Source organism: Nerophis ophidion, linkage group LG03 (genome assembly GCF_033978795.1).
Source record: "Nerophis ophidion isolate RoL-2023_Sa linkage group LG03, RoL_Noph_v1.0, whole genome shotgun sequence".
Lineage (NCBI taxonomy): Eukaryota > Metazoa > Chordata > Actinopteri > Syngnathiformes > Syngnathidae > Nerophis > Nerophis ophidion.
The window spans coordinates 36,982,668-37,054,756 of NC_084613.1; positions in this window are offsets into that span (position 1 = coordinate 36,982,668).

The following is a 72,089-nucleotide window of genomic DNA, read 5'->3' on the forward strand; positions in this document are numbered from 1 at the left end:
TTTTTTACTCAATTTGACAGTAATGTACTTAGAATCCTGAGATAATGCGAAAAAAGCAATAAAAATGTATTCCAACATAATTCCTAATCCAAACGTGCAAAATGTCTAAAAATGCCTGTGATATTGAATACATGTGAGTTTTACTAGATACAGTTATTTTTCTATGGTTTGCAAATACACAAATGAGGTTTTATTCAATATGACTGTATACTGTAACACTCAATATGACAGTTATTTAAACATAAGTCTTACACCACACATGAAAAATGGCTAGTAATGCCTGAAATAATGTATCTTTGGGAGTTTTACTCGAAACATATGCTTTTTTAAATCTTGCAAATGCAAAAAGTAGTTTTTTACTCAATATGACTATAATTGTTTTACAATCCTGAGATAATGCGAAAAAGTCAATAAAAATGAATTCAAACATAACTTCTAAACAACAAATGCAAAATGGCTAATAATGCCTAGAGATATGTTTTTTTTTTAGTTGTACTAGTAAAATGATCTGATGGGAGGTTCACAAAGACACAAGTTAGTTTTTTTATTCAATATAAAAGTGTAACTGTCATACTAAATATGAAAGGTTTATAACCATAACTCCAAAACCAAACATGAAATGTGTCCAATAAATCCTGTAATATTGAATTTATGTGAGTTTTACCGGAATCACGTATTTTGGAAAGGTTCACAAATACAAAAATCAGGTTTTACTGGCCTAATATTGGTCAAACTCAAAATGTCAGTTTTTGAAACAAAACTCCAAAAATACACATGCAAAATGTCTAATAATGCCTGACGAAATGCATCTTTGAGAGTTTTCCTGAAAAAAAAAACATTTGGTAGGGTTTGCAAAAACAAAAAGTAATTTTTTACTCAATTTGACAGTAATGTACTTAGAATCCTGAGATAATGCGAAAAAAGCAATAAAAATGTATTCCAACATAATTCCTAATCCAAACCTGCAAAATGTCTAAAAATGCCTGTGATATTGAATATATGTGAGATTTACTAGATACAGTTGTTTTTCTAGGGTATGCAAATACAAAAATTAGGTATTACTCAATATGACTGTATACTGTAACACTCAATATGACAGTTATTTAAACATAACTCCTACACCACACATGAAAAATGGCTAATAATAACTGAAATAATGTATCTTTGGGAGTTTTACTCGAAACATATGCTTTTTTAAATCTTGCAAATGCAAAAAGTATTTTTTTCCCCAATATGACTATAATTTTCTTAGAATCCTGAGATAATGCGAAAAAAGCAATAAAAATGTATTCGAACATAACTTCTAAACAAAACATGCAAAATGGCTAATAATGCCTAGAGATATGTATTTTTGTTAGTTGTACTAGAAAAATGATCTTTTGTGAGGTTAACAAAGACACAAGTTAGTTTTTTTATTCAATATAACAGTATAACCGTCATACTAAATATGAAAGGTTTTTAATCATAACTCAAAAACCAAACATGAAATGTGTCTAAAAAAGCCTGTAATATTGAATATATGTAAGTTTTAACGGAATCAGGTATTTTGGAAAAGTTCACAAATACAAAAATCAGGTTTTACTGGCCTCATATTGGTCAAACTCAAAATGTCAGTTTTTGAAACATAACTCCAAAAATACACATGCAAAATGTCTAATAATGCCTGAAGAAATGCATCTTTGAGAGTTTTCCTGAAAGAAAAAAACATTTGGTAGGGTTTGCAAAAACAAAAAGTAATTTTTTACTCAATTTGACAGTAATGTACTTAGAATCCTGAGATAATGCGAAAAAAGCAATAAAAATGTATTCCAACATAATTCCTAATCCAAACGTGCAAAATGTCTAAAAATGCCTGTGATATTGAATACATGTGAGTTTTACTAGATACAGTTGTTTTTCTAGGGTTTGCAAATACAAAAATGAGGTATTACTCAATATGGCTGTATACTGTAACACTCAATATGACAGTTATTTAAACATAACTCCTACACCACACATGAAAAATGGCCAATAATGCCTGAAATAATGTATCTTTGGGAGTTTTACTCGAAACATATGCTTTTTTAAATCTTGCAAATGCAAAAAGTAGTTTTTTACTCAATATGACTATAATTTTCTTAAATTGGACAGTAATGTACTTAGAATCCTGAGATAATGCGAAAAAAGTACATTACTGTCAAATTGAGTAAACCATTACCTCTTGTTTTTGCAAACCGTACCAAATGTTTTTTTTTTAGTAAAACTCCCAAAGATGCATTATTGCAGGCATTATTACCCATTTTTCATGTGTGGTGTAGGAGTTATGTTTAAATAACTGTCATGTTGAGTGTTACACTATAGAGTCATATTGAGTAATACCTCATTTTTGTATTTGCAAACCATAGACAAACAATTGTATCTAGTAAAATCACATGTATTCAATATCACAGGCATTTTTAGACATTTTGCAAGTTTGGATTAGGCAATATGTTGGATACATTTTTATTGCTTTTTTCGCATTATCTCAGTATACTGAGTACATTACGGTAAAATTGAGTAAACCATTACTTCTTGTTTTTGCAAACCCTACCAAATGTTTTTTTTTTTCAGTAAAACTCTCAAAGCTGCATTTCTTCAGGCATTATTAGACATTTTGCATGTGTTTTTTTAGAGTTATGTTTCAAAAATTGACATTTTGAGTTCGACCAATATGAGGCCAGTAAAACCTGAGTTTCATGTTTGGTTTTACAGTTATCATTATAAACCTTTCATATTTAGTATGAAAGTCATACTCTTATATTGAATAAAACAACTAACCAGTGTAATTGTGAACCTCACATAAGATCATTTTCCTAGTACAACTAACAAAAATACATATCTCTAGGCATTATTAGCAATTTTGCATGTGTTGTTTAGAAGTTATGTTTGAATACATTTTTATTGCTTTTTTCGCATTATCTCAGGATTCTAAGAACATTATAGCCATATTGAGTAAAAGACTACTTTTTGCATTTGCAAGATTTAAAAAAGCATATGTTTCGAGTAAAACTCCCAAAGATGCATTATTTCAGGCATTATTAGCCATTTTTCATGTGTGGTGTAGGAGTTATGTATAAATAACTGTCATGTTGAGTGTTACAGTATACAGTCATATTGAGTAATACCTCATTTTTGTATTTGCAAACCCTGGAAAAACAACTTTATCTAGTAAAACTCACAAGTTTTCAATATCACAGGCATTTTTAGACATTTTGTACGTTTGGATTAGGAATTATGTTGGAATACATTATTATTGATTTTCTTTCGCATTAGGTCAGGATTATAAGTACATTACTGTCAAATTGAGTAAAAAATTACTTTCTGTTTTTGCGAATCCTACCAAAGGTTTTTTTTTTTCCGGAAAACTCTCAACGATGCATTTCTTCAGGCATTATTAGACATTTTGCATGTGTATTTTTGGAGTTATGTTTCAATAACTGACATTTTGAATTTGACCAATATGAGGCCAGTATGAGGTATTTGTGAACCTTTCCAAAATACCTGATTCCGGTAAAACTCACATGAATTCAATATTACAGGATTTTTTGGACACATTTCATGTTTGGTTTTGGAGTTATGGTTTTAAACCTTTCATATTTAGTATGACTGTTACTGAATAAAAAACTAACTTGTGTCTTTGTGAACCTCACATCATATCATTTTTCTAGTACAACTAACAAAAATACATATCTCTAGGAATTATTAGCCATTTTGCATGTGTTGTTTAGAAGTTATGTTTGAATACACTTTTATTGCTTTTTTAGCACTATCTCAGGATTCTAAGAACATTATAGCCATATTGAGTAAAAGACTACTTTTTGCATTTGCAAGATTTAAAAAAGCATATGTTTCGAGTAAAACTCCCAAAGATGCATTATTTCAGGCATTATTAGCCATTTGTCATGTGTGGTGTAGGAGTTATGTTTAAATAACTGTCATATTGAGTGTTACAGTATACAGTCATATTGAGTAATACCTCATTTTTGTTTTTGCAAACCCTACCTAATGTTTTTTTTTTTTCAGGAAAACTCTCAAAGATGCATTTCTTCAGGCATTATTAGACATTTTACATGTGTATTTTTGGAGTTATGATTCAAAAACTGACATTTTGAGTTTGACCAATATGAGGCCAGTAAAATCTGATTTTTGTATTTGTGAACCTTTCCAAAATACCTGATTCCGGTAAAACTCACATAAAATTCAATATTATTGGCTTTTTTAGACAAATTTCAAGTTTGGTTTTGGAGTTATGATTATTAACCTTTCATATTTAGTATGAGAGGATTTAGTATCTCAGGATTCTAAGTACATTACTGTCAAATTGAGTAAAAAATTACTTTTTGTTTTTGCAAACCCTACCAAATGTTTTTTTTTTTCAGGAAAAACTCTCAAAGATATATTTCCTCAGGCATTATTAGACATTTTGCATGGGTATTTTTGGAGTTATGTTTCAAAAACTGACATTTTGAGTTTGACCAATATGAGGCCAGTAAAACGTGATTTTTGTATTTGTGAACCTTTCCAAAATACCTGATTCCGTTCAAACTCACATATATTCAATATTACAGGCTTTTTTAGACAAATTTCAAGTTTGGTTTTGGAGTTTTGATTATAAACATTTCATATTTAGTATGACAGTTATACTGTTATATTGAATAAAAAAACTAACTTGTGTCTTTGTGAACCTCACAAAAGATCATTTTTCTAGTACAACTAACAAAAATACATATCTTTAGGCATTAATAGCAATTTTGCATGTTTTGTTTAGAAGTTATGTTTGAATACATTTTAATTGCTTTTTTCGCATTATCTCAGGATTCTAAGAAAATTATAGTCATATTGCGTAAAAAACAACTTTTTGCATTTGCAAGATTTAAAAAAGCATATGTTTCGAGTAAAACTCCCAAAGATACATCATTTCAGGCATTATTAGCCAGTTTTTATTTGTGGTGTAGGAATTATATTTAAATAGCTGTCATATTGTTACAGTATACAGTCATATCGAGTAATATCAAATATTTGTATTTGCAAACTATAAAAAAAACAACTGTAACTAGTAAAACTCAAATGGATTCAATATCACAGGCATTTTTTGACATTTTGCACGTTTGGATTAGGAATTATGTTGGAATACATTTTTATTGCTTTTTTTTAGTATCTCAGAATTGTATATACATTCTTGTCAAATTGAGTACAAAATTACTTTTTACAAAAGATCATTTTTCTAGTACCACAAACAAAGATACATATCTCCAGGCATTATGGGACATTTTGCATGTGTTGTTTATTAGTTATGTTTGAATACATTTTTATTTCTTTTTTTGCATTATCTCAAGATTCTAAGAACCTTATTGTCATATTGAATAAAAACTACTTTTTGCATTTGCAAAATTTAAAAAAGCATATGTTTCCAGTAAAACTCCCAAAGAATCATTAATTCAGGCCTTTTTAGCCGATTTGCATGTGTGGTGTAGGAGTTGTGTTTAAATAACTGTCATAATGAGTGTTACAGTATACAGTCATATTGAGTAAAACCCAATCTTTTTATTTGCAAACCATAGAAAAACAACTTCATCTAGTAAAACTCACATGGATTCAATATTACAGACATTCTTAGACATTTTGCACGATCTGATTAGGAATTATGATGGAAAACATTTGTATTGCTTTTTTCGCATTATCTCAGGATTCTATGTACATTACTGTCAAATTGTTAAAAAAAAAAACTTTTTGTTTGTGCAAATTTTACCAAATATTTTTTTCCAGGAAAACTCACAAAGATACATTTCTTCAGGTTTTTTTTTAGACAGTTGCACGTGTATTTTTGGAGTTTTGTTTCAAAAACTGTCATATTGATTGTGACCAATATGAGGCCATAAAACCTAATTACTGTGTTTTTGAACCTTTCCAAAATACCTGATTCTTGTAAAACTCACATCAATTCAATAATACAGGCTTTTTTTAGAAAAATTTCATGTTTGGTTTTGGAGTTATGTTTACAGACTTTTTATATTTAGTATGATAGTTATACTGTTATGTTGAATAAAAAAGCTAACTTGTGTCTTTGCAAACCTTACAAAAGATCATTTTTCTAATACAACTATTAAAGATACATATCTCTAGGCATTATTGGCCATTTTGCATGTGTTGTTTAGATGTTACGTCCGAATACATTTTTATTGCTTTTTTCACACTATCTCAGGATTCTAAGAACATTATTGTCATATTGTGATTATTGTCATATTGAGTTTTAGGCTTGACTCTGGGAGATGGACGTCCCTGCCATGCATAGTCCCTTAGGACTCTTTCCATGAACACAACAGCAATAACACCCGGGTTGGAATGTGGGTACAGTATGGACCCTTTAGCTGGTTGTAGGGGGCGGCTGCTCCACCACCCAGATATGTTCCGGGATTAAAAGAGCAAAACATCCTTGAAGGGTGGCTCCCGGCTGATGACCCTGCAGCCAGCGCCACATGGCACTGTCGGAGGTCCGTCAGGCAGTAATGCCCTGCAAGTGATGACTTGTCCTTACATCCAGTTTACAGTCATATTGAGTAAAACCTAATTTTTGTATGGGCAAACCATGAAAAAACAACTGTATCTAGAAAAACTCACATGGATTCAATATCACAGGCATTATTAGACAGTTTGCACGTTTGAAATAGGAATAATGTTAGAATATTTTTTTTTGCTTTTTTCGCATTATCTCAGGATTTTAAGTACATTACTGTCAAATTGGGTAAAACAATTACTTTTTGTTTTTGCAAACATTACCAAATGTTTTTTTTTCCAGTAAAATAAACAAAGATACATTTCTTCAGACATTATTAGACATTTTGTATGTGTATTTTTGGAGTTATGTTTAGAAAACTGTCATATTGAGTATGACCAATATGAAGCCAGTAAAACCTAATTTTTTGTATTTATGAACCTTTATAAAATACCTGATTCTGGTAAAACTCACAATTATTCAATATTACAGGCTTTTTTAGTCAGCTTTCATGTGTGTTTTTAGAGTTATGTTCATAAACTTTTCATATTTAGTATGACAGTTGTACTGTTATATTGAATTTTAAAAAAACTAACTTGTTTCTTTGCAAACCTTACAAAATATCATTTTCTAGTACAATTGTTAAAGATACATATCTCTATGCATTATTAGTCATTTTGCATGTGTTTTTTAGAAGTTATGTTTGAAAAACTGTCATGTTGATTGTGACCAATGTGATGCCAGTAAAACCTAATTTTTGTATTCGTGAACCTTTTCAAAATACCTGATTCTGGTAAAACTCACATGAATTTAATTTTACAGGCTTTTTTTTTTTTTGAAACATTTCATGATTGGTTTTGGAGTTATGTTTATGAACTTATCATATTTAGTATGACAGTTATACTGATATACAGAATTAAAAAAACTAACTTGTGTCTTTGCAAACCTTACAAAAGATAATTTTTGTAGTATAACTACTAAATATACATTATTAGCCATTTTTGCATGTGTTGTTTAGAAGTTATATTTGAATACAATTGTATTGCTTTTTTCGCATTATCTCAGATTCTAAGAACATTATTGTCATATTAAGTAAAAAACTAGTTTTTGCATTTGCAAGATACAAAAAAGCACGTTTCCAGTAAAACTCCCAAAGATGCATTTATTCAGGCCCTTTTAGCCGATTTGCATGTGTGGTGTAGGAGTTATGCTTAAATAACAGTCATATTGAGTGTTACACTATACAGTCATATTGAGAAAACCTAATCTTTGTATTTGCAAACCATAGAAAAACAACTGTATCTAGTAAAACTCACATGGATTCAATATTACAGGCATTCTTAGACATTTTGCACATTTGGATTAGGAATTATGATGGAAAACATTTGTATTGCTTTGTTTGCATTATCTCAGAATTCTACGTACGTTACTGTCAAATTGGGTTAAAAAAAAAACTTTTTGTTTGTGCAAATCTTACGAAATGTTTTTTTCCAGGAAAACTCACAAAGATACATTTCTTCAGGGTTTTTTTTAGACAGTGTGCATGTGTATTTTTGTAGTTATGTTTCAAAAACTGTCATATTGAGTATGACCGATATGAAGCCAGTAAAACCAAATTTTTTGTTTTCATGAACCTTTCTAAAATACCTGATTCTGGTAAAACTCACAATTATTCTATATTACAGGCTTTTTTAGACAGCTTTTATGTTTGTTTTTGGAGTTATGTTCATAAACTTTTCATATTTAGTATGACAGTTATACTGTTATATTGAATTAAAAAAAAAACTTGTTTCTTTGCAAACCTTACAAAAGATCATTTTCTAGTACAACTATTAAAGATACATATCTCTAGGCATTAGTAGTCATTTTGCATGTGTTTTTTAGAAGTTATGTTTGACTACATTTTTAGTGCTTTTTTTCGCATTATCTCAGGATTCTAAGAACATAATTGTCATATTGAGTAAAAAACTACTTTTTGTTTTTGAAAACCTTATTAAATGTTTTTTCCCCGGTTAAACTTACAATGATACATTTCTTCAGGCATTATTAGACAGTTTGCATGTGTATTTTTGGAGTTATGTTTCAAAAACTGTCTCATTGAGTGTGACCAATATGAGGACAGTAAAACCTAATTTTTGTATTTGTGAACGTTTCCAAAATACCTGATTCTGGTAAAACTCACATAAATTCAATATTACAGGCTTTTTAGACGGATTCCATGTTTTGTTTTGGAGTTATGTGTATAAATCTTTCATATTCCATCCATCCATCTTCTTCTGCTTATCCGAGGTCGTGTCGCGGGGGCAGCAGCCTAAGCAGGAAAGCCTAAACTTCCCTCTCCCCAGCCATTTCGTCTAGTTCCTCCCGGGGGATCCCGAGGCGTTCCCAGGCCAGCCGGGAGACATAGTCTTCCCAATGTGTCCTGGGTCTTCCCCTTGGCCACCTACCGGTTGGACATCTCCCTAGGGAGGCGTTCGGGTGGCATCCTGACCAGATGCCCGAACCACCTCATCTGGCCCCTCTCGATGTGGAGGAGCAGTGGCTTTACTTTGAGTTCCTCCCGGATGACAGAGCTTCTCACCCTATCTCTAAGGGAGAGCTCCGCCACACGGCAGAGGAAACTCATTTCGACCGCTTGTACTTGTGATCTTATCTTTTCGGTCAAGACCCAAAACTCATGACCATAGGCGAGCATGAGAACATTGATCGACCGGTAAATTGAGAGCTTTGCCTTCCGGCTATGCTCCTTCTTCACCATAACGGATCGGTACAACGTCCGCATTACTGCAGACGCCGCACCGATCCGCCTGTTTATCTCACGATCCACTCTTCCCCGACTCGTGAACAAGACTCCTAGGTACTTGAACTCCTCCACTTGGGGCAGGGTCTCCTGCCCAACCTGGAGATGACAATCCACCCTTTTCCGGGAGAGAACCAAGGACTCGGACTTGGAGGTGCTGATTCCCATTCCGGTCACTTCACACTAGGCTGTGAACCGATCCAGTGACAGCTGAAGATCCCGGCCAGATGAAACCATCATGACCACATCATCTGCAAAAAGCAGAGACATAATCCCGCGACCACCAAACCGGAACCCCTCAACGCCTTGACTGCGCCTAGAAATTCTGTCCGTAAAAGTTATGAACAGAATCGGTGACAAAGGGCATCCTTGGCGGAGTCCACCCCTCACTGGAAACGTGCGAAGCAAGTTCTGACACTGATCGTACAGGGAGCGGACCACCACAATAAGACAGTACGATACCCCATACTCTCTGAGCACTCCCCACAGGACCTCCGGAGGGACACACTCGGATGCCTTGTCCAAATCCACAAAGCACATGTAGACTGGTTGGGAAAACTTCCATGCACCCTCAAGAACCCTGCAGAGAGTATAGAGGTGGTCCACAGTTCCACGACCAGGACGAAAAGCACACTGTTCCTTCTGAATCCGAGGTTCGACTATCCGGCGTAGCCTCCTCTCCAGAACACCTGAATAAACCTTACCGGAAAAGGCTGAGGAGTGTGATCCCATGTAGGTGGAAGACACCCTCCGGTCCCCCTTCTTAAAGAGAGGAACCACCACCCCGGTCTGCCAATCCAGAAGTACCGTCCCCGATGTCCACGCAATGCTGCAGAGTCTTGTCAACAAAGACAGCCCCACAGCATCCAGCATCTCATCCACCCCTGGGGCCTTGCCACTGAGGAGCTTTTTAACTACCTCAGCAAACTCAGCCCCAGATATAGGAGAGCCCACCACAGAGTCCCCAGGCACTGCTTCCTCATAGGAAGACGTGTTGGTGGGATTGAGGAGGTCTTCGAAGTATTCCTTCCACCCATCCACAACATCCGCAGTTGAGGTCAGCAGAACGCCATCCGCACCATACGCGGTGTTGACAGTTTTTGTCTCCGCAACTGCTGAAATCGCACATTGTTTGGACTGTCGGTACCTGTCCGCTGCCTCCGGAGTCCTATGAGCCAAAAGAACCCAATATGATTTTTTCTGCAGCTTGACGTTATCCCTCACCGCCGATGTCCACCAACGGCTCCAAACAGCTGCCTCGACAATAGAGGTGCGGAACATGGTCCACTCGGACTCAATGTCCCGCACCTCCCTCGTGACATGTTCATAGTTCTTCCGGAGGTGGGAATTGAAACTCTCTCTGACAGGAGACTCTACCAGACGTTCCCAGCAGATGCTCACAATGCGTTTGGGCCTGCCAGGTCCGTCCGGCATCCTCCCCCACCATTGCAGCCAACTCTCCACCAGGTGGTGATCGGTAGAAAGCTCCGCCCCTCTTTTCACCCGAGTATCCAAAATATGAGGCCGCAAATCCGATGACACAACTACAAAGTCGATAATGGATCTGCGGCCCAGGGTGTCCTGGTGCCAAGTGCACATATGGACACCCTTATGTTTGAACATGGTGTTTTTTTGGGACAATCTGTGACGAGTACAAAAGTCCAAAAACAAAACACCACTCGGGTTCGGATGCGGGCAGCTATTCTTCACAATCAAGCCTCTCCAGGTTTCACTTTCATTGCCAACATGAGCGTTGAAGTCCCCTAGTAGGACAAGGAAATCACCCGGGGGTGCACTCTGCAGTACTCCCTCGAGTGTACCCAAAAAGGGTGGGTACTCTGAACTGCTGTTTGGTGCGCAAGTACAAACAACAGTCAGGACCCGTCCCCCCACCCGAAGGCGGAGGGAGGCTACCCTTTCGTCCACTGAGTTGAACTCCAACGTGCAGGGTTTGAGCCGGGGGGAAAACAAGAATTGCCACGTTAGCCCGTCGCCTCTCACTGCCGGCAACGCCAGAGTGGAAGAGAGTGCAGCCCCTCCAGCCGGAATTTCTCCACTTCGCGCACTAGCTCAGGGTCCTTCTCCCCCAGTGAGGTGACGTTCCACGTCCCAAGAGCTAGCTTCTGTAGCCGAGGATCGGACCGCCAAGTGCCCTGCCTTCGGCGTCCGCCCAGCTCACATCGCACCCGACCTCTCTGGCCCCTGCTATGGGTGGTGAGCCCATTGGAGGGGTGGCCCACGTTGTCTCTTCGGGCTGTGCCCGGCCGAGCCCCATGGGAACAGGATCGGCCACCAAGTGCTAGCCATCGTGCCCCACCTCAGCGCCCGGCTCCAGAAGGGGGCCCCGGTGACCCGCGTCTGGGCGAGGGAAATCTGGGTCCATGCTTTGTCTTCTTCATAATGGTCTTCGAGCTGCTCTTTGTCTGATCCTTCACCTAGGACCTGTTTGTCTTGGGAGACCCTACCAGGGGGCATAAAACTCCCGGACAACATAGCTCCTAGGATCATTGGGACAAGCAAACTCCTCTACCACGATAAGGTGGCAGCTCAGAGAGTATGACAATTATACTGTTATATTGAATAAAAAAACTACCTCATGTCTTTGAGAACCTTAAAAAACATATTTTTTCTAGTAAAAGTGACAAAGAGAAATATCTCTACACTGTAAAAGAAAATCTGTAAAAAAAAACGGTCATCTACTGTGGCTGCCAAACGAATACTATAAAATATAAGTAAACACTCAATATGACAGTTATTTAATCATAACTCCTACACCACACATGAAAAATGGCTAATAATACCTGAAATAATGTATCTTTGGGAGTTTTCCTCGAAACATATGCTTTTTTAAATCTTGCAAATGCAAAAAGTTGTTTTTTACTCAACATGACTATAATTTACTTAGAATCCTGAGATAATGCGGAAAAAGCAATAAAAATGTATTCAAACATAACTTCTAAACAAAACATGCAAAATGGCTAATAATGCCCAAAGATATGATTTTTTTTTAGTTGTACTAGAAAAATGATCTTTTGTGAGGTTCACAAAGACACAAGTTAGTTTTTTTTATTCAATATAACAGTATAACTGTCATACTAAATATGAAAGGTTTATAATCATAACTCCAAAACCAAACATGAAATGTTTCTAAAAAAAGCCTTTAATATTGAATTTATGTGAGTTTTAATGGAATCAGGTATTTTGGAAAGGTTCACAAATACAAAAATCTGTTTTTACTGGCCTCATATTGGTCGAACTCAAAATGTCAGTTTTTGAAATATAACTCCAAAAATACACATGCAAAATGTCTAATAATGCCTGAAGAAATGCATCTTTGAGAGTTTTACTGGAAAAAAAAACCTTTGGTAGGGTTTGCAAAAACAAAAAATAATGTTTTACTCAATTTGACAGTAATGTACTTAGAATCCTGAGATAATGCGAAAAAAGCTATAAAAATGTATAACAACATAATTCCTAATCCAAACCTGCAAAATGTCTAAAAATGCCTGTGATATTGAATACATGTGAGTTTTACTAGATAACGTTGTTTTTCTAGGGTTTGCAAATCCAAAAATTAGGTATTACTCAATATGACTGTATACTCTAACACTCAATATGACAGTTATTTAAACATAACTCCTACACCACACATGGAAAATGGCTAATACTGCCTGAAATAATGTATCTTTGGGAGTTTTACACGAAACATATGCTTTTTTAAATCTTGCAAATGCAAAAAGTTGTTTTTTACTCAATACAACTATAATTTTCTTAGAATCCTGAAATAATGCGAAAAAAGCAATAAAAATGTATTCAAACATAACTTCTAAACAAAACATGCAAAATGGCTAATAATGCCTAAAGATATGTATTTGTGTTGGTTGTACTAGAAAAATGATCTTTTGTGAGGTTCACAAAGACACAAGTTTGTTTTTTTATTCAATATAACAGTATAACTGTCATACTATATATGAATTGTTTATAATCATAACTCCAAAACCAAACAGGAAATTTGTCTAAAAAAGCCTGTAATATTGAATTTATGTGAGTTTGAACGGAATCAGGTTTTTTGGAAAGGTTCACAAATACAAAAATCAGGTTTTAATGGCCTCATATTGGTCAAACTCAAAATGTCAGTTTTTGAAACATAACTCCAAAAATACACATACAAAATGTCTAATAATGCATGAAGAAATGCATCTTTGAGAGTTTTCCTGAAAAAAAAAACATTTGGTAGGGTTTGCAAAAACAAAAAGTAATTTTTTACTCAATTTGACAGTAATGTACAAAGAATCCTGAGATAATGCGAAAAAAGCAATAAAAATGCATAACAACATAATTCCTAATCCAAACCTGCAGAATGTCTAAAAATGCCTGTGATATTGAATACATGTGAGTTTTACTAGATAACGTTGTTTTTCTAGGGTTTGCAAATCCAAAAATTAGGTATTACTCAATATGACTGTATACTGTAACACTCAATATGACAGTTATTTAAACATAACTCCTACACCACGGATGAAAAATGGCTAATAATGCCTGAAATAATGTATCTTTGGGAGTTTTACTCTAAACATATGCTTTTTTTAAATCTTGCAAATGCAAAAAGTTGTTTTTTACTCAATATAACTATAATTTTCTTAGAATCCTGAAATAACGCGAAAAAAGCAATAAAAATGTAATCAAACATAACTTCTAAACAAAACATGCAAAATGACTAAGAATGCCTAAAGACATGTATTTTCGTTGGTTGTACTAGAAAAATGATCTTTTGTGAGGTTCACAAAGACACAAGTTTGTTTTTTTATTCATTATAACAGTATAACTGTTATATTAAATAAGAAAGGTTTATAATCATAACTCCAAAACCAAACAGGAAATTTGTCTAAAAAAGCCTGTAATATTGAATTTATGTGAGTTTGAACGGAATCAGGTATTTTGGAAAGGTTCACGAATACAAAAATCAGGTTTTACTGGCCTCATATTGGTCAAACTCAAAATGTCAGTTTTTGAAAAATAACTCTAAAAATACACATGCAAAATGTCTAATAATGCCTGAAGAAATGCATCTTTGAGAGTTTTCCTGAAAAAAAAAAACTTTTGGTAGGGTTTGCAAAAACAAAAAGTAATTTTTTACTCAATTTGACAGTAATGTACAAAGAATCCTGAGATAATGCGAAAAAAGCAATAAAAATGCAAAACAACATAATTCCTAATCCAAACCTGCAAAATGTCTAAAAATGCCTGCGATATTGAATACATGTGAGTTTTACTAGATAAAGTTGTTTTTCTAGGGTTTGCAAATCCAAAAATGAGGTATTACTCAATATGACTGTATACTGTAACACTCAATATGACAGTTATTTAAACATAACTCCTACACCACACATGAAAAATGGCTAATAATGCCTCAAATAATCTATCTTTGGGAGTTTTACTCGAAACATATGCTTTTTTAAATCTTGCAAATGCAAAAAGTTGTTTTTTACTCAATATGACTATAATTTTCTTAGAATCCTGAGATAATGCGAAAAAAGCAATAAAAATGTATTCAAACATAACTTGTAAACAAAACATGCAAAATGACTAAGACTGCCTAAAGACATGTATTTTCGTTGGTTGTACTAGAAAAATTATCTTTTGTGAGGTTCACAAAGACACAAGTTAGTTTTTTTTATTCAATATAACAGTATAACTGTCATACTAAATATGAAAGGTTTATAATCATAACTCCAAAACCTTACATGAAATGTGTCTGAAAAAGCCTGTAATATTGAATATATGTAAGTTTTAACGGAATCAGGTATTTTGGAAAAGTTCACAAATACAAAAATCAGGTTTTACTGGCCTCATATTGGTCAAACTCAAAATGTCAGTTTTTGAAACATAACTCCAAAAATACACATGCAAAATGTCTAATAATGCCTGAAGAAATGCATCTTTGAGAGTTTTCCTGAAAGAAAAAAACATTTGGTAGGGTTTGCAAAAACAATAAGGAATTTTTTACTCAATTTGACAGTAATGTACTTAGAATCCTGAGATAATGCAAAAAAAGCTATAAAAATGTATAACAACATAATTCCGAATCCAAACCTGCAAAATTTCTAAAAATGCCTGTGATATTGAATACATGTGAGTTTTACTAGATAAAGTTGTTTTTCTAGGGTTTGCAAATCCAAAAATTAGGTATTACTCAATATGACCGTATACTCTAACACTCAATATGACAGTTATTTAAACATAACTCCTACACCACACATGAAAAATGGCTAATAATGCCTCATATAATGTATCTTTGGGAGTTTTACTCGAAACATATGCTTTTTTAAATCTTGCAAATGCAAAAAGTTGTTTTTTACTCAATATGACTATAATTTTCTTAGAATCCTGAGATAATGCGAAAAAAGCAATAAAAATGTATTCAAACATAACTTGTAAACAAAACATGCAAAATGACTAAGAATGCCTAAAGACATGTATTTTCGTTGGTTGTACTAGAAAAATTATCTTTTGTGAGGTTCACAAAGACACAAGTTAGTTTTTTTTATTCAATATAACAGTATAACTGTCATACTAAATATGAAAGGTTTATAATCATAACTCCAAAACCATACATGAAATGTGTCTAAAAAAGCCTGTAATATTGAATATATGTAAGTTTTAACGGAATCAGGTATTTTGGAAAAGTTCACAAATACAAAAATCAGGTTTTACTGGCCTCATATTGGTCAAACTCAAAATGTCAGTTTTTGAAACATAACTCCAAAAATACACATGCAAAATGTCTAATAATGCCTGAAGAAATGCATCTTTGAGAGTTTTCCTGAAAGAAAAAAACATTTGGTAGGGTTTGCAAAAACAAAAAGTAATTTTTTACTCAATTTGACAGTAATGTACTTAGAATCCTGAGATAATGCAAAAAAAGCTATAAAAATGTATAACAACATAATTCCGAATCCAAACCTGCAAAATTTCTAAAAATGCCTGTGATATTGAATACATGTGAGTTTTACTAGATAAAGTTGTTTTTCTAGGGTTTGCAAATCCAAAAATTAGGTATTACTCAATATGACCGTATACTCTAACACTCAATATGACAGTTATTTAAACATAACTCCTACACCACACATGAAAAATGGCTAATAATGCCTGAAATAATTTATCTTTGGGAGTTTTACTCGAAACATATACTTTTTTAAATCTTGCAAATGCAAAAAGTTGTTTTTTACTCAATATAACTATAATTTTCTTAGAATCTGAGATAATACTAAAAAAGCAATAAAAATGTATTCAAACATAACTTCTAAACAACACATGCAAAATGGCTAATAATGCCTAAAGACATGTATTTTCGTTGGTTGTACTAGAAAAATTATCTTTTGTGAGGTTCACAAAGACACAAGTTAGTTTTTTTTATTCAATATAACAGTATAACTGTCATACTAAATATGAAAGGTTTATAATCAGAACTCCAAAACCTTACATGAAATGTGTCTAAAAAAGCCTGTAATATTGAATATATGTAAGTTTTAACGGAATCAGGTATTTTGGAAAAGTTCACAAATACAAAAATCAGGTTTTACTGGCCTCATATTGGTCAAACTCAAAATGTCAGTTTTTGAAACATAACTCCAAAAATACACATGCAAAATGTCTAATAATGCCTGAAGAAATGCATCTTTGAGAGTTTTCCTGAAAGAAAAAAACATTTGGTAGGGTTTGCAAAAACAAAAAGTAATTTTTTACTCAATTTGACAGTAATGTACTTAGAATCCTGAGATAATGCAAAAAAAGCTATAAAAATGTATAACAACATAATTCCGAATCCAAACCTGCAAAATTTCTAAAAATGCCTGTGATATTGAATACATGTGAGTTTTACTAGATAAAGTTGTTTTTCTAGGGTTTGCAAATCCAAAAATTAGGTATTACTCAATATGACCGTATACTCTAACACTCAATATGACAGTTATTTAAACATAACTCCTACACCACACATGAAAAATGGCTAATAATGCCTCAAATAATGTATCTTTGGGAGTTTTACTCGAAACATATGCTTTTTTAAATCTTGCAAATGCAAAAAGTTGTTTTTTACTCAATACGACTATAATTTTCTTAGAATCCTGAGATAATGCGAAAAAAGCAATAAAAATGTATTCAAACATAACTTGTAAACAAAACATGCAAAATGACTAAGAATGCCTAAAGACATGTATTTTCGTTGGTTGTACTAGAAAAATTATCTTTTGTGAGGTTCACAAAGACACAAGTTAGTTTTTTTTATTCAATATAACAGTATAACTGTCATACTAAATATGAAAGGTTTATAATCATAACTCCAAAACCATACATGAAATGTGTCTAAAAAAGCCTGTAATATTGAATATATGTAAGTTTTAACGGAATCAGGTATTTTGGAAAAGTTCACAAATACAAAAATCAGGTTTTACTGGCCTCATATTGGTCAAACTCAAAATGTCAGTTTTTGAAACATAACTCCAAAAATACACATGCAAAATGTCTAATAATGCCTGAAGAAATGCATCTTTGAGAGTTTTCCTGAAAGAAAAAAACATTTGGTAGGGTTTGCAAAAACAAAAAGTAATTTTTTACTCAATTTGACAGTAATGTACTTAGAATCCTGAGATAATGCAAAAAAAGCTATAAAAATGTATAACAACATAATTCCGATTCCAAACCTGCAAAATTTCTAAAAATGCCTGTGATATTGAATACATGTGAGTTTTACTAGATAAAGTTGTTTTTCTAGGGTTTGCAAATCCAAAAATTAGGTATTACTCAATATGACCGTATACTCTAACACTCAATATGACAGTTATTTAAACATAACTCCTACACCACACATGAAAAATGGCTAATAATGCCTGAAATAATTTATCTTTGGGAGTTTTACTCGAAACATATACTTTTTTAAATCTTGCAAATGCAAAAAGTTGTTTTTTACTCAATATAACTATAATTTTCTTAGAATCTGAGATAATACTAAAAAAGCAATAAAAATGTATTCAAACATAACTTCTAAACAAAACATGCAAAATGGCTAATAATGCCTAAAGATATGTATTTTTGTTAGTTGTACTAGAAAAATGATCTTTTGTGAGGTTCACAAAGACACAAGTTTGTTTTTTTATTCAATATAACAGTGTAACTGTCATACTAAATATGAAAGGTTTATAATCATAACTCCAAAACCAAACATGAAATTTGTCTAAAAAAGCCTGTAATATTGAAATTATGTGCGTTTGAACGGAATCAGGTATTTTGGAAAGGTTCACAAATACAAAAATCAGGTTTTAATGGCCTCATATTGGTCAAACTCAAAATGTCAGTTTTTGAAACATAACTCCAAAAATACACATGCAAAATGTCTAATAATGTCTGAAGAAATGCATCTTTGAGAGTTTTCGTGAAGAAAAAAAAAAAACATTTGGTAGGGTTTGCAAAAACAAAAAGTATTTTTTTACTCAATTTGACAGTAATGTACTTATAATCCTGAGATAATGCGAAAAAAGCAATAACAATGTATTCCAACATAATTCCTAATCCAAACGTGCAAAATGTCTAAAAAACCATGTGATATTGATTACATGTGAGTTTTACTAGATATAGTTGTTTTTCTAGGGTTTGCAAATACAAAAATTAGGTATTACTCAATATGACTGTATACTGTAACACTCAATATGACACTTATTTAAACAAAACTCCTACACCACACACGAATAATAGCTAATAATGCCTGAAATAATGCATCTTTTGGAGTTTTACTCAAAACATATGCTTTTTTTTATCTTGCAAATGCAAAAAGTGACTATAATGTTCTTAGAATCCTGAGATAATGCAAAAAAAAGCAATAAAACTGTATTCAAACATAACTTCTAAACAACACATGCAACATGGCTAAATATGCCTAAAGATATGTATTTTTGTTAGTTGTACTAGAAAAATGATCTGATGTGAGGTTCACAAAGACACAAGTTAGTTTTTTTTATTCAATATAACAGTGTAACTGTCATACTAAATATGAAAGGTTTATAACCATAACTCCAAAACCAAACATGAAATATGTCCAAAAAATCCTGTAATATTGAATGTATGTGAGTTTTACCGAAATCAGGTATGAGGTATTTGTGAACCTTTCCAAAATACCTGATTCCGGTAAAACTCACATACATTCAATATTACAGGATTTTTTGGACAAATTTCATGTTAGGTTTTGGAGTTACATTTTTATTGCTTTTTTCGCATTATCTCAGGATTGTAAAACAATAATAGTTAGATTGATTAAAAAATTACTTTTTGCATTTGCAAGATTTAAAAAACATATGTTTCGAGTAAAACTCCCAAAGATGCATTATTTCAGGCATTATTAGCTGTTATTCGTGTGTGGTGTAGTAGTTATGTTTAAATAACTGTCATATTGATGTGTTACAGTATACAGTCATATTGAGTAATACCTCATTTTTGTATTTGCAAACCCTAGAAAAACAACTGTGTCTAGTAAAACTCACATGTATTCAATATCACAGGAATTTTTAAACCTTTTGCAACTTTGGATTAGGATTTATGTTGTTATATATTTGTATTGCTTTATTCGCATTATCACATGATTCTAAGTACATTACTGTCAAATTGAGTAAAAAAATAACTTTTTGTTTTTGCAAACCCTACCAAATGTTTTTTTTTTTTTCAGGAAAACTCTCAAAGATGCATTTCTTCAGGCATTATTAGACATTTTGCATGTGTATTTTTGGAGTTATGTTTCAAAAACTGACATTTTGAGTTTGACCAATATGAAGCCAGTAAAACCTGATTTTTGTATTTGTGAACCTTTCCAAAATACCTGATTCCGTTAAAACTCACATAAATTCAATATTACAGGCTTTTTTAGACAAATTTCATGTTTGGTTTTGAAGTTATGATTAAAAACCTTTCATATTTAGTATGACAGTTATACTGTTATATTGAATAAAAAAACTAACTTGTGTCTTTGCGAACCTCACAAAAGATCATTTTTCTAGTGCAACTACCAAAAATACATATCTTTAGGCATTATTAGCCATTTTGCATGTTTTGTTTAGAAGTTATGTTTGAATACATTTTTATTGCTTTTTTCGCATTATCTCAGGATTCTAAGAGAATTATAGTCATATTGAGTAAAAAACAACTTTTTACATTTGCAAGATTTAAAAAAGCATATGTGTCGAGTAAAACTCCCAAAGATACATTATTTCAGGCATTATTAGCCATTTTTCATGTGTGGTGTAGGAGTTATGTTTAAAAAACTGTCATATTGAGTGTTACAGTATACAGTCATATTGAGTAATACCTAATTTTTGTATTTGCAAATCATAGAAAAACAACTGTATCTAGTAAAACTCACATGTATTCAATATCACAGGCATTTTTAGACATTTTGCAGGTTTGGATTAGGAATTATGTTAGAATACATTTTTATTGCTTTTTTCGCATTATCTCAGGATTCTAAGTACATTACTGTCAAATTGAGTAAAACATTACTTTTTGTTTTTCCAAACCCTACCAAATGTTTTTTTTTTCAGGAAAACTCTCAAAGATGCATTTCTTCAGGCATTATTAGACATTTTGCATGTGTATTTTTGGAGTTATGTTTCAAAAACTGACATTTTGAGTTTGACCAATATGAAGCCAGTAAAACCTGATTTTTGTATTTGTGAAGCTTTCCAAAATACCTGATTCCGTTAAAACTCACATAAATTCAATATTACAGGCTTTTTTAGAAAAATTTCATGTTTGGTTTTAGAGTTATGATTAAAAACCTTTCATATTTAGTATGAAAGTCATACTGTTATATTGAATAAAAAAACTAACCTGTGTAATTGTGAACCTCACAAAAGATCATTTTTCTAGTGCAACTAACAAAAATACATATCTTTAGGCATTATTAGCCATTTTGCATGTTTTGTTTAGAAGTTATGTTTGAATAAATTTTTATTGCTTTTTTCGCATTATCTCAGGATTCTAAGAAAATTATAGTCATATTGAGTAAAAAACAACTTTTTACATTTGCAAGATTTAAAAAAGCATATGTGTCGAGTAAAACTCCCAAAGATACATTATTTCAGGCATTATTAGCCATTTTTCATGTGTGGTGTAGGAGTTATGTTTAAATAACTGTCATATTGAGTGTTACAGTATACAGTCATATTGAGTAATACCTAATTTTTGTATTTGCAAATCATAGAAAAACAACTGTATCTAGTAAAACCCACATGTATTCAATATCACAGGCATTTTTAGACATTTTGCAGGTTTGGATTAGGAATTATGTTGGAATACATTTTTATTGCTTTTTTCGCATTATCTCAGGATTCTAAGTACATTACTGTCAAATTGAGTAAAACATTACTTTTTGTTTTTCCAAACCCTACCAAATGTTTTTTTTTTCAGGAAAACTCTCAAAGATGCATTTCTTCAGGCATTATTAGACATTTTGCATGTGTATTTTTGGAGTTATGTTTCAAAAACTGACATTTTGAGTTTGACCAATATGAAGCCAGTAAAACCTGATTTTTGTATTTGTGAAGCTTTCCAAAATACCTGATTCCGTTAATACTCACATAAATTCAATATTACAGGCTTTTTTAGACAAATTTCATGTTTGGTTTTAGAGTTATGATTAAAAACCTTTCATATTTAGTATGACAGTTATACTGTTATATTCAATAAAAAAACTAACTTGTGTCTTTGTGAACCTCACAAAAGATCATTTTTCTAGTACAACTAACAAAAATACATATCTTTAGGCATTATTAGCCATTTTGCATGTTATGTTTAGAAGTTATGTTTGAATACATATTTATTGCTTTTTTGCATTATCTCAGGATTGCAAGACTATTATATTCATATTGAGTAAAAACTACTTTTTGCATTTGCAATATTAAAAAAAGAATATTTTTCGGGTAAAACTCCCAAAGATGCATTATTTAAGGCATTATTAGCCATTTTTCATGTGTGGTCTTGGAGTTTTGTTTAAATAACTGTCATATTGAGTGTTAAAGTATACAGTCATATTGAGTAATACCTAATTTTTGTATTTGCAAATCATAGAAAAACAACTGTATCTAGTAAAACTCACATGTATTCAAAATCACAGGCATTTTTAGACATTTTGCTGGTTTGGATTAGGAATTATTTTTGAATACATTTTTATTGCTTTTTTCGCATTATCTCAGGATTCTAAGTACATTACTGTCAAATTGAGTAAAACATTACTTTTTGTTTTTCCAAACCCTACCAAATGTTTTTTTTTTCAGGAAAACTCTCAAAGATGCATTTCTTCAGGCATTATTAGACATTTTGCATGTGTATTTTTGGAGTTATGTTTCAAAAACTGACATTTTGAGTTTGACCAATATGAAGCCAGTAAAACCTAATTTTTGTATTTGTGAAGCTTTCCAAAATACCTGATTCCGTTAAAACTCACATAAATTCAATATTACAGGCTTTTTTAGACAAATTTCATGTTTGGTTTTAGAGTTATGATTAAAAACCTTTCATATTTAGTATGAAAGTCATACTGTTATATTGAATAAAAAAACTAACCTGTGTAATTGTGAACCTCACAAAAGATCATTTTCCTAGTACAACTAACAAAAATACATATCTCTAGGCATTATTAGCAATTTTGCATGTGTTGTTTAGAAGTTATGTTTGAATACATTTTTTTTGCTTTTTTCACATTATCTCAGGATTTTAAGAACATTTAAGCCATATTGAGTAAAAGACCACTTTTTGCATTTGCAAGATTTAAAAAAGCATATGTTTGGAGTAAAACTCCCAAAGATGCATTATTTCAGGCATTATTAGCCATTTTTCATGTGTGGTGTAGGAGTTATGTTTAAATAACTGTCATATTGAGTGTTACAGTATACAGTCATATTGAGTAATACCTCATTTTTGTATTTACAAACCATAGAAAAACAACTGGATCTAGTAAAACTCACATGTATTCAATATCACAGGCATTTTCAGACATTTTGCACTTTTGGATTAGGAATTATGTTGCAATACATTTTTATTGCTTTTTTCGCATTATCTCAGGATTCTGAGTACATTACTGTCAAATTGAGTAAACCATTACTTCTTGTTTTTGCAAACCCTACCATTTTTTTTTTAGTAACACTCCCAAAGATGCATTATTTCAGGCATTATTAGCCATTTTTCATGTGTGGTGTAGGAGTTATGTTTAATTAACTGTCATATTGAGTGTTACAGTATACAGTCATATTGAGTAATACCTCATTTTTGTATTTGCAAACCATAGAAAAACAACTGTATCTAGTAAAACTCACATGTATTCAATATCACAGGCATTTTTAGACATTTTGCACGTTTGGATTAGGAGTTATGTGGGAATATATTTTTATTGCTTTTTTCGCATTATCTCAGGATTCTGAGTACATTACTGTCAAATTGAGTAAACCATTACTTCTTGTTTTTGCAAACCCTACCAAATGTTTTTTTTTTCAGTAAAACTCTCAAAGATGCATTTCTTCTGGCATTATTAGACATTTTGCATGTGTATTTTTGGAGTTATGTTTCAAAAGTTGACATTTTGAGTACGACCTATATGAGGCCAGTAAAACTTGATTTCTGTATTTGTGAACTTTTCCAAAATACCTGATTCCAGTAAAACTCACATAAATTCAATATTACAGGCTTTTTTAGACAAATCTAATGTTTGGTTTTGGAGTTATCATTATAAACCTTTCATATTTAGTATGACAGTTATACTGTTATATTGCATAAAAAAAACTAACCTGTGTCATTGTGAACCTCACAAAAGATCATTTTTCTAGTGCAACTACCAAAAATACATATCTTTAGGCATTATCAGCAATTTTGCATGTGTTGTTTAGAAGTTATGTTTGAATACATTTTTATTGCTTTTTTCGCATTATCTCAGGATTCTAAGAACATTAAAGCCATATTGAGTAAAAGAGTACTTTTTGCATTTGCAAGATTTAAAAAAGCATATGTTTCGAGTAAAACTCCCAAAGATGCATTATTTCAGGCATTATTAGCCATTTTTCATGTGTGGTGTAGGAGTTATGTTTAAATAACTGCCATATTCAATCAATCAATCAATGTTTACTTATATAGCCCTAAATCACTAGTGTCTCAAAGGGCTGCACAAACCACCACGACATACTCGGTAGGCCCACATAAGGGCAAGGAAAACTCACACCCAGTGGGACGTCTGTGACAATAATGATTATGAGAACCTTAGAGAGGAGGAAAGCAATGGATGTCGAGCGGGTCTAACATGATACTGTGAAAGTTCAATCCACAATGGATCCAACACAGTCGCGAGAGTCCAGTCCAAAGCGGGTCCAACTCAGCAGCGAGAGTCCCGTTCACAGCGGAGCCAGCAGGAAACCATCCCAAGCGGAGGCGGATCAGCAGCGCAGAGATGTTGAGGCGGATCAGCAGCGCAGAGATGTCCCCAGCCGATACACAGGCAAGCAGTACATGGCCACCGGATCGGACCGGACCCCCTCCACAGGGGAGAGTGGGACATAGAAGAAAAAGAAAAGAAACAGCAGATCAACTGGTCTAAAAAGGGAGTCTATTTAAAGGCTACAGTATACAAATGAGTTTTAAGGTGAGACTTAAATGCTTCTACTGAGGTGGCATCTCGAACTGTTACCGGGAGGGCATTCCAGAGTACTGGAGCCCGAATGGAAAACGCTCTATAGCCCGCAGACTTTTTTTGGGCTTTGGGAATCACTAACAAGCCGGAGTCCTTTGAACGCAGATTTCTTGCCGGGACATATGGTACAATACAATCGGCAAGATAAGATGGAGCTAGACCGTGTAGTATTTTATACGTAAGTAGTAAAACCTTAAAGTCACATCTTAAGTGCACAGGAAGCCAGTGCAGGTGAGCCAGTACAGGCGTAATGTGATCAAACTTTTTTGTTCTTGTCAAAAGTCTAGCAGCCGCATTTTGTACCAACTGTAATCTTTTAATGCTAGACATGGGGAGATCCGAAAATAATACGTTACAGTAGTCGAGGCGAGACGTAACAAACGCATGGATAATGATCTCAGCGTCTTTAGTGGACAGAATGGAGCGAATTTTAGCGATATTACGCAGATGAAAGAAGGCTGTTTTAGTAACGCTTTTAATGTGTGCCTCAAAGGAGAGAGTTGGGTCGAAGATAATACCCAGATTCTTTACCGTGTCGCCTTGTTTAATTGTTTGGTTGTCAAATGTTAGGGTTGTATTATTAAATAGAGTTCGGTGTCTAGCAGGACCGATAATCAGCATTTCCGTTTTTTTGGCGTTGAGTTGCAAAAAGTTAGCGGACATCCATTGTTTAATTTCATTAAGACACGCCTCCAGCTGACTACAATCCGGCGTGTTGGTCAGCTTTAGGGGCATGTAGAGTTGGGTGTCATCAGCATAACAGTGAAAGCTAATACCGTATTTGCGTATGATGTCACCTAGCGGCAGCATGTAGATGCTGAAGAGTGCAGGGCCAAGGACCGAACCCTGGGGAACTCCACACGTTACCTTAACGTAGTCCGAGGTCACATTGTTATGGGAGACACACTGCATCCTATCAGTAAGATAAGAGTTAAACCAAGACAGGGCTAAGTCTGACATACCAATTCGTGTTTTGATACGTTCTAATAAAATATTATGATCGACGGTATCGAAAGCAGCGCTAAGATCGAGGAGCAGCAACATAGATGACGCATCAGAATCCATCGTTAGCAATAGATCATTAGTCATTTTTGCGAGGGCTGTCTCCGTCGAGTGATTTGCCCTGAAACCGGATTGAAAGGTTTCACATAGATTCTTAGAGGCTAAGTGTTCATTTAACTGCTCCGCAACAATTTTTTCGAGGATTTTTGAAATAAAGGGAAGGTGAGACACCGGTCGGTAGTTTACCATGAGGTCAGGATCGAGGTTAGGTCTTTTAAGAAGAGGATGAATAACCGCTTTTTTGAATGCTAGGGGAACAGTGCCCGAGGAAAGGGATAAGTTTATAATATTTAGCACTGATGGACCTAATAATACAAAGAGCTCCTTGATCAGTTTCCCAGGAAGAGGGTCAAGTAAACATGTTGTTTGTTTTATTCCATTTACACGTTGTAACAATTCCTCTAATGTTATTTCCTCAAAACGAGAGAAACTATTTTGGAGGGCAGTATCCGCCGTATATACAATCGTGTCAGTGTTAATAGAACCCCGTTGTAGCTGGGACGCATTGTCTTTAATCTCCTTTCTAATGACTTCAATTTTCTTACTAAAGAATTGCATAAAGTCATCAGCTGAGTGGGTGGAGCTACTGGAAGGAGTCCCTTGTTGGGTTAGCGATGCTACCGTACTAAACAAAAATTTAGGATCGTTTTTATTACGGTGGATGAGATTTGAGTAATAATTAGCTTTAGCTAAGGTAAGCATGCGTTTATAAGTTATTAAACCATCACTAAATGCTTGATGGTGCACCTCAAGTTTAGTCGTGCGCCATTTGCGTTCCAGCTTTCTGCATAATAATTTCTAAGCTCTAGTTTCTTCTGTAAACCACGGGGTGCGCTTTTTTGGAGCCTTTTTTAACTTTAGCGGTGCTATGTTATCAATGGTTTCGCGCAGGGCGTCGTTAAAGTTGTTAGTGAGGTTATCAATAGAGCCCACATACTTTGGGAATGGTGCCATTACCGAGGGCAGTAGGTCAGCAAGAGTTGTCGTTGTGGCCGTATTAATGTTGCGGCTGCTTTAGCAGTTATTATTATTATTAGTTTGACGAACATGCGTCTGAACCTCGAATTTTATAAGGTAATGATCGGACAATACTTTAGTATACGGGAGTATCGTAACTTTGGAAGCGGTGATACCCCTGACAAGCACTAGGTCTATCGTATTACCGTTGCGATGCGTGGGTTCATTTATTATTTGTGTGAGACCACAGCTATCAATTATAGTCTGGAGCGCTACGCACGGTGGGTCCGATGGGGTATTCATATGGATATTAAAGTCCCCCATTATGATTATATTATCGGCGTGTGTCACTAGATCAGCAACGAACTCTGAGAATTCATTGATAAAGTCCGAACAGGGCCCTGGGGGGCGGTAGATAACAGCCAGGTGTAGAGGCAGCGGTGTGACAGACCTCATAGTAAGCACCTCAAACGATTTATATTTATTATTTATGTTAGGACTAAGGTTAAAGTTTTCGTTGTATATTAGTGCGACCCCCCCACCCCTTTTAAGCGGACGGGCAATATGCGCATGTGTAAAGTTAGGAGGACATGCCTCATTTAGCGCAAAAAAGTCGTTTGGTTTAAGCCAGGTTTCACTGAGACCGATGACGTTAAGATTGTTGTCTCTGATGATATCATTAACTAACAACGTTTTGGGAGACAATGATCTTATGTTTAAAAAACCTATATTATAGGCAGTGGGCTGTTTTAGGGAATTTTTGATCAAATTATCCGTAGTAGCAATATTAATAATGTTGTGTTTATTATGCCCAGTGCATTTAGTATAATTACGACCATATCTAGGAATTGATACGACGGGAATGTTCCGATTGTTTGATTGTTGCTTTGATAAACTGCACGCATCATGGTTAGCCTCCTCAGTAACGGGGATTTTCCGATTGTTTGTTTGTTGCTTTGATAAACTGCACGCATCATAGTTAGCCACCTCAGTAAAACACATGTCCAACTCTGAAACACTCAAAGCAGAAAAAACTTGTTCTAATTTAACTGACTCCTTACCCAGACCAGTAGTCTCGCATCCTTTATTTAAATCCGTCTTCAGGGTGGAGGGAAGTGGTGTTCTGTGGGGATTAGCCTTCTGCTTTGTTTTTAGCCCCGCTCGACATCCGCGTTTCCGATCACACCGCTGGCGTCTGCTCCGTAGACGGCCCCCGCTGCTACTAGACTCCGCTGCTTCACAGGCCGCTGGATGTAGCCGCCGACGTATCCCCATGCTAGTTAGCATGTTTAGCACGCCCGCGTCTATCAGTCCAAAACGGCCCAATATGTCCATATCCAGAAGTGTCTGGCGGTCGTACGTGATCACGGAGTGACCACGATGCGAGCCAGCCATGAAGTCTGCAGAACTGTCCGGCATTTCCGCCAAATGTTCCATCTTTAGCAAGAGCACCGCAGTGTCGCAGCCCGTCCGGGCGCCGCCATCTTGCCAAATTGCCATATTGAGTGTTACAGTATACAGTCATATTGAGTAATATCTCATTTTTGTATTTGCAAACCCTAGAAAAACAACTGTATCTAGTAAAACTCACATGTAATCAATATCACAGGCATTTTTAGACATTTTGCACGTTTGGATTAGGAATTATGTTGGAATACATTTTTATTGCTTTTTTCGCATTATCTCAGGATTCTGAGTACATTACTGTCAAATTGAGTAAACCATTACTTCTTGTTTTTGCAAACCCTACCAAATGTTTTTTTTTTAGTAAAACCCCCAAAGATGCATTATTTCAGGCATTATTAGCCATTTTTCATGTGTGGTGTAGGAGTTATGTTTAAATAACTGTCATATTGAGTGTTACAGTATACAGTCATATTGAGTAATACCTCATTTTTGTATCTGCAAACCATAGAAAAACAACTGTATCTAGTAAAACTAACATGTATTCAATATCACAGGCATTTTTAGACATTTTGCACGTTTGGGTTAGGAGTTATGTGGGAATACATTTTTATTGCTTTTTTCGCATTATCTCAGGATTTTAAGAACATTATAGCCATATTGAGTAAAAGACTACTTTTTGCATTTGCAAGATTTAAAAAAGCATATGTTTCGAGTAAAACTCCCAAAGATGCATTATTTCAGGCATTATTAGCCATTTTTCATGTGTGGTGTAGGAGTTATGTTTAAATAACTGTCATATTGAGTGTTACTGTATACAGTCATATTGAGTAATACCTCATTTTTGTATTAGCAAACCATAGAAAAACAACTGTATCTAGTAAAACTCACATGTATTCAATATCACAGGCATTTTTAGACATTTTGCACGTTTGGATTAGGAGTTATGTGGGAATACATTTGTATTGCTTTTTTCGCATTATCTCAGGATTCTGAGTACAGTACTGTCAAATTGAGTAAACCATTACTTCTTGTTTTTGCAAACCCTACCAAATGTTTTTTTTTTTTTCAGTAAAACTCTCAAATATGCATTTCTTCAGGCATTATTAGACATTTTGCATGTGTATTTTTGGAGTTATGTTTCAAAAATTGACATTTTGAGTTTGACCAATATGAGGCCAGTAAAACCAGATTTCTGTATTAGTGAACTTTTCCAAAATACCTGATTCGGGTAAAACTCACATAAATTCAATATTACAGGCTTTTTTAGACAAATTTCATGTTTGGTTTTGGAGTTATCATTATAAACCTTTCATATTTTCATATAAAGCCCAAAAAAAGTCTGCGGGCTATAGAGCATTTTCCGTTCGGGCTCCAGTACTCTGGAATGCCCTCCCGGTAACAGTTCGCGATGCCACCTCAGTAGAAGCATTTAAGTCTCACCTTAAAACGCATTTGTATACTCTAGCCTTTAAATAGACTCCCTTTTTAGACCAGTTGATCTGCCGTTTCTTTTCTTTTTCTTCTATGTCCCACTCTCCCGTGTGGAGGGGGTCCGGTCCGATCCGGTGGCCATGTACTGCTCGCCTGTGTATCGGCTGGGGACATCTCTGCGCTGCTGGTCCGCCTACGCTTGGGATGGTTTCCTGCTGGCTCCGCTGTGAACGGGACTCTCGCTGCTGTGTCGTGGATCCTCTTTGGACTGGACTCTCGCGACTGTGTTGTATCCATTGTGGATTGAACTTTCACAGTATCATGTTAGATCCGCTCGACATCCATTGCTTTCCTCCTCTCCAAGGTTCTCATAGTCATCATTGTCACCGACGTCCCACTGGGTCATTATTGTCACCAATGTCCCACTGGGTGTGAGTTTTCCTTGCCCTTATGTGGGCCTACCGAGGATGTCGTGGTGGTTTGTGCAGCCCTTTGAGACACTAGTGATTTAGGGCTATATAAGTAAACATTGATTGATTGATTGATATTTAGTATAAAAATCATACTGTTATATTGCATAAAAAAACTAACCTGTGTCGTTGTGAACCTCACAAAAGATCATTTTCCTAGTACAACTAACAAAAATACATATCTCTAAGCAGTATTAGTAATTTTGCATGTGTTGTTTAGAAGTTATGTTTGAATACATTTTTATTGCTTTTTTCGCATTATCTCAGGATTTTAAGAACATTATAGCCATATTGAGTAAAAGACTACTTTTTGAATTAGCAAGATTTTAAAAAGCATATGTTTCGAGTAAAACTCCCAAAGATGCATTATTTCAGGCATTATTAGCCATTTTTCATGTGTGGTGTAGGAGTTATGTTTAAATAACTGTCATATTGAGTGTTACAGTATACAGTCATATTGAGTAATACCTCATTTTTGTATTTGCAAACCATAGAAAAACAACTGTATCTAGTAAAACTCACATGTATTCAATATCACAGGCCTTTTTAGACATTTTGCACGTTTGGATTAGGAATTATGTTGGAATACCTTTTTATTGCTTTTTTCGCATTATCTCAGGATTCTGAGTACATTACTCTCAAATTGAGTAACCATTACTTCTAGTTTTTGCAAACCCTACCAAATGTTTTTTTTTTTCAGTAAAACTCTCAAAGATGCATTTCTTCAGGCATTGTTAGACATTTTGCATGTGTATGCTTGGAGTTATGTTTCAAAAATTGACATTTTGAGTTTGACCAATATGAGGCCAGTAAAACCTGATTTCTGTATTTGTGAACTTTTCCGAAATACCTGATTCCGGTAAAACTCACATAAATTCAATATTACTGGCTTTTTTAGACACATCTAATGTTTGGTTTTGGAGTTATCATTATAAACCTTTCATGTTTAGTATGACAGTTATACTGTTATATTGCATAAAAAAACTAACCTGTGTCATTGTGAACCTCACAAAAGATCATTTTCCTAGTACAACTAACAAAAATACATATCTCTAAGCAGTATTAGCAATTTTGCATGTGTTGTTTAGAAGTTATGTTTGAATACATTTTTATTGCTTTTTTCGCATTATCTCGGGATTTTAAGAACATTATAGCCATATTGAGTAAAAGACTACTTTTTGAATTAGCAAGATTTTAAAAAGCATATGTTTCGAGTAAAACTCCCAAAGATGCATTATTTCAGGCATTATTAGCCATTTTTCATGTGTGGTGTAGGAGTTATGTTTAAATAACTGTCATATTGAGTGTTACAGTATACAGTCATATTGAGTAATACCTCATTTTTGTATTTGCAAACCATAGAAAAACAACTGTATCTAGTAAAACTCACATGTATTCAATATCACAGGCATTTTTAGACATTTTGCACGTTTGGATTAGGAATTATGTTGGAATACATTTTTATTGCTTTTTTCGCATTATCTCAGGATTCTGAGTACATTACTGTCAAATTGAGTAAACCATTACTTCTTGTTTTTGCAAACCCTACCAAATGTTTTTGTTTTTAGTAAAACTCTCAAATATGGATTATTTCAGGCATTATTAGCCATTTTTCATGTGTGGTGTACGATTATGTTTAAATAACTGTCATATTGAGTTTTACAGTATACAGTCATATTGAGTAATACCTCATTTTTGTATTTGCAAACCATTGAAAAAAAACTGTATCTAGTAAAACTCACATGTATTCAATATCACAGGCATTTTTAGACATTTTGCACGTTTGGATTAGGAGTTATGTGGGAATACATTTTTATTGCTTTTTTCGCATTATTTCAGGATTCTGAGTACAGTACTGTCAAATTGAGTAAACCATTATTTCTTGTTTTTGCAAACCCTACCAAATGTTTTTTTTTTTCAGTAAAACTCTCAAAGATGCATTTCTTCAGGCATTATTAGACATTTTGCATGTGTATTTTTGGAGTTATGTTTCAAAAATTGACATTTTGAGTTTGACCAATATGAGGCCAGTAAAACCAGATTTCTGTATTTGCGAACTTTTCCAAAATACCTGATTCGGGTAAAACTCACATAAATTCAATATTACAGGCTTTTTTAGACAAATTTCATGTTTGGTTTTAGAGTTATCATTATAAAACTTTCATATTTAGTATAAAAATCATACTGTTATATTGAATAGAAAAAACTAACCTGTGTCATTGTGAACCTCACAAAAGATAATTTTTCTAGTACAACTAACAAAAATACATATCTCTAAGCATTATTAGCAATTTTGCAAGTGTTGTTTAGAAGTTATGTTTGAATACATTTTTTTTTCGCATTATCTCAGGATTCTAAGAACATTATAGCCACATTGAGTAAAAGACAAATTTTTCCATTTGCAAGATTTAAAAAAGCATATGTTTCGAGTAAAACTCCCAAAGATGCATTATTTCAGGCATTATTAGCCATTTTTCATGTGTGGTGTAGGAGTTATGTTTAAATAACTGTCATATTGAGTGTTACAGTATACAGTCATATTGAGTAATACCTCATTTTTGTATTTGCAAACCATAGAAAAACAACTGTATCTAGTAAAACTCACATGTATTCAATATCACAGGCATTTTTAGACATTTTGCACGTTTGGATTAGGAGTTATGTGGGAATACATTTTTATTGCTTTTTTCGCATTATCTCAGGATTCTGAGTACATTACTGTCAAATTGAGTAAACCATTACTTCTTGTTTTTGAAAACCCTACCAAATGTTTTTTTTTTCAGTAAAACTCTCAAAGATGCATTTCTTCAGGCATTGTTAGACGTTTTGCATGTGTATGCTTGGAGTTATGTTTCAAAAATTGACATTTTGTGTTTGACCAATATGAGGCCAGTAAAACCTGATTTCTGTATTTGTGAACTTTTCCAAAATACCTGATTCCGGTAAAACTCACATAAATTCAATATTACAGGCTTTTTTAGACACATCTCATGTTTGGTTTTGGAGTTATCATTATAAACCTTTCATATTTAGTATGACAGTTATACTGTTATATTGCATAAAAAAAACTAACCTGTGTCATTGTGAACCTCACAAAAGATCTTTTTCCTAGTACAACTAACAAAAATATATATCTCCAGGCATTATTAGCAATTTTGCATGTGTTGTTTAGAAGTTATGTTTGAATACATTTTTATTGTTTTTTTCGCATGATCTCAGGATTTTAAGAACATTATAGCCATATTGAGTAAAAGACTACTTTTTGAATTAGCAAGATTTTAAAAAGCATATGTTTCGAGTAAAACTCCCAAAGATGCATTATTTCAGGCATTATTAGCCATTTTTCATGTGTGGTGTAGGAGTTATGTTTAAATAACTGTCATATTGAGTGTTACAGTATACAGTCATATTGAGTAATACCTAATTTTTGTATTTGCAAACCATAGAAAAACAACTGTATCTAGTAAAACTCACATGTATTCACTTTCACAGGCATTTTTAGACATTTTGCACGTTTGGATTAGGAAGTATATTGGAATACATTTTTATTGCTTTTTTCACATTATCTCAGGATTCTGAGTACATTACTGTCAAATTGAGAAAAACCATTACTTCTTTTTTTTGCAAACCCTACCAAATGTTTCTTTTTTAGTAACACTCCCAAAGATGCATTATTTCAGGCATTATTAGCCATTTTTCATGTGTGGTGTAGGAGTTATGTTTAAATAACTGTCATATTGAGTATTACAGAATACAGTCATATTGAGTAATACCTTATTTTTGTATTTGCAAACCATAGAAAAACAACTGGATCCAGTAAAACTCACATGTATTCAATATCACAGGCATTTTTAGACATTTTGCACGTTTGGATTAGGAAGTATGTTGGAATACATTTTTATTGCTTTTTTCGCATTATCTCAGGATTCTGAGAAAATTATAGTCATATTGAGTTAAAGACTACTTTTTGCATTTGCAAGATTTAAAAAAGCATATGTTTCGAGTAAAACTCCCAAAAATGCATTATTTCAGGCATTATTAGCCATTTTTCATGTGTGGTGTAGGAGTTATTTTTAAATAACTGTCATATTGAGTGTTACAGTATACAGTCATATTGAGTAATACCTCATTTTTGTATTTGCAAACCATAGAAAAACAACTGTATCTAGTAAAACTCACATGTATTCAATATCACAGGCATTTTTAGACATTTTGCACTTTTGGATTAGGAATTATGTTGGAATACATTTTTATTGCTTTTTTCGCATTATCTCAGGATTCTGAGTACATTACTGTCAAATTGAGTAAACCATTACTTCTTGTTTTTGCAAACACTACCAAATGTTTTTTTTTTAGTAAAACTCCCAAAGATGCATTATTTCAGGCATGATTAGCCATTTTTAATGTGTAGTGTAGGAGTTATGTTTAAATAACTGTCATATTGAGTTATACCTAATTTTTGTATTTGCAAACCGTAGAAAAACAACTGTATCTAGTAAAAATCACATGTATTCAATATCACAGGCATTTTTAGACATTTTGCACGTTTGGATTAGGAGTTATGTGGGAATACATTTTTATTGCTTTTTTCGCATTATCTCAGGATTCTGAGTGCATTACTGTGAAATTGATTAAACCATTACTTCTTGTTTTTGCAAACCCTACCAAATGTTTTTTTTTTCAGTAAAACTCTCAAAGATGCATTTCTTCAGGCATTATTAGACATTTTGCATGTGTATTTTTGGAGTTATGTTTCAAAAATTGACATTTTGAGTTTGACCAATATGAGGCCAGTAAAACCTGATTTCTGTAATTGTGAACTTTTCCGAAATACCTGATTCCGGTAAAACTCACATAGATTCAATATTACTGGCTTTTTTAGACAAATCTCATTTTTGGTTTTGGAGTTATCATTATAAACCTTTCATATTTAGTATGACAGTTATACTGTTATATTGCATAAAAAAACTAACCTGTGTCATTGTGAACCTCACAAAAGATCATTTTCCTAGTACAACTAACAAAAATACATATCTCTAAGCAGTATTAGCAATTTTGCATGTGTTGTTTAGAAGTTATGTTTGAATACATTTTTATTGCTTTTTTCGTATTATCTCAGGATTTTAAGAACATTATAGCCATATTGAGTAAAAGACTACTTTTTGAATTAGCAAGATTTTAAAAAGCATATGTTTCGAGTAAAACTCCAAAAGATGCATTATTTCAGGCATTATTAGCCATTTTTCATGTGTGGTGTAGGAGTTATGTTTAAATAACTGTCATATTGAGTGTTACAGTATACAGTCATATTGAGTAATACCTCATTTTTGTATTTGCAAACCATAGAAAAACAACTGTATCTAGTAAAACTCACATGTATTCAATATCACAGGTATTTTTGGACATTTTGCACGTTTGGATTAGGAATTATGTTGGAATACATTTTTATTGCTTTTTTCGCATTATCTCAGGATTCTGAGTACATTACTGTCAAATTGAGTAAACCATTACTTCTTGTTTTTGCACACCCTACCAAATGTTTTTGTTTTTAGTAAAACTCCCAAATATGGATTATTTCAGGCATTATTAGCCATTTTTCATGTGTGGTGTACGATTATGTTTAAATAACTGTCATATTGAGTTTTACAGTATACAGTCATATTGAGTAATACCTCATTTTTGTATTTGCAAACCATTGAAAAACAACTGTATCGAGTAAAACTCACATGTATTCAATATCACAGGCATTTTTAGACATTTTGCACGTTTGGATTAGGAATTATGTGGGAATACATTTTTATTGCTTTTTTCGCATTATCTCAGGATTCTGAGTACAGTACTGTCAAATTAAGTAAACCATTACTTCTTGTTTTTGCAAACCCTACCAAATGTTTTTTTTTTTCAGTAAAACTCTCAAAGATGCATTTCTTCAGGCATTATTAGACATTTTGCATGTGTATTTTTGGAGTTATGTTTCAAAAATTGACATTTTGAGTTTGACCAATATGAGGCCAGTAAAACCAGATTTCTGTATTTGTGAACTTTTCCAAAATACCTGTTTCGGGTAAAACTCACATAAATTCAATATTACAGGCTTTTTTAGACAAATTTCATGTTTGGTTTTAGAGTTATCATTATAAAACTTTAAATATTTAGTATAAAAATCATACTGTTATATTGAATAAAAAAACTAACCTGTGTCATTGTGAACCTCACAAAAGATCATTTTCCTAGTACAACTAACAAAAATACATATCTCTAAGCAGTATTAGCAATTTTGCATGTGTTGTTTAGAAGTTATGTTTGAATATATTTTTATTGCTTTTTTCGTATTATCTCAGGATTTTAAGAACATTATAGCCATATTGAGTAAAAGACTACTTTTTGAATTAGCAAGATTTTAAAAAGCATATGTTTCGAGTAAAACTCCCAAAGATGCATTATTTCAGGCATTATTAGCCATTTTTCATGTGTGGTGTAGGAGTTATGTTTAAATAACTGTCATATTGAGTGTTACAGTATACAGTCATATTGAGTAATACCTCATTTTTGTATTTGCAAACCATAGAAAAACAACTGTATCTAGTAAAACTCACATGTATTCAATATCACAGGTATTTTTAGACATTTTGCACGTTTGGATTAGGAATTATGTTGGAATACATTTTTATTGCTTTTTTCGCATTATCTCAGGATTCTGAGTACATTACTGTCAAATTGAGTAAACCATTACTTCTTGTTTTTGCACACCCTACCAAAAGTTTTTGTTTTTAGTAAAACTCCCAAATATGGATTATTTCAGGCATTATTAGCCATTTTTCATGTGTGGTGTACGATTATGTTTAAATAACTGTCATATTGAGTTTTACAGTATACAGTCATATTGAGTAATACCTCATTTTTGTATTTGCAAACCACTGAAAAACAACTGTATCGAGTAAAACTCACATGTATTCAATATCACAGGCATTTTTAGACATTTTGCACGTTTGGATTAGGAGTTATGTGGGAATACATTTTTATTGCTTATTTCGCATTATCTCAGGATTCTGAGTACAGTACTGTCAAATTAAGTAAACCATTGCTTCTTGTTTTTGCAAACCCTACCAAATGTTTTTTTTTTCAGTAAAACTCTCAAAGATGCATTTCTTCAGGCATTATTAGACATTTTGCATGTGTATTTTTGGAGTTATGTTTCAAAAATTGACATTTTGAGTTTGACCAATATGAGGCCAGTAAAACCAGATTTCTGTATTTGTGAACTTTTCCAAAATACCTGATTCGGGTAAAACTCACATACATTCAATATTACAGGCTTTTTTAGACAAATTTCATGTTTGGTTTTAGAGTTATCATTATAAAACTTTAAATATTTAGTATAAAAATCATACTGTTATATTGAATAAAAAAACTAACCTGTGTCATTGTGAACCTCACAAAAGATAATTTTCCTAGTACAATTAACAAAATTACATACCTCTAAGCATTATTAGCAATTTTGCAAGTGTTGTTTAGAAGTTATGTTTGAATACATTTTTTTGTCGCATTATCTCAGGATTCTAAGAACATTATAGCCACATTGAGTAAAAGACTAATTTTTCCATTTGCAAGATTTAAAAAAGCATATATTTCGAGTAAAACTCCAAAAGATGCATTATTTCAGGCATTATTAGCCATTTTTCATGTGTGGTGTAGGAGTTATGTTTAAATAACTGTCATATTGAGTGTTACAGTATACAGTCATATTGAGTAATACCTCATTTTTGTATTTGCAAACCATAGAAAAACAACTGTATCTAGTAAAACTCACATGTATTCAATATCACAGGCATTTTTAGACATTTTGCACGTTTAGATTAGGAGTTATGTGGGAATACATTTTTATTGCTTTTTTCGCATTATCTCAGGATTCTGAGTACATTACTGTCAAATTGAGTAAACCATTACTTCTAGTTTTTGCAAACCCTACCAAATGTTTTTTTTTTCAGTAAAACTCTCAAAGATGCATTTCTTCAGGCATTGTTAGACATTTTGCATGTGTATTTTTGGAGTTATGTTTCAAAAATTGACATTTTGAGTTGACCAATATGAGGCCAGTAAAACCTGATTTCTGTATTTGTGAACTTTTCCAAAATACCTGATTCCGGTAAAACTCACATAAATTCAATATTACAGGCTTTTTTAGACAAATCTCATGTTTGGTTTTGGAGTTATCATTATAAACCTTTCATATTTAGTATGACAGTTATACTGTTATATTGCATAAAAAAAACTAACCTGTGTCATTGTGAACCTCACAAAAGATCTTTTTCCTAGTACAACTAACAAAAATACATATCTCCAGGCATTATTAGCAATTTGGCTTGTGTTGTTTAGAAGTTATGTTTGAATACATTTTTATTGTTTTTTTTCGCATTATCTCAGGATTTTAAGAACATTATAGCCATATTGAGTAAAAGACTACTTTTTGAAATAGCAATATTTTAAAAAGCATATGTTTCGAGTAAAACTCCCAAAGATGCATTATTTCAGGCATTATTAGCCATTTTTCATGTGTGGTGTAGGAGTTATGTTTAAATAACTGTCATATTGAGTGTTACAGTATACAGTCATATTGAGTAATACCTCATTTTTTTTATTTGCAAACCATAGAAAAACAACTGTAACTAGTAAAACTCACATGTATTCACTATCACAGGCATTTTTAGACATTTTGCACGTTTGGATTAGGAAGTATGTTGGAATACATTTTTATTGCTTTTTTCGCATTATCTCAGGATTCTGAGTACATTACTGTCAAATTGAGTAAACCATTACTTCTTCTTTTTGCAAACCCTACCAAATGTTTCTTTTTTAGTAAAACTCCCAAAGATTCATTATTTCAGGCATTATTAGCCATTTTTCATGTGTGGTGTAGGAGTTATGTTTAAATAACTGTCATATTGAGTGTTACAGAATACAGTCATATTGAGTAATACCTCATTTTTGTATTTGCAAACCATAGAAAAACAACTGTATCTAGTAAAACTCACATGTATTCAATATCACAGGCATTTTTAGACATTTTGCACGTTTGGATTAGGAGTTATGTGGGAATACATTTGTATTGCTTTTTTCGCATTATCTCAGGATTCTGAGTACATTACTGTCAAATTGAGTAAACCATTACTTCTTGTTTTTGCAAACCCTACCAAATGTTTTTTTTTTTTTCAGTAAAACTCTCAAAGATGCATTTCTTCAGGCATTATTAGACATTTTGCATGTGTATTTTTGGAGTTATGTTTCAAAAATTGACATTTTGAGTTTGACCAATATGAGGTCAGTAAAACCTGATTTCTGTATTTGTGAACTTTTCCAAAATACCTGATTCCAGTAAAACTCACATAAATTCAATATTACAGGCTTTTTTAGACAAATTTCATGTTTGGTTCTAGAGGTATCATTATAAACCTTTCATATTTAGTATGAAAGTCATACTGTTATATTGAATAAAAAAACTAACCTGTGTAATTGTGAACCTCACAAAAGATCATTTTCCTAGTACAACTAACAAAAATACATATCTCTAGGCATTATTAGCAATTTCCCATGTGTTATTTAGAAGTTATGTTTGAATACTTTTTTTTTTGCTTTTTTCGCATTATCTCAGGTATCTAAGAACGTTACTGTCAAATTGGGTTAAACAAAAAACTTTTTGTTTGTGCAAATCTTACGAAATGTTTTTTTCCAGGAAAACTCACAAAGATACATTTCTTCAGGGTTTTTTTTAGACAGTTTGCATGTGTATTTTTGTAGTTATGTTTCAAAAACTGTCATATTGAGTATGACCAATATGAAGCCAGTAAAACCAAATTTTTTGTATTCATGAACCTTTCTAAAATACCTCATTCTGGTAAAACTCACAATTATTCTATATTACAGGCTTTTTTAGACAGCTTTTATGTTTGTTTTTGGAGTTATGCTCATGAACTTTTCATATTTAGTATGACAGTTATACTGTTATATTGAATTAAAAAAAAACTTGTTTCTTTGCAAACCTTACAAAAGATCATTTTCTAGTACAACTATTAAAGATACATATCTCTAGGCATTATTAGTCATTTTGCATGTGTTTTTTAGAAGTTATGTTTGACTACATTTTTAGTGCTTTTTTTCGCATTATCTCAGGATTCTAAGAACATAACTGTCATATTGAGTAAAAAACTACTTTTTGTTTTTGAAAACTTAATTAAATTTTTTTTTCCCCAGTTAAACTTACAATGATACATTTCTTCAGGCATTATTAGACAGTTTGCATGTGTATTTTTGGAGTTATGTTTCAAAAACTGTCTCATTGAGTGTGACCAACATGAGGCCAGTAAAACCTAATTTTTGGATTTGTGAACGTTTCCAAAATAGCTGATTCTGGTAAAACTCACATAAATTCAATATTACAGGCTTTTTAGACGGATTCCATGTTTTGTTTGGAGTTATGTGTATAAATCTTTCATATTCCATCCATCCATCTTCTTCTGCTTATCCGAGGTTGTGTCGCGGGGGCAGCAGCCTAAGCAGGAAAGCCTAAACTTCCCTCTCCCCAGCCATTTCGTCTAGTTCCTCCCGGGGGATCCCGGGGCGTTCCCAGGCCAGCCGGGAGACATAGTCTTCCCAATGTGTCCTGGGTCTTCCCCTTGGCCAACTACCGGTTGGACACCTCCCTAGGGAGGCGTTCGGGTGGCATCCTGACCAGATGCCCGAACCACCTCATCTGGCTCCTCTCGATGTGGAGGAGCAGTGGCTTTACTTTGAGTTCCTCCCGGATGACAGAGCTTCTCACCCTATCTCTAAAGGAGAGCTCCGCCACAAGGCAGAGGAAACTCATTTCGACCGCTTGTACTTGTGATCTTATCTTTTCGGTCAAGACCCAAAGCTCATGACCATAGGCGAGGATGAGAACATTGATCGACCGGTAAATTGAGAGCTTTGCCTTCCGGCTTAGCTCCTTCTTCACCATAACGGATCGGTACAACGTCCGCATTACTGCAGACGCCGCACCGATCCGCCTGTTGATCTCACGATCCACTCTTCCCCGACTCGTGAACAAGACTCCTAGGTACTTGAACTCCTCCACTTGGGGCAGGGTCTCCTGCCCAACCTGGAGATGACACTCCACCCTTTTCCGGGAGAGAACCAAGGACTCGGACTTGGAGGTGCTGATTCCCATTCCGGTCACTTCACACTAGGCTGTGAACCGATCCAGTGAGAGCAGAAGATCCCGGCCAGATGAAACCATCAGGACCACATCATCTGCAAAAAGCAGAGACATAATCCCGCGACCACCAAACCGGAACCCCTCAACGCCTTGACTGCGCCTAGAAATTCTGTCCGTAAAAGTTATGAACAGAATCGGTGACAAAGGGCATCCTTGGCGGAGTCCAACCCTCACTGGAAACGTGCGGACCAAGCTCTGACACTGATCGTACAGTGAGTGGACCACCACAATAAGACAGTACGATACCCCATACTCTCTGAGCACTCCCCACAGGACTTCCGGAGGGACACACTCGGATGCCTTGTCCAAATCCACAAAGCACATGTAGACTGGTTGGGAAAACTTCCATGCACCCTCAAGAACCCTGCAGAGAGTATAGAGGTGGTCCACAGTTCCACGACCAGGACGAAAAGCACACTGTTCCTTCTGAATCCGAGGTTCGACTATCCGGCGTAGCCTCCTCTCCAGTACACCTGAATAAACCTTACCGGAAAAGGCTGAGGAGTGTGATCCCACGATAGTTGGAACACACCCTCCGGTCCCCCTTCTTAAAGAGAGGAACCACCACCCCGGTCTGCCAATCCAGAAGTACCGTCCCCGATGTCCACGCAATGCTGCAGAGTCTTGTCAACAAAGACAGCCCCACAGCATCCAGCATCTCATCCACCCGTGGGGCCTTGCCACCGAGGCGCTTTTTAACTACCTCAGCAAACTCAGCCCCAGATATAGGAGAGCCCACCACAGAGTCCCCAGGCACTGCTTCCTCATAGGAAGACGTGTTGGTGGGATTGAGGAGGTCTTCGAAGTATTCCTTCCACCCATCCACAACATCCGCAGTTGAGGTCAGCAGAACACCATCCGCACCATACGCGGTGTTGACAGTTTTTGTCTCCGCAACTGCTGAAGCCGCACACTGTTTGGACTGTCGGTACCTGGCCGCTGCCTCCGGAGTCCTATGAGCCAAAAGAACCCAATATGATTTTTTCTGCAGCTTGACGGCATCCCTCACCGCCGATGTCCACCAATGGCTCCAAACAGCTGCCTCGACAATAGAAGTGTGGAACACGGTCCACTCGGACTCAATGTCCCGCACCTCCCTCGTGACATGTTCATAGTTCTTCCGGAGGTGGGAATTGAAACTCTCTCTGACAGGAGACTCTACCAGACGTTCCCAGCAGATGCTCACAATGCGTTTGGGCCTGCCAGGTCCGTCCGGCATCCTCCCCCACCATTGCAGCCAACTCTCCACCAGGTGGTGATCGGTAGAAAGCTCCGCCCCTCTTTTCACCCGAGTGTCCAAAATATGAGGCCGCAAATCCGATGACACAACTACAAAGTCGATAATGGATCTGCGGCCCAGGGTGTCCTGGTGCCAAGTGCACATATGGACACCCTTATGTTTGAACATGGTGGTTTTTTTGGACAATCTGTGACGAGCACAAAAGTCCAATAACAAAACACCACTCGGGTTCGGATGCGGGCAGCTATTCTTCACAATCAAGCCTCTCCAGGTTTCACTTTCATTGCCAACATGAGCGTTGAAGTCCCCTAGTAGGACAAGAAAATCACCCTGGGGTGCACTCTGCAGTACTCCCTCGAGTGTACCCAAAAAGGGTGGGTACTCTGAACTGCTGTTTGGTGCGCAAGTACAAACAAAGGTCAGGACCCGTCCCCCCACCCGAAGGCGGAGGGAGGCTACCCTTTCGTCCACTGGGTTGAACTCCAACGTGCACTAGCTCAGGGTCCTTCTCCCCCAGTGAGGTGACGTTCCACGTCCCAAGAGCTAGCTTCTGTAGCCGAGGATCGGACCGCCAAGTGCCCTGCCTTCGGCGTCCGCCCAGCTCACATCGCACCCGACTTCTCTGGCCCCTGCTATGGGTGGTGAGCCCATTGGAGGGGTGGCCCACGTTGTCTCTTCGGGCTGTGCCCGGCCGAGCCCCATGGGAACAGAATCGGCCACCAAGTGCTCGCCATTGTGCCCCACCTCAGCGCCCGGCTCCAGAAGGGGGCCCCGGTGACCCGCGTCTGGGCGAGGGAAATCTGGGTCCATGCTTTGTCTTCTTCATATTGGTCTTCGAGCTGCTCTTTGTCTGATCCTTCACCTAGGACCTGTTTGTCTTGGGAGACCCTACCAAGGGGCATAAAACTCCCGGACAACATAGCTCCTAGGATCATTGGGACAAGCAAACTCCTCTACCACGATAAGGTGGCAGCTCAGACACTATGACAATTATACTGTTATATTGAATAAAAAAAACTACCTCGTGTCTTTGAGAACCTTAAAACACATATTTTTTCTAGTAAAACTGACAAAGAGAAATATCTCTACACTGTAAAAGAAAATCTGTAAAAAAAAATGGTCATCTACTGGCAGCTCTGGCTGCCAAACGAATACTATAAAATATAAGTAAAACATTGTAAACCAAATAATAATCAACAACATTATATTTACAGAAATTTTCATGAAACGTTTTGCCGAAAAATATTGCAATTTTACAGATTTTTACTAAATTTTTAGATCAACCACCTTTAATAAAGTAATGATGCAAACAGTTTTGCAGAAAAATACCTTTATTCTACAGAGTATTTCCAAATTAACACAATCAACCAACTTTAATGAAGTGACAATGCTGGCAGTTCCACAGAAAAATACCATTATTTTACAAATTTTTCTCTGAAATGTTGAAATCAGGGGTTTCAAACTCAATTTAACTGGGGACCACTGGATGCTGAACTTTGTGAAAAATGGATTCACCTTCTTCGATTGGATATCCCGACCTAGCAACATACTTGTCAATCCCCCCAATTTTGACAAAAGCCTTCCTCTGACCCTCGTGAAGGATTGTCCCAATATCCACAGGGCAAGTGCTTTATGGCAGTGCCGTGACAACACTGACATCAAATTTCTCAACGAACTTTCATCGTGATCATTAAATCAGCAAATCAACAGCAGGCAGACTGAGACACACGCAAGTTGTGCAAAGTTTTACAGGCCATATAATGCTAACTACAAGTCGTAGTTGCTCAACAGCCATACAGATCACACTGACGGTGGCTATACAAAAAAAATTAACACTGTTACAAATATGCGCCACATATTGTGAACTCACATCAAACAAGAATGACAAACACATTTCGGGAGAACATCTTCACTGTAACACAAAATAAACACAAAAGAACAAATACCCAGAATGCCATGCAGAGCTACTCTTCCGGGCTACACCCCCGCCACCACCCCACATCACCGGCCCCCTTCACGAGTCGGTTGAGGTGGGCGGGGTTTAGTGGTTGCGGGGGTGTAGCCGGGAAGAGTAGCACTGCATGGCATTCTGGGTATTTGTTCTTTTGTATTTATTTTGTGTTACGGTGAAGCTGTTCTCCCGAAATGTGTTTGTCATTCTTGTTTGATGTGGGTTCACTGGGTGGGGCATATTTGTAACAATGTGAAATGTTTTTGTACGGCCACCGTCAGTGTGACCTGTGTGGCTGTTGATCAAGTATGTTTTGCACCCACCTACATGAGTCATACTACAGAGAAAAACGTTAAAATTGTTAGTAAAAGCATACACCTTCATATAGAACAGGCTACAAATGTTATTAAACTTGAATATAAAAATGCACATAAATATTAATAAAATAAGATTTTCCTTACAATCACATACAAAACTTGTAAATTGTTAATATGGACATGGACTTTTATATAAACAAGTTACATGTTAACTGAAAGTTAATTACTGTAATTTCACATGAATTTCAAAGTAATTTGAGAAAACAGAAAATGATATGTATTATTAATTTGGTATTTTTCTGTAAAAAAATAGAAATCTATAGTTTGTCATTACTGGCATATTACTTAAAATAACAGGCGGTTTGGTTATTTACAGATAATGTCTTCAATTCTACAATTTTTTAACCCTTTTTAGAAAAATAGAAAAATCACAGTAGAAATTTAGAGTAAATTAACCATAAAAATAGGATTTTTTTTTTTTACGGTGTAGGCATTATTAGCCATTTTGCATGTGTTGTTTAGAAGTTATGTTTGAATACCTTTGTATTGCTTTTTTCGCATTATCTCAGGATTCTAAGAAAATTCTCGTCATATTGAGTAATAAACTACTTTTTGCATTTGCAAGATTTACAACAGCATATGTTTCCAGCAAAACTCCCAAAGATGCATTATTTCAGGCATTATTAGCCATTTTTCATCTGTGGTTTAGAAGTTATGTTTAAATAACTGTCATATTGAGTTTTACAGTAAACAGTCATATTGAGTAAAATCTAATTTTTGTATTTGCAAACTATAGAAAAACAACTGTATCTCGTAAAACCCACAAGGATTCAATATCACAGGCATTTTTAGACATTTTGCACGTTTGGATTAGGAATTATGCTGGAATACATTTTTATTGCTTTTTCTCAGAATTGTATGTGCATTCTTTTCAAATTGAGTAAAAAATAACTTTTTACAAAAGATCATTTTCTAGTACCACTAATAAAGATACACATTTCTAGGCATTATTAGCCATTTTGCATGTAATGTTTAGAACTTATGTTTGAATACGTTATTAGAGTAACTGTCATAATTTATACCTAATATTTTTAACATTCAGTAAGAACTAGAGTTTCTTAAGTAAAATTAAACATTTTATTAACTTAATACATGAATATTTGCGGAAGAGTAAGTTTTACTTATGTTTCCTCATACTATTTAAATGTCTAATAGTTGTACGTACATAAACCTAAAATTATTACATAAACTTTGCTCTGAAAATGTAGTGTTTTGAAACGCATGCACGACGACTCATGCACACAGCACAACAGGCTCTGGCCTACTGGTTCTGCTCCGGCCGTTAGGATCACTTCACAGAAAACTGCAAGGTGGCATTATGGGTAATTGTTATCTTGCGTTTATAATGTGTTACAGAGTCAATGTTCTCCAGAAATGTATTTGGTGTGGGTTCACAGAGTGTGGCGCATATTAGTAAGAATGTTAAAGTTGTCCACATCACAACTGTCAGTGTAAAAGATATGGCTGTTGACTAAGTATGCATTGCAATCTCATTGTCTAGAACAGCAAAGTGCATGCATCCTTCGAGTACGTAGACAGCTTGGTGTAAAAATGAGAGCAATAAAATGCTGAAGAACAGTGGTCCCCAACCACCGGGCTGTGGCGGCAGAATACGATACCATCAAAGTCTTTTTAATCACACCCAATTTCTTACTACAAACCATTTTTTAAAGTATTTTTAATCACACCCAATTTCTTTCTGCACGCCATTAATAAGCGCAGGAGTGAGAAGAGGATTTAAAATAATTAGTGCTCCGAAGGTTATTCAAGGAAATAGAGTATATAAAATTTACTTAAAATTATGAGTAAAATAATGTTCCTGCCAATGAAAAACAAGTAGACTATACTTAAATTGTTTAAATAAAAATAATTTTAAACTTGAATGTAAATAGGTAACTCTTACTTAATATCTTCACAACTGTTATGTTAGATGGTAGGTAGAGTTTACTTGGGACTGGCAAGTGAGTGTCACTTAATATTGCAGCATTACATTTTACTTAAATCATTTGCTTGCAAATACTTACAAAACGTTTTTTCAAGCAGATCTTGTGAATTATTTTTTTCAGTGTACTTGATCAACAGCCATACAGATCAAACTGACGGTGGCTGTACAAAAAAAATTAACACTGTTACAAATATGCGCCACATATTGTGAACCCACATCAAACAAGAATGACAAACACATTTCGGGAGAACATCTTCACCATAACACAAAATAAACACAAAATAACAAATACCCAGAATGCCATGTAGCGCTACTCTTCCGGGTTACACCCCCGCCACCACCCCACATCACCGCCCCCCTCCATGCATCGGTTGAGGTGGGCGGGGTTTTGTGGTTGCAAAATGTCTAAAAATGCCTGTGATATTGAATACATGTGAGTTTTACTAGATAAAGTTGTTTTTCTCGGGTTTGCAAATACAAAAATGAGGTATTACTCAATATGACTGTATACTGTAACACTCAATATGACAGTTATTTAAACATAACTCCTACACCACACATGAAAAATGGCTAATAATGCCTGAAATAATATATCTTTGGGAGTTTTACTCGAAACATATGCTTTTTCAAATCTTGCAAATGCAAAAAGTAGTTTTTTACTCAATATGACTATAATAGTCATGCAATCCTGAGATAATGCGAAAAAGGCAATAAAAATGTGTTCAAACATAACTTCTAAACAACACATGCGAAATGGCTAATAATGCCTAGAGATATGTTTTTGTGTTAGTTGTACTACAAAAATGATCTGATGGGAGGTTCACAAAGACACAAGTTAGTTTTTTTTATTCAATATAAGAGTGTAACTGTCATACTAAATATGTAAGGTTTATAACCATAACTCCAAAACCAAACATGAAATTTGTCCAAAAAATCCTGTAATATTGAATTTATGTGAGTTTTACCGGAATCAGGTATTTTGGAAAGGTTCACAAATACAAAAATCAGGTTTAACTGGCCTCATATTGGTCAAACTCAAAATGTCAGTTTTTGAAACATAACTCCAACAAAAAACATGCAAAATGTCTAATAATGCCTGAAGAAATGAATCTTTGAGAGTTTTCCTGAAAAAAAAACATTTGGTAGGGTTTGCAAAAACAAAACGTATGTTTTTACTCAATTTGACAGTAATGTACTTAGACTCCTGAGATATTAAATCCTCTCATACTAAATATGAAAGGTTAATAATTATACCTCCAAAACCAAACATGAAATTTATCTACAAAAGCCTGTAATATTGAATTTTATGGGAGTTTTACCGGAATCAGGTATTTTGGAAAGGTTCACAAATACTTCATACTGGCCTCATATTGATCAAACTCAAATTGTCATTTTTTGAAACATAAATCCAAAAAAATACACATGCAAAATGTCTAATAATGCCTGAGGAAATGCATCTTTGAGAGTTTTCCTGAAAAAAAAAACATTTGGTTGGGTTTGCAAAAACAAAAAGTTTTTTTTTACTCAATTTGACAGTAATGTACTTAGAATCCTGAGATAATGCGAAAAAAGCAATAAAAATGTATTCCAACATAATTCCAAATCCAAACGTGCAAAATGTCTAAAAATGCCTGTGATATTGAATACATGTGAGTTTTACTAGATACAGTTGTTTTTTTATGGTTTGCAAATACGCAAATGAGGTTTTACTCAATATGACTGTATACTGTAACACTCAATATGACAGTTATTTAAACATAAGTCTTACACCACACATGAAAAATGGCTAATAATGCCTGAAATAATGTATCTTTGGGAGTTTTACTCGAAACATATGCTTTTTTAAATCTTGCAAATGCAAAAAGTAGTTTTTTACTCAATATGACTATAATTGTTTTACAATCCTGAGATAATGCGAAAAAGGCAATAAAAATGTATTCAAACATAACTTCTAAACAACAAATGCAAAATGGCTAATAATGCCTAGAGATATGTTTTTTTTTTAGTTGTACTGGTAAAATGATCTGATGGGAGGTTCACAAAGACACAAGTTAGTTTTTTTATTCAATATAAAAGTGTAACTGTCATACTAAATATGAAAGGTTTATAACCATAACTCCAAAACCAAACATGAAATTTGTCCAAAAAATCCTGTAATATTGAATTTATGTGAGTTTTACTGGAATCACGTATTTTGGAAAGGTTCACAAATACAAAAATCAGGTTTTACTGGCCTCATATTGGTCAAACTCAAAATGTCAGTTTTTGGAACATAACTCCAAAAATACACATGCAAAATGTCTAATAATGCCTGAAGAAATGCATCTTTGAGAGTTTTACTGAAAAAAAAAAAACATTTGGTAGGGTATGCAAAAACAAGAAGTAATGGTTTACTCAATTTGACAGTAATGTACTCAGAATCCTGAGATAATGCGAAAAAAGTAATAAAAATGTATTCCAACATAATTCCTAATGAAACGTGCAAAATGTCTAAAAATGCCTGTGATATTGAATACATGTGAGTTTTACTAGATACAGTTGTTTTTTTATGGTTTGCAAATGCAAAAATGAGGTATTATTCAATATGACTGTATACTGTAACACTCAATATGACAGTTATTTAAACATAACTCCAAGACCACACATGAAAAATGGCTAATAATGCCTGAAATAATGCATCTTTGGGATTTTTACTCGAAACATATGCTTTTTTAAATCTTGCAAATGCCAAAAGTAGCCTTTTACTCAATATGGCTATAATGTTCTTAGAATCCTGAGATAATGCGAAAAAAGCAGTAAAAATGTATTCAAACATATCTTCCAAACAACACATGCAAAATTGCTAATAATGCCTAGAGATATGTATTTTTGTTAGTTGTACTAGGAAAATGATCTTTTCTGAGGTTCACAACGACACAGGTTAGTTTTTTTTATTCAATATAACAGTATGCCTTTCATACTAAATATGAACGGTTTATAATGATAACTCTAAAACCAGACATGAGATTTGTCTAAAAAAGCCTGTAATATTGAATTTATGTGAGTTTTACCGGAATCAGGTATTTTGGAAAAGTTCACAAATACAGAAATCAGGTTTTACTGGCCTCATATTTGTCAAACTCAAAATGTCAATTTTTGAAACATAACTCCAAAAATACACATGCAAAATGTCTAATAATGCCTGAAGAAATGCATCTTTGAGAGTTTTACTGAAAAAAAAAAAAAAACATTTTGAAGGGTTTGCAAAAACAAGAAGTAATGGTTTACTCAATTTGACAGTAATGTACAAAGAATCCTGAGATAATGCGAAAAAAGCAATAAAAATGCATAACAACATCATTCCTAATCCAAACCTGCAAAATGTCTAAAAATGCGTGTGATATTGAATACATGTGAGTTTTACTAAATACAGTTGTTTTTCTATGGTTTGCAAATACAAAAATGAGGTATTAGTCGATATGACTGTATACTGTAACACTCAATATGACAGTTATTTAAACAAAACTCCAACAGCACATATGAAAAATGGCTAATAATGCCTGAAATAATTCATCTTTGGGAGTTTTACTGAAAAAAAAAACATTTGGTAGGGTTTGCAAAAACAAGAAGTAATGGTTTACTCAATTTGACAGTAATGTACTCAGAATCCTGAGATAATGCGAAAAAAGCAATACAAATGTATTCCAACATAATTCCTAATCCAAACGTGCAAAATGTTTAAAAATGCCTGTGATATTGAATACATGTGAGTTTTACTAGATAGAGTTGTTTTTCTATGGTTTGCAAATACACAAATGAGGTTTTACTCAATATGACTGTATACTGTAACACTCAATATGACAGTTATTTAAACATAAGTCCTACACCACACATGAAAAATGGCTAATAATGCCTGAAATAATGTATCTTTGGGAGTTTTACTCGAAACATATGCTTTTTTAAATCTTGCGAATGCAAAAAGTAGTTTTTTACTCAATATGAATATAATAGTCTTGCAATCCTGAGATAATGCAAAAAAGCAATAAATATGTATTCAAACATAACTTCTAAACAAAACATGCAAAATGGCTAATAATGCCTAAATATATGTATTTTTGTTAGTTGTACTAGAAAAATGATCTTTTGTGAGGTTCACAAAGACACAAGTTATTTTTTATATTCAATATAACAGTATAACTGTCATACTATATATGAAAGGTTTTTAATCATAACTCCAAAACCAAACATGAAAATTGTCTAAAAAAGCCTGTAATATTGAATTTATGTGAGTTTTAACGGAATCAGGTATTTTGGAAAGGTTCACAAATACAAAAATCAGGTTTTACTGGCCTCATATTGGTCAAACTCAAAATGTCCGTTTTTGAAACATAACTCCAAAAATACACATGCAAAATGTCTAATAATGCCTGAAGGAATGCATCTTTGAGAATTTTCCTGAAGAAAAAAAAAAACATTTGGTAGGGTTTGCAAAAACAAAAATTTATTTTTTTACTCAATTTGACAGTAATGTACTTAGAATCCTGTGATAATGCGAAAAAAGCAATAAAAAATATATAACAACATAAATCCTAATCCAAACTTGCAAAAGGTTTAAAAATGCCTGTGATATTGAATACATGTGAGTTTTACTAGATACAGTGGTTTTTCTAGGGTTTGCAAATACAAAAATGAGGTATTACTCAATATGACTGTATACTGTAACACTCAATATGACAGTTATTTAAACATAACTCCTACACCACACACGAATAATAGCTAATCATGCCTGAAATAATGCATCTTTGGGAGTTTTACTCGAAACATATGTTTTTTAAATCTTGCAAATGCAAAAAGTAGTTTTTTACTCAATATGACTATTATTGTTTTACAATCCTGAGATAATGCGAAAAAAGCAATAAAAATGTAACTCCAAAACCAAACATGAAATGTGTCCACAAAAATCCTGTAATATTGAATGTATGTGAGTTTTACCGGAATCAGGTATTTTGGAAAGGTTCAGAAATACCTCATCCAGTATGAGGTATTTGTGAACCAGAAATACCTCATCCAGTATGAGGTATTTGTGAACCTTTCCAAAATACCTGATTCCGGTAAAACTCACATACATTCAATATTACAGGATTTTTTGGACAAATTTCATGTTTGGTTTTGGAGTTATGGTTATAAACCTTTCATATTTAGTATGACAGTTACACTGTTATATTGAATAAAAAAACTAACTTGTGTCTTTGTGAACCTCACATCAGATAAATTTTCTAGTACAACTAACAAAAATACACATCTCTAGGCATATTTAGCCATGTTGCATGTGTTGTTTAGAAGTTATGTTTGAATACATTTTTATTGCTTTTTTTGCATTATCTCAGGATTCTAAGAACATTATGGACACTTTGAGTAAAAAAAAACTACTTTTTGCATTTGCAAGATAACAAAAAGCATACGTTTCGAGTAAAACTCCAAAAGATGCATTATTTCAGGCATTATTAGCTATTATTCGTGTGTGGTGTAGGAGTTATGTTTAAATAACTGTCATATTGAGTGTTACAGTATACAGTCATATTGAGTAATACCTCATTTTTGGATTTGCAAACCCTAGAAAAACAACTTTATCTAGTAAAACTCACATGTATTCAATATCACAGGCATTTTTAGACATTTTGCAGGTTTGGATTAGGAATTATGTTGTTTTGCATTTTTATTGCTTTTTTCGCATTATCTCAGGATTCTTTGTACATTACTGTCAAATTGAGTAAAACATTACTTTTTGTTTTTGCAAACCCTACCAAAAGTTTTTTTTTTTCAGGAAAACTCTCAAAGATGCATTTCTTCAGGCATTATTAGACATTTTGCATGTGTATTTTTGGAGTTATGTTTCAAAAACTGACATTTTGAGTTTGACCAATATGAGGCCAGTAAAACCTGATTTTTGTATTTGTGAACCTTTCCAAAATACCTGATTCCGTTAAAACTCACATAAATTCAATATTACAGGCTTTTTTAGACAAATTTCCTGTTTGGTTTTGGAGTTATTATTATAAACCTTTCATATTTAGTATGACAGTTATACTGTTATATTGAATAAAAAAATCTAACTTGTGTCTTTGTGAACCTCACAAAATATCATTTTTCTAGTACAACTAAAAAAATTCATATCTTTGGGCATTATTAGCCATTTTGCATGTTCTGTTTAGAAGTTATGTTTGAATACATTTTAATTGCTTTTTTTGCATTATCTCAGGATTCTAAGAAAATTATAGTCATATTGAGTAAAATACTACTTTTTGCATTTGCAAGATTTAAAAAAAACATATGTTTCGAGTAAAACTCCCAAAGATACATCATTTCAGGCATTATTAGCCAGTTTTTATTTGTGGTGTAGGAATTATGTTTAAATAACTGTCCTATTGTTACAGCATACAGTCATATCGAGTAAAATCAGATATTTGTATTTGCAAACCATAAAAAAACAACTGTAACTAGTAAAACTCACATGTATTCAATATCACAGGCATTTTTAGACATTTTGCACGTTTGGATTAGGAATTATGTTGGTATACATTTTTATTGCTTTTTTTTTAGTATCTCAGAATTGTATGTACATTCTTGTCAAATTCAGTAAAAAATTACTTTTTACAAAAGATAATTTTTCTAGTACCACAAACAAAGATACATATCTCTGGACATTATGGGACATTTTGCATGTGTTTTTTATTAGTTATGTTTGAATACATTTTTATTGCTTTTTTTGCATTATCTCAAGATTCTAAGAACATTATTGTCATATTGAGTAAAAACTACTTTTTGCATTTGCAAGATTTAAAAAAGCATATGTTTCCAGTAAAACTCCCAAAGTTGCATTAATTCAGGCCTTTTTAGCCGATTTGCATGTGTGGTGTAGGAGTTATGTTTAAATAACTGTCATATTGATTGTTACAGTATACAGTCATATTGAGTAAAACCCAATCTTTGTATTTGCAAACCATAGAAAAACAACTTCATCTCGTAAAACTCACATGGATTCAATATTACAGACATTCTTAGACATTTTGCACGTTCTGATTAGGAATTATGATGGAAAACATTTGTATTGCTTTTTTCGCATTATCTCAGGATTCTACGTACATTACTGTCAAATTGTTAAAAAAAAAAAAACTTTTTGTTTGTGCAAATTTTACCAAATATTTTTTTCCAGGAAAACTCACAAAGATACATTTCTTCAGGTTTTTTTTAGACAGTTGCACGTGTATTTTTGGAGTTTTGTTTCAAAAACTGTCATATTGAGTGTGACCAATATGAGGCCATAAAACCTAATTACTGTGTTTTTGAACCTTTCCAAAATACCTGATTCTTGTAAAACTTACATAAATTCAATATTACAGGCTTTTTTTAGAAAAATTTCATGTTTGGTTTTGGAGTTATGTTTACAGACTTTTTATATTTAGTATGACAGTTATACTGTTATATTGAATAAAAAAGCTAACTTGTGTCTTTGCAAACCTTACAAAAGATCATTTTTCTAATACAACTATTGAAGATACATATCTCTAGGCATTATTGGCCATTTTGCATGTGTTGTTTAGATGTTACGTCCGAATACATTTTTATTGCTTTTTTCACACTATCTCAGGATTCTAAGAACATTATTGTCATATTGTGATTATTGTCATGTTGAGTTTTAGGCTTGACTCTGGGAGATGGACGTCCCTGCCATGCATAGTCCCTTAGGACTCTTTCCATGTACACAACAGCAATAACACCCGGGTTGGAATGTGGGTACAGTATGGACCCTTTAGCTGGTTGTAGGGGGCGGCTGCTCCACCACCCAGAGATGTTCCGGGATTAAAAGAGCAAAACCTCCATGAAGGGTGGCTCCCGGCTGATGACCCTGCAGCAAGCGCCACATGGCACTGTCGAAGGTCCGTCAGGCAGTAATGCCCTGCAAGTGATGACTTGTCCTTACATCCAGTTTACAGTCATATTGAGTAAAACCTAATTTTTGTATGGACAAACCATGAAAAAACAACTGTATCTAGAAAAACTCACATGGATTCAATATCACAGGCATTTTTAGACAGTTTGCACGTTTGAAATAGGAATAATGTTAGAATAATTTTTTATTGCTTTTTTCGCATTATCTCAGGATTTTAAGTACATTACTGTCAAATTGGGTAAAACAATTACTTTTTGTTTTTGCAAACATTACCAAATGTTTTTTTCCAGTAAAATAAACAAAGATACATTTCTTCAGACATTATTAGACATTTTGTATGTGTATTTTTGGAGTTATGTTTCAAAAACTGTCATATTGAGTATGACCAATATGAAGCCAGTAAAACCTAATTTTTTGTATTTATGAACCTTTATAAAATACCTGATTCTGGTAAAACTCACAATTATTCAATATTACAGGCTTTTTTAGTCAGCTTTCATGTGTGTTTTTGGAGTTATGTTCATAAACTTTTCATATTTAGTATGACAGTTGTACTGTTATATTGAATTTAAAAAAAACTAACTTGTTTCTTTGCAAACCTTGCAAAATATCATTTTCTAGTACAATTATTAAAGATACATATCTCAATGCATTATTAGTCTTTTTGCATGTGTTTTTTAGAAGTTATGTTTGAAAAACTGTCATATTGAGTGTGACCAATGTGATGCCAGTAAAACCTAATTTTTGTATTCGTGAACCTTTTCAAAATACCTGATTCTGGTAAAACTCACATGAATTTAATATTACAGGCTTTTTTTTTTTGAAAGATTTCATGATTGGTTTTGGAGTTATGTTTATGAACTTATCATATTTAGTATGACAGTTATACTGATATACAGAATTAAAAAAACTAACTTGTTTCTTTGCAAACCTTACAAAAGATAAGTTTTGTAGTATAACTACTAAATATACATTATTAGCCATTTTTGCATGTGTTTTTTAGAAGTTATATTTGAATACAATTGTATTGCTTTTTTCGCATTATCTCAGATTCTAAGAACATTATTGTCATATTGAGTAAAAAACTAGTTTTTGCATTTGCAAGATATAAAAAAGCCCATGATTCCAGTAAAACTCCCAAAGATGCATTTATTCAGGCCCTTTTAGCCGATTTGCGTGTGTGGTGTAGGAGTTATGTTTAAATAACAGTCATATTGAGTGTTACACTATACAGTCATATTGAGAAAACCTAATCTTTGTATTTGCAAACCATAGAAAAACAACTGTATCTAGTAAAACTCACATGGATTCAATATTACAGGCATTCTTAGACATTTTGCACATTTGGATTAGGAATTATGATGGAAAACATTTGTATTGCTTTGTTTGCATTATTTTAGATTTCTACGTACATAACTCTCAAATTGGGTTAAAAACAAACTTTTTGTTTGTGCAAATCTTACGAAATGTTTTTTTCCAGGAAAACTCACAAAGATACATTTCTTCAGGTTTTTTTTTAGACAGTTTGCATGTGTATTTTTGTAGTCCATCCATCCATCCATTTTCTACCGCTTATTCCCTTTTGGGGTCGCGGGGGGCGCTGGCGCCTATCTCAGCTACAATCGGGCGGAAGGCGGGGTACAGTTATGTTTCAAAAACTGTCATATTGAGTATGACCGATATGAAGCCAGTAAAACCAAATTTTTTGTATTCATGAACCTTTCTAAAATACCTGATTCTGGTAAAACTCACAATTATTCTATATTACAGGCTTTTTTAGACAGCTTTTATGTTTGTTTTTGGAGTTATGTTCATAAACTTTTCATATTTAGTATGACAGTTATACTGTTATATTGAATTAAAAAAAAAACTTGTTTCTTTGCAAACCTTACAAAAGATCATTTTCTAGTACAACTATTAAAGATACATATCTCTAGGCATTATTAGTCATTTTGCATGTGTTTTTTAGAAGTTATGTTTGACTACATTTTTAGTGCTTTTTTTCGCATTATCTCAGGATTCTAAGAACATAATTGTCATATTGAGTGAAAAACTACTTTTTGTTTTTGAAAACCTTATTAAATGTTTTTCCCTAGTTAAACTTACAATGATACATTTCTTCAGGCATTATTAGACAGTTTGCTTGTGTATTTTTGGAGTTATGTTTCAAAAACTGTCTCATTGAGTGTGACCAATATGAGGACAGTAAAACCTAATTTTTGTATTTGTGAACGTTTCCAAAATACCTGATTCTGGTAAAACTCACATAAATTCAATATTACAGGCTTTTTAGACGGATTCCATGTTTTGTTTTGGAGTTATGTGTATAAATCTTTCATATTCCATCCATCCATCTTCTTCTGCTTATCCGAGGTCGTGTCGCGGGGGCAGCAGCCTAAGCAGGAAAGCCTAGACTTCCCTCTCCCCAGCCACTTCGTCTAGTTCCTCCCGGGGGATCCCGAGGCGTTCCCAGGCCAGCCGGGAGACATAGTCTTCCCAATGTGTCCTGGGTCTTCCCCTTGGCCACCTACCGGTTGGACACCTCCCTAGGGAGGCGTTCGGGTGGCATCCTGACCAGATGCCCGAACCACCTCATCTGGCTCCTCTCGATGTGGAGGAGCAGTGGCTTTACTTTGAGTTCCTCCCGGATGACAGAGCTTCTCACCCTATCTCTAAGGGAGAGCTCCGCCACACGGCAGAGGAAACTCATTTCAACCGCTTGTACTTGTGATCTTATCTTTTCGGTCAAGACCCAAAGCTCATGACCATAGGCGAGGATGAGAACATTGATCGATCGATAAATTGACAACTTTGCCTTCCGGCTTAGCTCCTTCTTCACCATAACGGATCGGTACAACGTCCGCATTACTGCAGACACCGCACCGATGCGCCTGTTGATCTCACGATCCACTCTTCCCCGACTCGTGAACAAGACTCCTGGGTACTTGAACTCCTCCACTTGGGGCAGGGTCTCTTGGACGTGCTGATTCCCATTCCGGTCACTTCACACTAGGCTGTGAACCGATGCAGTGACAGCTGAAGATCCCGGCCAGATGAAACCATCAGGACCACATCATTCTGCAAAAAGCAGAGACATAATCCCACGACCACCAAACCGGAACCCCTCAACGCCTTGACTGCGCCTAGAGATTCTGTCCGTAAAAGTTATGAACAGAATCGGTGACAAAGGGCATCCTTGGCGGAGTCCACCCCTCACTGGAAACGTGCGAACCAAGCTCTGACACTGATCGTACAGGGAGCGGACCACCACAATAAGACAGTACGATACCCCATACTCTCTGAGCACTCCCCACAGGACCTCCGGAGGGACACACTCGGATGCCTTGTCCAAATCCACAAAGCACATGTAGACTGGTTGGGAAAACTTCCATGCACCCTCAAGAACCCTGCAGAGAGTATAGAGGTGGTCCACAGTTCCACGACCAGGACGAAAAGCACACTGTTCCTTCTGAATCCGAGGTTCGACTATCCGGCGTAGCCTCCTCTCCAGAACACCTGAATAAACCTTACCGGAAAAGGCTGAGGAGTGTGATCCCACGATAGTTGGAACACACCCTCCGGTCCCCCTTCTTAAAGAGAGGAACCACCACCCCGGTCTGCCAATCCAGAAGTACCGTCCCCGATGTCCACGCAATGCTGCAGAGTCTTGTCAACAAAGACAGCCCCACAGCATCCAGCATCTCATCCACCCCTGGGGCCTTGCCACCGAGGAGCTTTTTAACTACCTCAGCAAACTCAGCCCCAGATATAGGAGAGCCCACCACAGAGTCCCCAGGCACTGCTTCCTCATAGGAAGACGTGTTGGTGGGATTGAGGAGGTCTTCGAAGTATTCCTTCCACCCATCCACAACATCCGCAGTTGAGGTCAGCAGAACACTATCCGCAACATACGCGGTGTTGACAGTTTTTGTCTCCGCAACTGCTGAAGCCGCACATTGTTTGGACTGTCGGTACCTGTCCGCTGCCTCCGGAGTCCTATGAGCCAAAAGAACCCAATATGATTTTTTCTGCAGCTTGACGGCATCCCTCACCGCCGATGTCCACCAACGGCTCCAAACAGCTGCCTCGACAATAGAGGTGTGGAACATGGTCCACTCGGACTCAATGTCCCGCACCTCCCTCGTGACATGTTCATGGTTCTTCCCGAGGTGGGAATTGAAACTCTCTCTGACAGGAGACTCTACCAGACGTTCCCAGCAGATGCTCACAATGCGTTAGGGCCTGCCAGGTCCATCCGGTATCCTCCCCCACCATTGCAGCCAACTCTCCACCAGGTGGTGATCGGTAGAAAGCTCCGCCCCTCTTTTCACCCGAGTATCCAAAATATGAGGCCGCAAATCCGATGACACAACTACAAAGTCGATAATGGATCTGCGGCCCAGGGTGTCCTGGTGCCAAGTGCACATATGGACACCCTTATGTTTGAACATGGTGTTTTTTTTGGACAATCTGTGACGAGTACAAAAGTCCAAAAACAAAACACCACTCGGGTTCGGATGCGGGCAGCTATTCTTCACAATCAAGCCTCTCCAGGTTTCACTTTCATTGCCAACATGAGCGTTGAAGTCCCCTAGTAGGACAAGGAAATCACCCGGGGGTGCACTCTGCAGTACTCCCTCGAGTGTACCCAAAAAGGGTGGGTACTCTGAACTGCTGTTTGGTGCGCAAGTACAAACAACAGTCAGGACCCGTCCCCCCACCCGAAGGCGGAGGGAGGCTACCCTTTCGTCCACTGAGTTGAACTCCAACGTGCAGGGTTTGAGCCGGGGGGAAACAAAAATTGGCACGTTAGCCCGTCGCCTCTCACTGCCGGCAACGCCAGAGTGGAAGAGAGTCCAGCCCCTCCAGCCGGAATTTCTCCACTTCGCGCACTAGCTCAGGGTCCTTCTCCCCCAGTGAGGTGACGTTACACGTCCCAAGAGCTAGCTTCTGTAGCCGAGGATCGGACGGCCAAGTGCCCTGCCTTCGGCGTCCGCCCAGCTCACATCGCACCCGACCTCTCTGGCCCCTGCTATGGGTGGTGAGCCCATTGGAGAGGTGGCCCACGTTGTCTCTTCGGGCTGTGCCCGGCCGAGCCCCATGGGAACAGGATCGGCCACCAAGTGCTCACCATCGTGCCCCACCTCAGCGCCCGGCTCCAGAAGGGGGGCCCAGTGACCCGCGTCTGGGCGAGGGAAATCTGGGTCCATGCTTTGTCTTCTTCATAATGGTCTTCGAGCTGCTCTTTGTCTGATCCTTCACCTAGGACCTGTTTGTCTTGGGAGACCCTACCAGGGGGCATAAAACTCCCGGACAACATAGCTCCTAGGATCATTGGGACAAGCAAACTCCTCTACCACGATAAGGTGGCAGCTCAGAGAGTATGACAATTATACTGTTATATTGAATAAAAAAAACTACCTCATGTCTTTGAGAACCTTAAAAAACATATTTTTTCTAGTAAAACTGACAAAGAGAAATATCTCTACACTGTAAAAGAAAATCTGTAAAAAAAACGGTCATCTACTGGCAGCTATGGCTGCCAAACGAATACTATAAAATATAAGTAAACACTCAATATGACAGTTATTTAATCATAACTCCTACAACACACATGAAAAATGGCTAATAATGCCTGAAATAATGTATCTTTGTGAGTAAAAAGTAGTTTTTTACTCAATATGACTATAATTTACTTAGAATCCTGAGATAATGCGAAAAAAGCAATACAAATGTATTCAAACATAACTTCTAAACAAAACATGCAAAATGGCTAATAATGCCCAAAGATATGAATTTTTTTTAGTTGTACCAGAAAAATTATATTTTGTGAGGTTCACAAAGACACAAGTTAGTTTTTTTTATTCAATATAACAGTATAACTGTCATACTAAATATGAAAGGTTTATAATCATAACTCCAAAACCAAACATGAAATTTGTCTAAAAAAGCCTGTAATATTGAATTTATGTGAGTTTTAATGGAATCAGGTATTTTGGAAAGGTTCACAAATACAAAAATCTGTTTTTACTGGCCTCATATTGGTCAAACTCAAAATGTCAGTTTTTGAAACATAACTCCAAAAATACACATGCAAAATGTCTAATAATGCCTGAAGAAATGCATCTTTGAGAGTTTTCCTGAAAAAAAAAAACATTTGGTAGGGTTTGCAAAAACAAAAAGTAATGTTTTACTCAATTTGACAGTAATGTACTTATAATCCTGAGATAATGCGAAAAAAGCAATAAAAATGTATTCCAACATAATTCCTAATCCAAACGTGCAAAATGTCTAAAAATGCATGTGATATTGATTACATGTGAGTTTTACTAGATACAGTTGTTTTTCTAGGGTTTGTAAATACAAAAATTAGGTATTACTCAATATGACTGTATACTGTAACACTCAATATGACAGTTATTTAAACATAACTCCTACACCACACACGAATTATAGCTAATAATGCCTGAAATAATGCATCTTTTGGAGTTTTACTCGAAACGTATGCTTTTTTTTATCTTGCAAATGCAAAAAGTAGTTTTTTTTTACTCAAAGTGACTCTAATGTTCTTAGAATCCTGAGATAATGCAAAAAAGCAATAAAAATGTATTCAAACATAACTTCTAAACAACACATGCAACATGGCTAAATATGCCTGGAGATATGTATTTTTGTTAGTTGTACTAGAAAAATGATCTGATGTGAGGTTCACAAAGACACAAGTTAGTTTTTTTATTCAATATAACAGTGTAACTGTCATACTAAATATGAAAGGTTTATAACCATAACTCCAAAACCAAACATGAAATGTGTCCAAAAAATCCTGTAATATTGAATGTATGTGAGTTTTACCGGAATCAGGTATTTTGGAAAGGTTCACAAATACCTCATCCAGTATGAGGTATTTTACATTTTTATTGCTTTTTTCGCATTATCTCAGGATTGTATAACAATAATAGTCATATTGAGTAAAAAACTACTTTTTGCATTTGCAAGATTTAAAAAACATATGTTTCGAGTAAAACTCCCAAAGATGCATTATTTCAGGCATTATTAGCTATTATTCGTGTGTGGTGTAGGAGTTATGTTTATATAAATGTCATATTGAGTGTTACAGTATACAGTCATATTGAGTAATACCTCATTTTTGTATTTGCAAACCCTAGAAAAAAAACTGTATCTAGTAAAACTCACATGTATTCAATATCAAAGGCATTTTTAAACCTTTTGCAAGTTTGGATTAGGAGTTATGTGGGAATACATTTTTATTGCTTTTTTCGCATTATCTCAGGATTCTGAGTACATTACTGTCAAATTGAGTAAACCATTACTTCTTGTTTTTGCAAACCCTACCAAATGTTTTTTTTTTCAGTAAAACTCTCAAAGATGCATTTCTTCAGGCATTATTAGACATTTTGCATGTGTATTTTTTGAGTTATGTTTGAAAAATTGATATTTTGAGTTTGACCAATATGAGGCCAGTAAAACCTGATTTCTGTATTTGTGAACTTTTCCAAAATACCTGATTCCGGTAAAACTAACATAAAATCAATATTACAGGCTTTTTTAGACAAATCTCATTTTTGGTTTTGGAGTTATCATTATAAACCTTTCATATTTAGTATGACAGTTATACTGTTATATTGCATAAAAAAAACTAACCTGTGTAATTGTGAACCTCACATAAGATCATTTTCCTAGTACAACTAACAAAAATACATATCTCTAGGCATTATTAGCAATTTTGCATGTGTTGTTTAGAAGTTATGTTTGAATACATTTTTATTGCTTTTTTTGCATTATCTCAGGATTCTAAGAACATTATAGCCATATTGAGTAAAATACTACTTTTTGCATTTGCAAGATTTAAAAAAGCATATGTTTCGAGTAAAACTCCAAAGATGCATTATTTCAGGCATTATTAGCCATTTTTCATGTGTGGTCTAGGAGTTATGTTTAAATAACTGTCATATTGAGTGTATACAGTCATATTTAGTAATACCTCATTTTTGTATTTGCAAACCATAGAAAAACAACTGTATCTAGTAAAATTCACATGTATTCAATATATCAGGCATTTTTAGACATTTTGCACGTTTGGATTAGGAATTATGTTGGAATACATTTTTATTGCTTTTTTCGCATTATCTCAGGATTCTGAGTACATTACTGTCAAATTGAGTAAACCATTACTTCTTGTTTTTGCAAACACTACCAAAGGTTTTTTTTTTCAGTAAAACTCTCAAAGATGCATTTCTTCAGGCATTATTAGACATTTTGCATGTGTATTTTTTGAGGTATGTTTCAAAAATTGATATTTTGAATTTGACCAATATGAGGCCAGTAAAACCTGATTTCTGTATTTGTGAACTTTTCCAAAATACCTGATTCGGGTAAAACTCACATAAATTCAATATTACAGGCTTTTTTAGACAAATTTCATGTTTTGTTTTAGAGATATCATTATAAACCTTTCATATTTAGTATGAAAGTCATACTGTTATATTGAATAAAAAAACTAACCTGTGTAATTGTGAACCTCACATAAGATCATTTTCCTACTACAACTAACAAAAATACATATCTCTAGGCATTATTAGCAATTTTTCATGTGTTGTTTGGAAGTTATGTTTGAATACATTTTTATTGCTTTTTTCGCATTATCTCAGGATTCTAAGAACATTGTAGCCATATTGAGTAAAATACTACTTTTTGCATTTGCAAGATTTAAAAAAGCATATGTTTCGAGTAAAACTCCAAAGATGCATTATTTCAGGCATTATTAGCCATTTTTAATGTGTGGTCTAGGAGTTATGTTTAAATAACTGTCATATTGAGTGTTACAGTGTACAGTCATATTGAGTAATACTTCATTTTTGTATTTGCAAACCATAGAAAAACAACTGTATCTAGTAAAACTCACATGTGTTCAATATCACAGGCATTTTTAGACATTTTGCACGTTTGGATTAGGAATTATGTTAGAATAGATTTTTATTGCTTTTTTCGCATTATCTCAGGATTCTGAGTACATTACTGTCAAATTGAGTAAACCATTACTTCTTGTTTTTGCAAACACTGCCAAAGTTGTTTTTTTAGTAAAACTCCCAAAGATGCATTATTTCAGGCATTATTAGCCATTTTTCATGTGTGGTGTAGGAGTTATGTTTAAATAACTGTCATATTGAGTGTTACAGTATACAGTCAAATTGAGTAATACCTCATTTTTGTATTTGCAAACCATAGAAAAACAACTGTATCTAGTAAAACTCACATGTGTTCAATATCACAGGCATTTTTAGACATTTTGCACGTTTGGATTAGGAGTTATGTGGGAATACATTTTTATTGCTTTTTTCGCATTATCTCAGGATTCTGAGTACATTACTGTCAAATTGAGTAAACCATTACTTCTTGTTTTTGCAAACCCTACCAAATGTTTTTTTTTTCAGTAAAACTCTCAAAGATGCATTTCTTCAGGCATTATTAGACATTTTGCATGTGTATTTTTTGAGTTATGTTTCAAAAATTGATATTTTGAGTTTGACCAATATGAGGCCAGTAAAACCTGATTTCTGTATTTGTGAACTTTTCCAAAATACCGGATTACAGTAAAACTCACATAAATTCAATAATACAGGCTTTTTTAGACAAATTTCATTTTTGGTTTTGGAGTTATCATTATAAACCTTTCATATTTAGTATGACAGTTATACTGTTATATTGCATTAAAAAAACTAACCTGTGTCATTGTGAACCTCACAAAAGATAATTTTCCTAGTACAACTAACAAAAATACATATCTCTAGGCATTATTAGCAATTTTGCATGTGTTGTTTAGAAGTTATGTTTGAATACATTTGTATTGCTTTTTTCGCATTATCTCAGGATTCTAAGAACATTATAGTCATATTGAGTAAAAACTACTTTTTGCATTTGCAATATTAAAAAAAGCATATGTTTCGGGTAAAACTCCCAAAGATGCATTATTTCAGGCATTATTAGCCATTTTTCATGTGTGGTCTTGGAGTTATGTTTAAATAACTGTCCTATTGAGTGTTACAGTATACAGTCATATTGAATAATACCTCATTTTTGCATTTGCAAACCATAAAAAAACAACTGTATCTAGTAAAACTCACATGTATTCAAAATCACAGGCATTTTTAGACATTTTGCACGTTTTGATTAGGAATTATGTTGGAATACATTTTTATTGCTTTGTTCGCATTATCTCAGGATTCTGAGTACATTACTGTCAAATTGAGTAAACCATTACTTCTTGTATTTGCAAACCCTACCAAATGTTTTTTTTTTTAGTAAAACTCCCAAAGATGCATTATTTCAGGCATTATTTGCCATTTTTCATGTGTGGTGTAGGAGTTATGTTTAAATAACTGTCATATTGAGTGTTACAGTATACAGTCATATTGAGTAATACCTCATTTTTGTATTTGCAAACCATAGAAAAACCACTGTATCTAGTAAAACTCACATGTGTTCAATATCACAGGCCTTTTTAGACATTTTGCACGTTTGGATTAGGAATTATGTTGGAATACATTTTTATTGCTTTTTTCGCATTATCTCAGGATTCTGAGTACATTACTGTCAAATTGAGTAAACCATTACTTCTTGTCTTTGCAAACCCCACCAAATGTTTTTTTTTTAGTAAAACTCCCAAATATGCATTATTTCAGGCATTATTAGCCATTTTTCATGTGTGGTGTAGGAGTTATGTTTAAATAACTGTCATGTTGAGTGTTACAGTATACAGTCATATTGAGTAATACCTCATTTTTGTATTTGAAAACCATAGAAAAACAACAGTATCTAGTCAAACTCACATGTATTCAATATCACAGGCATTTTTAGACATTTTGCACGTTTGGATTAGGAGTTATGTGGGAATACATTTTTATTGCTTTTTTCGCATTATCTCAGGATTTTAAGAACATTATAGCCATATTGAGTAAAAGACTACTTTTTGCATTTGCAAGATTTAAAAAAGCATATGTTTCGAGTAAAACTCCCAAAGATGCATTATTTCAGGCATTATTAGCCATTTTTCATGTGTGGTGTAGGAGTTATGTTTAAATATCTGTCATATTGAGTGTTACTGTATACAGTCATATTGAGTAATACCTCATTTTTGTATTTGCAAACCATAGAAAAACAACTGTATCTAGTAAAACTCACATGTATTCAATATCACAGGCATTTTTAGACATTTTGCACGTTTGGATTAGGAGTTATGTGGGAATACATTTTTATTGCTTTTTTCGCATTATCTCAGGATTCTAAGTACATTACTGTCAAATTGAGTAAACCATTACTTCTTGTTTTTGCAAACCCTACCAAATGTTTTTTTTTTCAGTAAAACTCTCAAAGATGCATTTCTTCAGGCATTATTAGACATTTTGCATGTGTATTTTTTGAGTTATGTTTCAAAAATTGACATTTTGAGTTTGACCAATATGAGACCAGTAAAACCTGATTTCTGTATTTGTGAACTTTTCCAAAATACCTGATTCCGGTAAAACTAACATAAAATCAATATTACAGGCTTTTTTAGACAAACCTCATGTTTGGTTTTGGAGTTATCATTATAAACCTTTCATATTTAGTATGACAGTTATACTGTTTAATTGCATTAAAAACTAACCTGTGTCATTGTGAACCTCACAAAAGATCATTTTCCTAGTACAACTAACAAAAATACATATCTCTAGGCATTATTAGCAATTTTGCATGTGTTGTTTAGAAGTTATGTTTGAATACATTTTTATTGCTTTTTACGCATTATCTCAGGATTCTAAGAACATTACTGTCAAATTGAGTAAACCATTACTTCTTGTTTTTGCAAACCCTACTAAATGTTTTTTTTTCAGTAAAACTCTCAAAGATGCATTTCTTCAGGCATTATTAGACATTTTTCATGTGTGGTGTAGGAGTTATGTTTAAATAACTGTCATATTGAGTGTTACAGTATACAGTCATATTGAGTAATACCTCATTTTTGTATCTGCAAACCATAGAAAAACAACTGGATCTAGTAAAACTCACATGTATTCAATATCACAGGCATTTTTAGACATTTTGCACGTTTGGATTAGGAGTTATGTGGGAATACTTTTTTATTGCTTTTTTCGCATTATCTCAGGATTTTAAGAACATTATAGCCATATTGAGTAAAAGACTACTTTTTGCATTTGAAAGATTTAAAAAAGCATATGTTTCGAGTAAAACTCCCAAAAATGCATTATTTCAGGCATTATTAGCCATTTTTCATGTGTGGTGTAGGAGTTATGTTTAAATAACTGTCATATTGAGTGTTACAGTATACAGTCAAATTGAGTAATACCTCATTTTTGTATTTGCAAACCATAGAAAAACAACTGTATCTAGTAAAACTCACATGTGTTCAATATCACAGGCATTTTTAGACATTTTGCACGTTTGGATTAGGAGTTATGTGGGAATACATTTTTATTGCTTTTTTCGCATTATCTCAGGATTCTGAGTACATTACTGTCAAATTGAGTAAACCATTACTTCTTGTTTTTGCAAACCCTACCAAATAATTTTTTTTTCAGTAAAACTCTCAAAGATGCATTTCTTCAGGCATTATTACACATTTTGCATGTATATTTTTTGAGTTATGTTTCAAAAATTGATATTTTGAGTTTGACCAATATGAGGCCAGTAAAACCTGATTTCTGTATTTGTGAACTTTTCCAAAATACCGGATTACAGTAAAACTCACATAAATTCAATATTACAGGCTTTTTTAGACAAATCTCATTTTTGGTTTTGGAGTTATCATTATAAACCTTTCATATTTAGTATGACAGTTATACTGTTATATTGCAGAAAAAAAACTAACCTGTGTCATTGTGAACCTCACAAAAGATCATTTTCCTAGTACAACTAACAAAAATACATATCTCTAGGCATTATTAGCAATTTTGCATGTGTTGTTTAGAAGTTATGTTTGAATACATTTTTATTGCTTTTTTCGCATTATCTCAGGATTCTAAGAACATTATAGTCATATTGAGTAAAAACTACTTTTTGCATTTGCAATATTAAAGAAAGCATATGTTTCGGGTAAAACTCCCAAAGATGCATTATTTCAGGCATTATTAGCCATTTTTCATGTGTGGTCTTGGAGTTATGTTTAAATAACTGTCATATTGAGTGTTACAGTATACAGTCATATTGAATAATACCTCATTTTTGCATTTGCAAACCATAAAAAAACAACTGTATCTAGTAAAACTCACATGTATTCAATATCACAGGCATTTTTAGACATTTTGCACGTTTTGATTAGGAATTATGTTGGAATACATTTTTATTGCTTTTTTCGCATTATCTCAGGATTATGAGTACATTACTGTCAAATTGAGTAAACCATTACTTCTTGTATTTGCAAACCCTACCAAATGTTTTTTTTTTAGTAAAACTCCCAAAGATGCATTATTTCAGGCATTATTAGACATTTTTCATGTGTGGTCTTGGAGTTATGTTTAAATAACTGTCATATTGAGTGTTACAGTATACAGTCATATTGAGTAATACCTCATTTTTGTATTTGCAAACCATAGAAAAACAACTGTATCTAGTAAAACTCACATGTATTCAATATCACAGGCATTTTTAGACATTTTGCACGTTTGGATTAGGAGTTATGTGGGAATACATTTTTATTGCTTTTTTCGCATTATCTCAGGATTCTGAGTACATTACTGTCAAATTGAGTAAACCATTACTTCTTGTCTTTGCAAATCCCACCAAATGTTTTTTTTTTTAGTAAAACTCCCAAATATGCATTATTTCAGGCATTATTAGCCATTTTTCATGTGTGGTGTAGGAGTTATGTTTAAATAACTGTCATATTGAGTGTTACAGTATACAGTCAAATTGAGTAATACCTCATTTTTGTATTTGCAAACCATAGAAAAACAACTGTATCTAGTAAAACTCACACGTATTCAATATCACAGGCATTTTTAGACATTTTGCACGTTTGGATTAGGAGTTATGTGGGAATACATTTTTATTGCTTTTTTTGCATTATCTCAGGATTCTGAGTACATTACTGTCAAATTGAGTAAACCATTACTTCTTGTTTTTGCAAACCCTACCAAATGTTTTTTTTTTCAGTAAAACTCTCAAAGATGCATTTCTTCAGGCATTATTAGACATTTTGCATGTGTATTTTTTGAGTTATGTTTCAAAAATTGATATTTTGAGTTTGACCAATATGAGGCCAGTAAAACCTGATTTCTGTATTTGTGAAATTTTCCAAAATACCGGATTACAGTAAAACTCACATAAATTCAATATTACAGGCTTTTTTAGACAAATCTCATTTTTGGTTTTGGAGTTATCATTATAAACCTTTCATATTTAGTATGACAGTTATACTGTTATATTGCATAAAAAAAACTAACCTGTGTCATTGTGAACCTCACAAAAGATCATTTTCCTAGTACAACTAACAAAAATACATATCTCTAGGCATTATTAGCAATTTTGCATGTGTTGTTTAGAAGTTATGTTTGAATACATTTTTATTGCTTTTTTCGCATTATCTCAGGATTCTAAGAACATTATAGTCATATTGAGTAAAAACTACTTTTTGCATTTGCAATATTAAAGAAAGCATATGTTTCGGGTAAAACTCCCAAAGATGCATTATTTCAGGCATTATTAGTCATTTTTCATGTGTGGTCTTGGAGTTATGTTTAAATAACTGTCATATTGAGTGTTACAGTATACAGTCATATTGAATAATACCTCATTTTTGTATTTGCAAACCATAGAAAAACAACTGTATCTAGTAAAACTCACATGTATTCAATATCACAGGCATTTTTAGACACTTTGCACGTTTGGATTAGGAGTTATGTGGGAATACATTTTTATTGCTTTTTTCGCATTATCTCAGGATTCTGAGTACATTACTGTCAAATTGAGTAAACCATTACTTCTTGTCTTTGCAAACCGCACCAAATGTTTTTTTTTAGTAAAACTCCCAAATATGCATTATTTCAGGCATTATTAGCCATTTTTCATGTGTGGTGTAGGAGTTATGTTTAAATAACTGTCATATTGAGTGTTACAGTATACAGTCATATTGAGTAATACCTCATTTTTGTATTTGCAAACCATAGAAAAACAACTGTATCTAGTAAAACTCACATGTATTCAATATCACAGGCATTTTTAGACATTTTGCACGTTTGGATTAGGAGTTATGTGGGAATACATTTTTATTGCTTTTTTCGCATTATCTCAGGATTCTGAGTACATTACTGTCAAATTGAGTAAACCATTACTTCTTGTTTTTGCAAACCCTACCAAATGTTTTTTTTCTTCAGTAAAACTCTCAAAGGTGCAATTCTTCAGGCATTATTAGACATTTTGCATGTGTATTTTTGGAGTTATGTTTCAAAAATTGACATTTTGAGTTTGACCAATACGAGGCCAGTAAAACCTGATTTCTGAATTTGTGAACTTTTCCAAAATACCTGATTCGGGTAAAACGCACATAAATTCAATATTACAGGCTTTTTTAGACAAATCTCATTTTTGGTTTTGGAGTTATCATTATAAACCTTTCATATTTAGTATGACAGTTATACTGTTATATTGCATAAAAAAAACTAACCTGTGTCATTGTGAACCTCACAAAAGATCATTTTCCTAGTACAACTAACAAAAATACATATCTCTAGGCATTATTAGCAATTTTGCATGTGTTGTTTAGAAGTTATGTTTGAATACATTTTTATTGCTTTTTTCGCATTATCTCAGGATTCTAAGAACATTATAGTCATATTGAGTAAAAACTACTTTTTGCATTTGCAATATTAAAGAAAGCATATGTTTCGGGTAAAACTCCCAAAGATGCATTATTTCAGGCATTATTAGCCATTTTTCATGTGTGGTCTTGGAGTTATGTTTAAATAACTGTCATATTGAGTGTTACAGTATACAGTCATATTGAATAATACCTCATTTTTGTATTTGCAAACCATAGAAAAACAACTGTATCTAGTAAAACTCACATGTATTCAATATCACAGGCATTTTTAGACACTTTGCACGTTTGGATTAGGAGTTATGTGGGAATACATTTTTATTGCTTTTTTCGCATTATCTCAGGATTCTGAGTACATTACTGTCAAATTGAGTAAACCATTACTTCTTGTCTTTGCAAACCGCACCAAATATTTTTTTTTAGTAAAACTCCCAAATATGCATTATTTCAGGCATTATTAGCCATTTTTCATGTGTGGTGTAGGAGTTATGTTTAAATAACTGTCATATTGAGTGTTACAGTATACAGTCATATTGAGTAATACCTCATTTTTGTATTTGCAAACCATAGAAAAACAACTGTATCTAGTAAAACTCACATGTATTCAATATCACAGGCATTTTTAGACATTTTGCACGTTTGGATTAGGAGTTATGTGGGAATACATTTTTATTGCTTTTTTCGCATTATCTCAGGATTCTGAGTACATTACTGTCAAATTGAGTAAACCATTACTTCTTGTTTTTGCAAACCCTACCAAATGTTTTTTTTTTCAGTAAAACTCTCAAAGGTGCATTTCTTCAGGCATTATTAGACATTTTGCATATGTATTTTTGGAGTTATGTTTCAAAAATTGACATTTTGAGTTTGACCAATACGAGGCCAGTAATACCTGATTTCTGTATTTGTGAACTTTTCCAAAATTCCTGATTCGGGTAAAACGCACATAAATTCAATATTACAGGCTTTTTTAGACAAATCTCATGTTTGGTTTTGGAGTTATCATTATAAACCTTTCATATTTAGTATGACAGTTATACTGTTATATTGCATAAAAAAAACTAACATGTGTCATTGTGAACCTCACAAAAGATCATTTTCCTAGTACAACTAACAAAAATACATATCTCTAGGCATTATTAGCAATTTTGCATGTGTTGTTTAGAAGTTATGTTTGAATACATTTTTATTACTTTTTTCGCATTATCTC